The sequence below is a fragment of the Canis lupus genome, chromosome 4 (assembly GCF_003254725.2).
Source record: "Canis lupus dingo isolate Sandy chromosome 4, ASM325472v2, whole genome shotgun sequence".
Taxonomy (NCBI): Eukaryota; Metazoa; Chordata; class Mammalia; order Carnivora; family Canidae; genus Canis; species Canis lupus.
Window position 1 is genome coordinate 36597748 of NC_064246.1, and position 60948 is coordinate 36658695.

The 60948-nt window shown below is 50.0% G+C and overlaps 2 protein-coding genes and 2 long non-coding RNA genes across 19 annotated transcripts in view; 1 reads left to right on the plus strand and 3 right to left on the minus strand.

The window, feature by feature from the left end:
- Positions 1-8815, minus strand: part of NSD1 (nuclear receptor binding SET domain protein 1) — a 154575-nt gene extending 145760 nt beyond the window's left edge. The window contains exons 1-3 of one of the 10 annotated variants that reach the window (XM_025434216.3): positions 8509-8815; positions 6487-6600; positions 5657-5746 (exon numbers count right to left, since the gene is read on the minus strand). In XM_025434216.3, coding sequence (XP_025290001.1) covers positions 5657-5746; positions 6487-6516 — 120 coding nt within the window. In that variant the 5' untranslated portion in view covers positions 6517-6600; positions 8509-8815. Of the gene's footprint in view, positions 1-5656; positions 6601-7441; positions 7515-7633; positions 7690-7719; positions 7925-8039; positions 8087-8508 lie in introns of those variants that run through there. The other 9 variants (XM_025434220.3, XM_025434214.3, XM_025434218.3 and 6 more) reach the window with 9 other exon arrangements.
- A 7012-nt stretch (positions 8816-15827) lies between these two features.
- On the plus strand, positions 15828-22296 carry LOC112651692 (uncharacterized). Of its 2 annotated transcripts, none has more exons than XR_007410051.1 (2): positions 15828-16029; positions 21922-22296. It is a non-coding gene; the product is annotated as an uncharacterized LOC112651692 (long non-coding RNA). The 2 variants fall into 2 exon arrangements; XR_003130966.2 differs by having other exon boundaries at positions 15842-15978.
- Positions 22297-38809: 16513 nt separating this feature from the next.
- FGFR4 (fibroblast growth factor receptor 4) lies at positions 38810-49758 on the minus strand. 6 transcript variants are annotated; one of them, XM_025434725.3, is made up of 18 exons: positions 49571-49758; positions 46872-47011; positions 45925-46188; positions 45752-45832; positions 45465-45631; positions 44769-44892; positions 44058-44248; positions 43780-43918; positions 43284-43477; positions 43030-43175; positions 42821-42942; positions 41189-41299; positions 40914-41104; positions 40409-40531; positions 40246-40316; positions 39873-40010; positions 39593-39698; positions 38810-39509 (listed from the first exon to the last, which is right to left on the minus strand). In XM_025434725.3, the coding sequence occupies exons 2-18, from the start codon at positions 46960-46962 to the stop codon at positions 39363-39365; spliced, it is 2406 nt and encodes an 801-aa protein (XP_025290510.1). In that variant the 5' UTR covers positions 46963-47011; positions 49571-49758; the 3' UTR covers positions 38810-39362. The 6 variants fall into 6 exon arrangements, with proteins under 6 accessions (XP_025290510.1, XP_025290507.1, XP_025290509.1 ...); XM_025434722.3 differs by having other exon boundaries at positions 46872-47015; positions 49571-49757; XM_025434724.3 differs by lacking the exon at positions 49571-49758 and adding an exon at positions 49171-49307 and having other exon boundaries at positions 46872-47015.
- A 1183-nt stretch (positions 49759-50941) lies between these two features.
- Positions 50942-59716, minus strand: LOC125754914 (uncharacterized). Its single transcript, XR_007410050.1, has 2 exons — positions 59433-59716; positions 50942-51428 (listed from the first exon to the last, which is right to left on the minus strand). It is a non-coding gene; the product is annotated as an uncharacterized LOC125754914 (long non-coding RNA).
- Between the last annotated feature and the right edge of the window lie 1232 nt (positions 59717-60948).

Consider the following 60948-nt stretch of genomic DNA (forward strand, 5'->3'; position numbering starts at 1 on the left):
GTCAACCAGTAAACAAGTGACAACTGACAACATAATAGCACAGGAGGTTAAAGAGTAACATGAGGGCAGTCCAGGTGGCTCAGGGGTTTAGCACCGCCTTCAGCCCAGGGCCTGATCCTGGAGACTCAAGATGGAGTCCCACGTCAGGTTCCCTGCATGGAGCCTGCTTCTCCCTCTGCCTGTGTCTCTGACTCTCTCTCTCTGTCTCTCTCATGAATGGATGAATAGAATCTTAAAAAAAAAAAAAAAAAAGAGTAACAGGATAAACATCAAAGAATTAAGAAATATAAGTGAATGACACAATGAAGAGATGATAAAACAAGATTGGTAAAATATGTTATTTTTTAAAATGGTTATGTACATGAAAATGTCTACTATTCTCTCTTCTTTGGTACACACTTGAAATCTTCCAGAGTGGACATTTCTAAAAGAGAATCTTACTAAAACTGATTAAGTCCTTAACTATTTAACAAAAATTTACCCTCTTTATGATCACAATGAGAGTGAACCAAAATAAGTATGTCATCTCGCTATTGTACAATTTTGCTGGACAGAATTTCTTTTAATCTATTTGATTCTTGCCTTATTATAACAAACAGTTGTCATCATAACCAAAGTTTGACAAAGGTTGGGATCCCTGGGTGGCGCAGCTGTTTGGCGCCTGTCTTTGGCCCAGGGCGCGATCCTGGAGACCCGGGATCGAATCCCACGTCAGGCTCCTGGTGCATGGAGCCTGCTTCTCCCTCTGCCTGTGTCTCTGCCTCTCTCTCTCTCTCTCTCTGTGTGACTATCATAAATAAATAAATTAATTAAAAAAAAAAGTTTGACAAAGGTTTAAAAAACTTCTCTTCATAATTATTAATTTTACTTTTCAACATAAAATCCTAAGTAGGGATCCCTGGGTAGCTCAGCGGTTTGGCGCCTGCCTTCGGCCCAGGGCATGATCCTGGAGTCCCAGGATCAAGTCCCACATCAGGCTTCCTGCATGGAGCCTGCTTCTCCTCTGTCTGTGTCTCTGCCTCTCTCTCTGTGTGTGCTCTAATGAATAAATAAAATCTTAAAAAAAATTTTTTTTTTAAGTTTAAAAATCCTAAGTAAATCCTCTTCTTATTATGAAAATTTGGTCTCCATTTTAAGTGGATTCAATTTCAGTGGTCTTCTTTATAAATATGTACATCAGATCATGGTGGAGCTAACTACATCCTAAGAATTTTGACTATCCCTAAATTCATGAATACCACAATAGTGTAAATTCTCCATAAAACATATAAGGGAAGAGCAGAAAACAAACAACTACTACAAATCAGCCTAGTGTGGGATAACTGGGTGGCTCAGAGATTGACTATCTGCCTTTGGCTCAGGGCGTGGTCCCGGGGTCCTGGGATGTCCCACATCAGGATCCCCACAGGGAGCCTGCTTCTCCCTCTGCCTGTGCCTCTGCCTCTCTCTGTGTGTCTTTCATGAATAAATAAAATCTTAAAAAATAATAATAATAAATTAATAAATAAATAAATAAAATCTTAAAAAAAAAATCAGCCTAGTGAGTAAACCAGGCCCAGCCAAGAGTGTCAGACACTATTAGAAGTCACCACAGAAAACCAAGAGTACTGAGATAATTCTATGATTTCAAGGATTTTAGTCTTGAGTCGCTAATAATCTCAAGTACCTTGAAAGATAACCTGTATCATTTATGACATCTTTTTACTACAAGGCTATGAAGACCCAAGGAGACAATACAGATTAAAGCACTTAATAAGGTGTAAGTTATTGCCTGTTTAAACTTACAGCTCTGGGACCAATGTTCCTTCAATATTTTATCAAATACCTACATATTATGAGCTCTGTACACTATGTATGTTCACTGGCAAGAATTAGGTGTCAACCCAATTAAATATAAAAGCACCAAGTCAGGACTATTAACTATGACAATCATTTCACATCACTATATTCAGACAAAACAACTTAAAGACCGTAAGAATAAACTGAGAGGCTGCTATTTATGACAGGAGGCAAACAGTCTGCTTATAGCTAGATATATAAAACAATGGACAATATGATCATGAATTGTATGTTTTTCTCTAATTCCTGTCTGTCCTGTCTCTAATTCTAGACAGGAAGAATACAATCCTAATAACTACTTTCATTCTCACACATTAAGAGAATCTTATTCTATCATAGTATCACAGACAGGGACACCTTGGTGGCTCAGGTTAAGTGTTTGCCTTCAGCTAAGGTTATGATCACAGGGTCCTGGGATCAAGTCCCCCATCCAGCTCCTTGCTTAGTGGGGAGCCTGCTTCTCCCTCAGTCTGCTGCTCTCCCTGCTTGTGCGCATGCGTACTAATAAATAAATAAAATCTTAAAAAAAAAAATCACAGACAAAAGATAAAGACCAGGGACGCCTGGGTGACTCAGTGGTTGAGCATCTGCCTTTGGTTCAGGGTGTGATCCTGGAGTACCGGGATCGAGTCCCACATCAGGCTTTCTGCATGGAGCCTGCTTCTCCTCCCTCTGCTTATGTTTCTGCCTCTCTCTCATTGTGTCTCTTGTGAATAAATAAAATCTTTTTTTTTTTAAGATTTTATTTATTTATTCATGAGAGATAGAGAGGCAGAGACACAGGGAGAGGGAGAAGCAGGCTCCATGCAGGGAGCCCGACATGGGACTCGATCCCAGGACTCCAGGATCACGCCCTGGGCCAAAGGCAGACGCTCAACCACTGAGCTACCCAGGCGTCCCAATAAAATCTTTAAAAAAAAAAAAAAAAAAAAAAAAGAAGACGACGACGACGACGAGGACAAATAGCATTTGCTAATGATTTTCTAAAATTTCTAGCAAGAAGAAGAAGAAGAAGAAGAAAAAGAAAAAGACAAATAGCATTTGCTAATGATTTTCTAAAATTTCTAGCCCTGCAGCACCGGGATGGCTCAGTTGGTTGAGCAACCCACTCTTGGTTTCAAATCAGGTCATTATCTCAGGGTTCTGAGATCAAGCCCGGCATCAGAGGTCTATGCTCAGCAGCAGCTTGCTTGGGATTTCTCTCCCTCTCCCTCTGTCCTTCTGCTCATGCATGTGCTCTCTCTCTCTCTCTCTCTAAAAATAATCATCATCATCATAATCATAAATCATAAAATGTCCAGCCCTGACAAGAGAATCTAATGCAGAGTAAGTGTTCTGTATATGCTGCATCAACTAATTAACTGTAAAGAGTCTGAATGTATTAATAGCATTTGACCATTTAGAATTTTTTTTTTTTTTTTATTCATAAGAGACAGAGAGAGAGCGGGAGAGTGGCAGAAACACAGGCAGAGGGAGAAGCAGGCTCTATGCAAGGAGCCTGATGTGGGACTTGATCCCTGGACTCTAGGATCACGCCCTGAGCCAAAGGCAGGCGCTAAACCGCTGAGCCACCCAGGGATCTCCTAAGAATTATTTTTATTACATCTTTCCCAAGCTATATTGTTCAGCTGAATTTGCATTCTGAGATTGATTCGATACTATCAAATATTCAGTTAAAAAATATCAAAGGCAAAAAAAAAATAAGTAAATAAATAAATAATCAAAGGCAAAAATCAAAGCTATAGATTGCATCCACAATCTTAAACCAAAGGCCTAAATAAACTGGCTACTTGCCTCTTCAAACCCATTAAGTCTTTAAGCAATTTAGACTTTCTGCCAGAAAAAAAATTGTCTATTTATACAAGTTTGCTAACTCCCAGTTTAGATACCTAACATACTGTCTACAGGCTCCAATACTGTCGATTGTTCATGATAAAGCCAATACTCGAGATGCCTGGGTGGCTTAGTGGTTGACTGTCTGTCTGCCTTTGGCTCAGAGCCTGATCCCGGATTCCCAAGATCAAGTCCCACATCAGGCTCCTTGCATGAAGCCTGCTTCTCCTCCCTCTGCCTGTGTCTCTGCCTCTCTTTCTGTATCTCTCATGAAAAAATAAATAAAATCTTTAAAAATAAATAAATAAATAAAGCCAATACTCCACTGACATCTTTGATGAGAAACACAGATTTATGTTTCTATACATATACTTCTAGAGAAATACCTATTTCCATTGTCAGATCTAGGGTTTTATGTAAATAGAAAGGCAAAACCATATACGTAAAATAAATTTCAATGTGAACCCAAGAAAAAGAGTTTGTCTAAACTACCAATAAGTTACCAATACAGCGTATCCACCCTAAAAAATATCTAAAACAATACATACTCAAGATAACTACCAGAGCAAATTTTTATTTTTTTTTTTATTTTTTTTTTTTTTTTTTTTTTTTTTTTTTAAATTTTTTATTTATTTATTTATTATTTTTTTTATGATAGTCACAGAGAGAGAGAGAGAGAGGCAGAGACACAGGCAGAGGGAGAAGCAGGCTCCATGCACCCAGAGCCTGATGTGGGATTCGATCCCGGGTCTCCAGGATCACGCCCTGGGCCAAAGGCAGGCGCTAAACCGCTGCGCCACCCAGGGATCCCCAGAGCAAATTTTTAAAATCTGCAACTGCCAAGTTAAGAAACCAAGGAGTACTAATGCATATTTAATACATGAATCAACAAACAAAAGTGACACACCCACATTCTATTTGACTTTAAAGAACATCAAGACTATAAGGTAAAGTGAATATTTAATGCACTCAAAACAATCACCACGTAAATTTTTTTGTGATTAAATCTTTAAACATTTCAGAGTTATAAGGGAGTGGGGAGATCCTCTGTGGTGACATTACAGGTGACCATAACAATACATCTGGGCAGAAACAACATCAGAATCAAATATTTAAAGCTGAAGGGTATCTTTTAACAACCAAGAAGTTTGATTTTAAAGATGATGAAACAGACTAAGAGAAGTCAACTGATCATTCTGCTAACTGATCAAAAAATTCTGCAAAAGATCAAATAAAAAAGAACTTTATCATTTACAACTCCTTAACAACAGTACACAGCACTACTAACTCAGATTTTCATTTCTATACACATACACATATCACACACACACACACACACACACACATACATACACTTCCAAACTAAAAACTAGAAGACCCAGGAGCCTATGCTGATGGTGGCAGTTATTTAAAGCACAGGATGCTATACCTTCACACCAAGTAGTTCAGAAAAATCGGCCTAATTTAAATTTTGACTGATGTCTAAGATCTTATCTTAGCCACTTTCAATTTGTACCCAAAATGCACTCCAACCTGAAGAGTCACCCTATCGACTAAAAAAATAATCCATCCTTTGTGTTTAAAAAAAAAAAAAAAAAAAAAAAAGGACTCCAGGAAATTGGTTCACGTGTACTCGTGATATCAGCAAGCCAAAGCATTTAAAAAAAAAAAAAAAAAAAAAAGCTAAACAAATGTGTACCTCCACCTTGAAAAAATAGTATCTGAACTCAATTGAATGCCCTTAAAAGTTTTCTCTTAGTCCTCAATGGAAAGTTAACTGGAAAAATCTGAAAAGAACCAAACTCATACAACAGAGATACATTTAAAAATCAAAGTAAAATTTCCCCAAAAAGCCTATCACTAGCAATAGGCTCTCAGCTGTGAACTGATAAGCAACCAAAAACCAATTAGTTATGTTTCCCTTTTAAGTTGCCTGTATATATACATTTATGTATATATTTAAGTTGTACCAAAAACTGCTTACAAATGGCAATTCCTGTGAAGTAGATGATGATGAAGTTCCAGGTAATTCTAGCATGTTTCCTAATGTACTGGTACTGGAGTCTGGATCATCCTGAAAAGATAAATTTATTGAGTTTAATTGCTCTTCTATGGTAACGTTTGTATCTCCTAGTGCAAAGGGGGCTGGGAGAAGGGCTGCTTTTTCATTGCTGCCGTCCACTTCATTTCTTTGCTTATTTTTCTGTGTTTCAGTTTGAGGAGCTAATGGCAAGAATGGCGATTTGACTGCACCATGTCTACTCTCTGGTGTGCTGTCTTGTTCATTTCCCATGGCCACGTCTACACCATTCTCTGATTTAGGCTCATAATTGCAGATGGCATTGGTCTGAGTTTCCTCAAAGATCTCCTCTATACTCTCATCCTCTGTGACTGGCTGTTCTGGGTCCATTTCAGAATCTACATCTGCATCGTCCACACAAGTAAAATTCTCAAAGTGCAGAAAGCCATTCTTGATAGTCTTTGTTACTTTTACCTGGAGTTCGGGGGAGTTATTACAAGAGGGTTCCTGTTTCATAGCAAGTGCTGTTGGACCACCAGGACTCAAGGAAGTGCAAACAACTGGCGACTGAGCTCTTGAATCACTTTTTTCAGGGTCTTGAAAGGATTCTGATCCATCAGCAGACCCATTTAAATACTCTACATTGATCATGGAGGCCAAATCCTGTAGTCTCCGCAGTGGAATGTAACAAGATGGAGAATCTTGTCCATAAGCATTTTGGGATGTTCCACTGGCAGTCGATAACTGCATAGTACACCCATTAAGTGGCTCAGAAAAATTGGATTGACCATTACCGAAAGGGCTGTCCTTGTCTTCAGGGGCATCTAAATTCACTGGATTGGAAAAGGGCAGCAGACAATTTCTTCTAGGTAGTTCACAGGTCTGATCCATCCTGGGCCAGCATCAACCTGGAATCCAAAAACAGCAATTAGTCTGAGTTTATAAGCCATTTGACTCTTATCTCCAAAATGGCAGCCACTTCTCAAGGCCTAGTGGCCTCGATGCCTTTCTGCTGCACTTCCATGGGCGGAAAAAGTTCCCCAGCTGACGATGGAAAAATGGCCTCGGTGAGCATCCGCAAACTCCATCTTCCCGAAGCTAGGCAGACCTTGCCACATGCAAACAACCCGTCCCTTTTTCCTGCACTGCAGACTGGTGGACAGTTGGGCTGAACTAAAATTAAAATCCCTTTGGCAGTAGAAATTCCTAAATCTCAAACAGGAATCATCCTCCCCATCCCCCGCTGGGGGAGTCCAGCGTCCGGATCTCCAAAAGGGAGGGGGCTGTAAGGTTCGAGGGGGGATCCCGGACGCTGCACAAAAAAAGGTTACCCCCCCCCTTCCTGGCTCGCTCGGGTGCAGCGGTCACAATAGCGCTGCACCCTGCGACCAGCCGGCGCTGAAGCCCTTGCAGCGGCCGTGCCCAGGCCGCAGGCGAGTCGGCCGAAGCGGGTGCACCCCGAACCTCGCCTTCCAGGCTGCAGGACTGCTCAGTCCACGGCTGCAGGGCCCAGAGGCCGGGACGCGCGGCAGAGGGAGAGAAACGGAGGCAGCCGAGTCAGGGCAGCAGCAGCTGCTACAGCTTGACAAACATGGCTGCTGCCGACGCCGCCGCCGCCTGCCCGGGCCGCGCTCCTTTCCGCAGCCGCGGCAGCACCTCCTGGCCGAGCCGATCGCACTCATCAATATTAAGCAGCAAGCAAAGTTTGCTGCAGGAGGGCAGCCGGCCCCGCGCCCACCAGCCGGCTACCTAAGGGAGGCGGAGGCCGAGGTGCGCGCGAGAGGCCGGCGGGGCACTGGCCGCGCCGGGAGGAAGTTCGCGGCGGCCGGGCCGGCTAGGCCTGAGCCCGGCTGGTAGTGATGGAGGGGGAGGGGGCCCGCGGCTAGAAGGCCGCGGGCCACCGACACCGCGCCGCGCCCGGCCCTCCCCCGCGCCCCTCACCTCACAGCCACCACCATCTTCCCCGCCCGGCCACCTCCTCCCTCCTCCTCGCGCCTGCCCGCCACCCAACCCAGCGCACTAGTTACCGTGCCCCGCGCCCCCTCCCGGGCCGGCTGGGGGGAGGGGGTGACCCTCATTACACTGGGGCGCGAGCGGAGCCTTGGGGAGAGAGCGGAGCCGCTCGCCGCACCCCCCTCCCCCCGCGTCTCTCTTCCAGGGAGCAGGCAGCGAGCGCGACCTGCCCCGGCCTATTCCGCCGCCGCCTCCTCCTCCTCCTCACACCCCCACCGCGCGCGCCCCCGCGGCGGCGCGTGCGACCCAGCGCCTCGCGCCGGCCCGCGTGCGGCTGGGGCACCGAGTGCGCGCGCACCCCTTCCCCCACCGCGCGCGCGCTCCCTCGCCTCACTCTTCGGGGTTCAGGGCGGGTGAAGTCGGGCTCGCGAGCGCGCCGCCCAATCAGCGGAGCCGCCGCTGCCGCCCCCTCCCCTCCCCTCGCGCGCCCGCCTGCGGCCCGGGCCTACGGGCCGGCCCGGCTGCCCGGGCGGGGCCTGAGGCAGCCTCCCCAGGGGCCTCGCGCGCCTCCCCGGAGTGTCTGGGCCTGCGGGCGTCGTGGGTGGCACTCAGGTCCCCTCACCTGCCTCGGGGCGCCGCGCCGGCCCCGAGCTGCACACGGCTCCTGCACCCTACCCATCTCGAGCCCCAGCCCCGTCGCCACCTGGCCCGGCTGAGGCCTGTCCGACCGTCCCGCCAGCCCCGCGTCAGTCCCGACCTCCATCTTAGGTTACAGCCCGGCTCCCCATCCACGGGGCACCTGCCCTCAGCCCGCTCGGCTCGGCCCGAGGCCGAGGCAACCCCCCTCCTACCGCGGGGCTCACCTGGGGCTCGGGCTGGGGTCTTCGAGGCCTCAGGCCCCGAGCAGGCGCGGCCGCAGGTGAACCCCCTGCCCGGCCGCACCCCAAACCCACACCACCACCACCACAGACCAAGCAGAGCAGGAAACAAAATGGAGGCAGCAGCTCGGGTCTGCCTCCCCGAGCCAAGCTTGTGCAGCCTCGGGGCTCCCTCCTGCCGCAGGCCCGACGCCCGCGAGGCAGGGGGCTGGCTCGTCCCGGGTGGCACGGGCAGCCGCCCCAGAGCCGCGCAGACAGGCCGGGGACGCGGCCCTGCGGTCCCCACAGCCCCTCACCCACCACCCCTTCCCTTCCCCCTCCCTCCCATTTCTCTCCCTCCCCCTGCCCGGCCTTGCGGGGTGAGCGGCGACCGGGAGCCGGGTCGGGTCGGGTTACCCGCCCGGGCACTGCTTGCCGGGCCGTGGCCTCGGCCGGGGGATGAGGCTAGCGACCCCCGCGCCGAGCCCACCCCCCGCGCCGGAGCCGGGCAGCAGCCTGACAGCGCGCCCGCACCTCGGCCTGCCGCCGTGCGGCCCCCGCCCAGTGAGGCCGCGTCCCCAGCCGGGGCACCGCCGGGACGAAGCTCCCTCGCCACCCCCGGGCTCAGGGGTCCTCGCGGCCTCGGGCGGGGCGAGGGGAGCGCTGGGGGAGGGGTCCACTGATCCCTGCACCGCCTCCAGCGCCCAGTCTGGGTCTGGGCCTGGCACGGGGACTCGGGCCGCGGGCGCGGGCGGGCGTCCGGAGGTGTGTGCGCGCGGGGCAGGGGCCGCGGGCTGGGGGCCCGGAGGGGCCGCGCCTCGCACCGCGGACGCTGCAGTTCTCCGCACCCAGGCAGATGGCCCTCTCGTGCCACGGCCGCCCGGCGCAGGCCGCCGGCTCCGCAGCCCTGATCCCCCGGGAGCGCGCGCCTCGCCCCTGCGAGCCGGGCTTCGGGACCCCGGCGGAACTGCACTGGGAGGGCGGACGGCTCCGCGGGCCCGGCAAGGCCTAATGGCCTAACCTTCCGCCCGGTGTGGTCCGCTCCCGGGGCGCCTTGGACCTCGAGGCCTGCGCCCAGCGCCCGGGGCCCGGGAGCCCTGGCCGGGAACGGCCGCGAAGCGTCCAAACATCAAAGACGGCGGCGTAAGGACAAGTCAGAGAGCCCAAACCCAGCCTCAGCCCGGGCCTCCGGGCCCCCGAGGCCCTTCCCCCAATTCGGTCTGACTCCGTCGCCCCCTGGACTTGCACCCCTGCAAAAGGCTCACCGCGGCAGCTAGCTGTTACCTAAAGTGCTAAGGGCATCCTCGCTGTTCGGGGAAAACCACGATCTACCGCCATAAAAATCCCGCCTCCTCCAGAAAGCCTTCTGTGATTAGAGTTAACTCCATCTCAAAGCTGAGGGCGCCGCCCTCGAGAGCCACGTGACTACCATTCCTCCCTGGGCTTAGTAAATGTGCATAATTATTGCCCCAGTGGAGTGTTTACCCGCAGCCCTTCTATCTGTTAGCCATGAGCCCACTTGGGAAAAAGGCCACTTTTGGCCTCCCACTGCACGGCATCGGCACGGGGGTCCCTAAACTCCACCCTTCAGCCTTTCTGGTCCTCCACCCCGACATTGGCCCTCATAGCCTAGGAGCTCAGGTTGCCCCTGAACCTCCTAGTCTCCAAGGCCCACAGTCCAGCCATGGAGGAACACAGCCTTAGCACACCGTAAGTGCTGGGATGCAGTCCCTGCCAAGACAGCAAGCAGACTTTCATAGAGGGTAGATACCCACCCACCCCAACCATGACCCCAGGGGGCCTCTGAAGTACTCTGAAGGTCCCCAGGTGCAAAGTAAGGTTGGCAGTGTTCTCTGTGCACTGGGACCAGCCAGAGAAGAGCTGGGTCTGTACCCCGGGGTCCCGCCCTACAGGATCACCCCTTGTTCTGCTATGGAGTCACTCCTGCCAACCCCTTTTGGGCAATTCAGTGGGGGAGCTTCGACTGTTTCCTTCTTCACACCTAATAATTTGAGCTAGGCGTTTCTGACTGACAATTAAACCCTGCCAATTGCCCCAATTCATCAAGGCTCCTCTGAAACGTTTCCTTTGCCACAGACCACCCTGAGGACCTCAGAGCCGCCCCTGTTTGGCCCTGAGCCAGTCACTTAACAGCCCCAAGCCTCAGTTTCCTCACCTGTGGCTTCCAACACACAGGGTGGCTATGAGGTTTCTCTAAGGTAAAGGTAAATTTTAGGGGCCTATACAGACTAAGTGCATGATGAGTCCTGAAATGTAATTATTGCTTCATTCAACAACCATTTCCTGCATTCTGGGCAATATGCTGGGTGTTGGGAAAACAAATGAGAAGATGCCTGCTTCAGGACACCCCAGGCCTCTGGAAAAGACAGTTAAATAAAGATGCTAAGGTATGAAGATGTGCTGGGACAGTGGTTCTTCCCAGAGCTGACCTCTGGACATCACTGCCCTACAGGAAGTGCTCTTTCCAACATCTGAGCCCCCAAGAAAAAGAAGTAGAGGGGGACAGGCAACTGGGATGAACAGGTTACTGATGGGTCTTGGGGAGGGTAGAAGCCCAGGTAAAACCTCTTGGGCTTCCCTGGGGTGACCTCAGAGGGCCCTTCCTGCCTCTTAAGTAGAACTTGGCTGCAGTGGTCTCAAATACAACAGCCCTCTCTGGTGCCTCTGCATCCAGCAGGCCCTGGCCAAGCACTTCCTGTGTGTCAGTCAGTTCTGGGTTGAGGGGACCCGCAGGACCACATATACTCACAAGGACACTGGGTCTTGAAGTCAGGGAGGAAAGGACAGGGCTCTGTCTTATCCTCCTCATCTGAGCTCAGGGAACTTTCCTGGGCACTTGTCTCCCATCCTTAAGACAGAGATTAGAATCAAATACTTGCTAAATCTATGCTGTATACTGGACACCATCCTGGGCCCTTGATACGCATTAATTCCTTTAACACTTCAGCAGCCCTGTGAAGAACTGAAGTCCAGAATTTAAGCTCCTCTGCAAGGTTTTAGGGCCTTAATTGTCACATGGTCTGCTTGGCCTTATATCTGTTGTTCTTAGCTGGCACATAGATATCATCTGTAAGGGCCCACCCAACACAGGGCCTGCCTCACCCACAAGTGCTCAGGAATTTAAGTGTCAGGCAGTGACATTACTTTAGCCTCAGTTTCCTCATCTGTGAATTATGTTACTGATAATTCCTACCCTGTTGAGATAGATAGATGCCTGTCAAGGCATTTAGCCAGTACACAGTTGATCCCTTTATTCTTAGGAGTGCCCCTTCTTCATTCCTTCATTCAGCAGATATTATGGAGTTCTCCCCTTATAGCCTTGTGAGGAAGGCAGATAAGTGAAAACAAGGTAGAGAGCTGAGCACTAAGGGAAAAGCTAAAGGTGCTAGGGGATCTGGGGGAGCCTCAGGGGCAGTCAGGGAAGTAGTAAAAGGTGTCAGGTGAGGATGGGAACGGTCATGGGTACCTGACCATGCAGGGCCTTATTCAAGTTAAAGAATATAAGCTTTTTCTGGAGGGCAGTTGGGAACCATGAAAGGTTAAGGAGCAGTTATGGATCACATCTATACAGTACAAAGCCCACTCTGCCAGCAGTGTTGAGAAGAGATTGACACTTCTTCTAGAAGCACAACCCTGGCCAGGGCCTTATCTCTGGAATAGGCTAGAACTGCCTTGTTCCAGTAATAGTTGTGGCTTCTCCTCCTTTGTGCCAACTGTTCTCCAAGACACCCTCTCATTGAATCCTGAGAGGAAGCATGACTTTGTCAGAGCCAAACTCCTAACCCCAACTCCCAGTTCAAGCACTTCATCTCCCTGGCCATGAGCATCATCTGCTTTCTGATTAAACAATCAGGTTTAAAGGGAGGTACAGAGGTCTTTGGTCATTAATCCCAAATGTTGTGGGTGAATACCACAACCATCCCTTCTTATTTGTCTAGAAATTGAGAATTCCTTTCTCTTCCCACTCAGCAGTTTCCCCAGAACTGGATCAGGCTTCTACTTAGGAAAGCAGGCACCTGGGTGGCTCAGTGGTTGAGCATCTGCCTTTGGCTCAGGTCGTGATCCCAGGGTCCTGGGATCGAGTCCTGCATCGGGCTCCCTGCAGAGAGCCTACTTCTCCCTCTGCCTGTCTCCGTGTGTCTCTCATGAATAAATATATAAAATATTAAAAAGCGGGGGGGGGGATCAAGGAAGGCTTGGCCACATCTGAAGCCATACAGCCTTTTTTTTTTTTTTTTAAGGTTTTTATTTATTTATTCATGAGAGACACAGAGAGAGGGAGAGAAGCAGAGACACAGGCGCAGGCTCCATACAAGGAGTCCGATATGGGATTGGATCCTGGGACTCCAGGATCACGCCCTGGGCCAAAGGCAGTCGCTAAACCGCTGAGCCACCCAGGGATCCCGCCATACAGCTTTCCAGTACTGTTTCCTTTCTACCCCAAATACCAGGTTCCTGTCTGCTAACTTGATTTTCCAAAGCCCCAACCCCAAGGATTCAAGTTTCCACCTCCAAGTGTTCTTTTTCTCAGACATTATCTTTTGAAAGACCTCTGTGTGGCCACTAATCCACTCCCTTTTGCACTCATCAGTTCCCTGGCTGCCCAGTGTACTCACTGTACCAGGACAGGCCACAGTTCAACCAGCCTGCTCTCATGCTAGTCAGTCTGCTTTTTCTCCCATCCAGCAAATTCCTATTCAACCTTTGGAGCCCAGCTTAGAAGACTCCTGCTCCTGGAACCCTTCCCTGATCCCACCCCAGCATGACCACTGCAGTAACTATTAGCTTCCAAATATGGTCCCAGCCAGTTGATGAGCCCCTTACAAAACACTCAGAGTGTACACTTCTCTGACCTCCAGTGATCAAGCCCAGGACTGTGACACTCAGAGTAATTACTAGAGAAACATTTCCTAATGCCTGAACTGTCCCCTCCTCTCTTCTCCAAGCTTGCGTCTCCATTAGACAAAAGAATTATGATTTGAGGGGCCTGGGTGGCTCAATGGTTGAGTGTCTCCCTTGGGCTCAGGGTGTGATCCTGGAGTCCCGGGATCAAGTCCCACATTGGGCTCCTTGCATGGGGCCTGCTTCTCCCTGCCTTTCTCTGTGTCTCTTGCAAATAAATAAATAAAATCTTTAAAAAAATAAAGATTTTATTTATTTATGATAGACAGAGAGAGAGAGAGAGAGAGAGAGGCAGAGACACAGGCAGAGGGAGAAGCAGGCTCCATGCAGGGAGCCCGACGTGGGACTTGACCCCGGGTCTCCAGGATCGCGCCCTGGGCCGAAGGCAGGCGCTAAACCGCTGAGCCACCCAGGGATCCCAATAAAATCTTCAAAAAATAATAATAATAATAATTATGGTTTGGATTATGGACCAAATGGGTAAAACTTAAATCCTCCTTAAATGAATTCTCAGATGTTTGGGGAACACACATTCCTCTGTGCCAGACAATGCTTTCAGAAAATGTAAGACAATCTATGGGAGCTGGAGTCAGATAGATGTGGGGTCAATAGTATAAGAGAGCCTATAGGATCCAGAGTAAGACAGCCTGTTAAGTGGGGCCCTCAGCCTCCAGCCAGGCACTTCTGAATATTGATTCCAAGGAGAAGAGTGGGAAGGGGAAGAATGCTGCACGCTGCTTGTGGCCAGCAGAGTGGTTGTACCTTCTACCAGCTAAGGATTACCATTTTACATTCACCCACTAATTCTCTCCCTGCACAGAGAGCATATTATCCTATCTTACAGATGAAAATAGAGGCAGGGGCACCTGGGTGGCTCAGTCAGTTAAGCATCTGCCTTCAGATCAGGTCATGATCCTAGGGTTCTGGAATCAAGCCCAGAGTGGGGCTCCCTGCTCAGCAGGGAGTCTCTTCCCCTCCCTCGACCTCTCTCTCTCTCTTTCAAATAAATAAATAAATAAATAAATAATCTTTAAAAAAAGAAAGAATAAAAACAGAAGCTGAGAAAGAAGTGGCTTGTGAAAGGCCCTGCTCTAGCAAGTGGTGGGATGGCACAGAGCTCAAACCCAGTGTCATTCCCCAAGTACTAAAAGGAGGTCAGATAAGCAGAGATGAGACCCTGAGGTAAGGGCTTAGTGAAGTGAATTGTCTTCCACATTTTTGATCAAGTGCTCCTTTTAAGAATTTTTGGGGCAACCCTGGTGGCTTGGCGGTTTGGTGCCACCTTCGGCCCAGGGCATGATCCTGGAGACCCAGGATTGAGTCCCACATCAGGCTCCCTGCATGGAGCCTGCTCCTCCCTCTGCCTGTGTCTCTGCCTCTCTTTCTCTGTATCTCTCACAAATAAATAAATAAAATCTTAAAAAATAAAAAATAAAAAAATAAAGAATTTCCAGAGAGTATATATATAAGCCACTCACAGTTGGAAGTTGACATCTTATTTGACTTTTAAAAAATCATATATTAAAAGTAATATAATTTTTGGTGTATTATATGTGCACTTTATATATTTTTTTAAGATTTTATTTGCTTAGGGATCCCTGGGTGGCGCAGCGGTTTGGCGCCTGCCTTTGGCCCAGGGCGGGATCCTGGAGATCCGGGATCGAATCCCATGTCGGGCTCCCGGTGCATGGAGCCTGCTTCTCCCTCTGCCTGTGTCTCTGCCTCTCTCTCTCTCACTGTGTGCCTATCATGAATAAATAAAAATTAAAAAAAAAATAAAAATAAATTAAAAAAAAGATTTTATTTGCTTAGAGAGAGAGAGTGAGCATGAGTGGGGGGCAGGGAGCAGGAGGGTCAGAGGAAGAAGGAGAAGCAGACTCCCCACTGAGCAGGGAGCCTGTCTTGGGGCTAGATTCCAAGACCCCGGGATTATGACCTGAACCGAAGATGCTTAACCGAATGAGCCACTCGGGCACCCCTGTGTGTGCACTTTAAACTCACCTTTTTAAATTTTATTTTATTATTTTAAAAAAGATTTTATTTATTCATTCATGAGACACAGAGAGCGAGGCAGAGGCATAGGCAGAAGGAGAAACAGGCTCCCTGCAGGGATCCTGATGGGGGACTTGATAACAACCTGAGCCAAAGGCAGATGCTCAACCAGTGAGCTGCCCAGTTGCCCCTAAAAGCATCTTCATCGAAACCTTGGGGCTATAGATTCAGCTCTATTGATCTAGAGAAAACAGACCCTGTGTTTCTAAAATGGCAAAGCCAGGTCTCATCATGAACTCCCTCAGCTTAACGGATTGACCATCAATCCAAAAAGATGATGCCACTTATCAATGAAAGCCATTGTGCTATTATGCATCCCCATGACAACCATCCCCTTGCTGGGTTCTAGTCCTAGGAAAGACAGACAAAGCTAGAGCCTTGCCCTGAGTGAGGTCCCTGGGAAGCTCTGAGGGGTCTCCCAGCACCCACTCTCCTGAGGAACTCTGCCAAGGAGATTCATTTGGGTGAGATGTGGCTTTTCTCATAAAAGCCATCTGAAAGGTAACATAGAGGCATTTCTCATGTCGATCAAGGATTTCATATGAAAGTTAGGTAAGGGACGCCTGGGTAGTTCGGTGGTTGAGCATCTGCCTTTGGCTCTGGGTGTGATCCCAGGTCCTGGGATCGAGTCTCACATCAGACTCCCTGTAAGGAGCTTGCTTCTCTTTCTGTCTGTCTCTGCCTCTCTCTGTGTCCCTCGTGCATAAATAAATAAAATCTTAGAAAAAGAAAAGAAAAAGAAAAGTAAGTATAAGAACTTGTTCCATTAACTACAACCATGTCAGAATAATCCACAAAATCTTTATATCCATCACATAGAAACTTGAGGCAAAATTGTGATTGGGAAAACAACCATGCTCAGAATAATCTGGAAAATCTTCACATTCCCAAGGTGAAGAAGACCTGAGGCAAAACCATGTTTGGAAAACATGTGACTGTGTAGAACAGAACGCAGCAATTGTTGGAGAGGTACCAGAGAGAGGGCTTTTTCTGAAGGCAGAAGAGACTTGGTCTTGTGTAAACTGTTCCATCCCAGGGCCTGTGTTTGCTGTTTCCTCTGCCTAGAAGACTGCAGGTCTTCCCAGGTCTTCCAGGATTCTGTCAATCAGCTCAAGAGTCCCTCTACAGGGATCCTTGGGTGGCTCAGCGGCTCAGCGGTTTAGGGCCTGCCTTTGGCCCAGGGCGTGATCCTGGAATCCTGGGATCGAGTCCCACGTCGGTCTCCAGGCATGGAGCCTGCTTCTCCCTCCTCCTGTGTCTCTGCCTCTCTCTCTGTGTGTGTGTCTATCATGAATAAATAAATAAATAAATAAATCTTAAAAAAAAAAAAAAAAGAGTCCCTCTACAAACAGGGCCTCCTGTCTCCCCCCTCACCTGGAGGAGCCCCTATGCACCCTGGGTCACTCTATCACATCTTTTTTTTTTTTTTTTATTTGTTTATGATAGTCATATCATATCATATCATGGACATGCTCATCGGCTGAGCCACCCAGGTGTCCCAATTTCTCTATTTTCTTGAGATGTAATTCACACACCATAAAATTCACCCATTTAAGCGTACTATCCAGTGGTTTTTTAATATGCTTACAAAGTTATGCAACCATCATCATTATGTAATTCCAAAGCATTTTCATTACTCTGAGAAACTCTGTGCCCATTAGCAGTCACTCCTCCTTCCCACCCTTCCCCTAGGCCCTGGCAACCACTAATCTACTCTTTGTCTCTATGGATTTGCCTATTTTGGATATTTCATATAAATGAAATTATATAATATGTGGCCTTTTATTTATTTTTTAAAATTTTTATTAAGTAATCTCTATGCCCAATGTAGGGCTTGAACTTACAACCCAGAGGTCAAGACTCACATGCACTACTAACTGAGCCAGCCTGGTGCCCCTAATATGTGGTCTTTTATGTCTGGTTTCTTTTGCTGAGTATAATGTTTTCCAGGTTCATTCATGTTGTAGCATGTATCAGTACTGCACTCCTTTTTATGGCCAAATAATAGTCTACTGCATGGATAGACCACATCTATTTATCAATTAATATCCATCAGTTGATGGATATTTGGCTTGCTTCCACTTTGGGACTATTTGGAACAATGTTACTTTTAACATCTGTGTACAAAATTTTGGTTGGACATAGGTTTTTATTTCTCTTGGGTGTATACCTAGGAGTAGAATTGCTGAGCCAGATGGTAACTCCATATTTAACTCTGAGGAATTTTTTGAAGATGTTACCAAAGTGACTGCACCATTTTACATTCCCAATAGCACTGGATAAGTGTTCCATTTTCATCACATCTTTTCAACATTTGCTATCATCCACTTTTTTTTTGAGTACAGCCATCCTAGTAGATGTAAAATGGTATCTCGTTGTGATTTTCACTTGCATTTTCCTAATGACTGACCACCTTTTAGTGTGTTTATTGGTCATTTGTATATCTTTGGAGAAATGTTTATCAGATTATTTCCAAATTTTAAAAATTGAGTAATTTGTCTTTTTTATTATTGTTTTTGAGTTAAAAGTGTGCTTCACATATTCTGGATATAAGTCCTTTAGTGGATATAATAAGATTGATAAATATTTTTCCCCATTCTGTGGATTGCTTTTTCTCTTGATAGTATCCTTCAAAATACAAAAGTTTCTTCATGTCTGTGCAGTCCAACTTGTCTATTTTTTATTTTGTTGCTGTGCTTCTGGTAATATCTAAGAAACCATTTCTTGATCTTAGTTCATGAAATTTTACCCTATGTTAACTCCTAAGAGTTTTATAGTTTTAGCCCTTACATTTAAGACTTTGATCCATTTTGAGTTACTTTATAGTGTGAGATAGGTATCTACCTGTATTCTTTTTATTTTATTTTATTTTATTTTTTTATTTCTTTTTTTTTTTTTTAGGATCTTATTTATTCATTCATGAGAGACACAGAGAGAGAGAGAAAGAGAGAGAGAGAGAGAGAGAGGCAGAGACACAGGCAGAGGGAGAAGCAGGCTCCATGCAGGGAGCCTGATGTGGGACTCGATCCAGGGTCTCCAGGATCACACCCTGAGCCTAAGGCAGGCACTAAACCACTGAGCCACCCAGGCATCCCTCTAACTGTATTCTTTTTGTTTGTTTGTTTGTTTGTTTTTGTTTTTGTTTTGTTTTTTCCTCTAACTGTATTCTTTTGCATATGGATATCCAGTTGTCCCAGCACCATTTGTTGAAAAGACTGTCTTTCCCCAATGAATGATCTTGACACCCTTGTTGAAAAACCGATTGACCATAGAAACATGGGTTTATTTTTTTTTATTTTTTATTTTTTTTTTTTTAAAGATTTTATTTATTTATTCATGATAGTCACAGAGAGAGAGAGAGAGAGGCAGAGACACAGGCAGAGGGAGAAGCAGGCTCCATGCACCGGGAGCCCGATGTGGGACTCGATCCCGGGTCTCCAGGATCGCGCCCTGGGCCAAAGGCAGGCGCCAAACCGCTGCGCCACCCAGGGATCCCCATGGGTTTATTTTTTAATTCTCAATCTGTTCCATTGACTCTGTAAGCCTATCTTTATACCAGTATTACACAGTCCTCATAGCCTGATTCTTTTTTTTTTTTTTGCCCACACTCACATCTTTCTCACTGTCTAGAATAGAAGCACCAAGAGGTCAGGACTCTCTTACTGCTCTGTTCCCAGTGCCTAGAAGAGGACCTGATGTAGAGTGGCTACTCAGTAAATATCTGTGGATTGAATGAACAAATCTTTGAGTTAGTATAATGCTGTTGGGAGGAAGCCAATTGAGAGGGGAAGGTTGGGGACACCTGAGTGGCCCAGCAGTTGAGCGTCTGGCTTTGGCTTAGGGCATGATCCTGGTCCTGGGATCGAGTCCCACATCAGGCTCCCTGAGAGGAGCCTGCTTCTCCCTCTGTTTATGTCTCTGCCTTTCTCCCTGTGTCTCTCATGAATAAATAAATAACATCTTAAAAAAAAAAAAAAGAGGAGGGAAAGTTAAAAGTATAGAACTGAGAGGTCTTCTCTCAGGTCAAGGAGGTACAGGATATGTGAATGGGTTGTGGGTAAAGGGATGGGCCCTAGAGTAGAGGAGAAATCCCTCATCTTCTGAAAACACCTAGGGAAAGGCAAAGTAGAGGGACACCTGGGTAGCTCAGTGGTTGAGTGTCTGCCTTTGGCTCAGGTGGTGATTCTGGGGTCCTGAGATTGAGTCCTGCATCAGGCTCCCTGTAGGGAGCCTGCTTCTACCTCTGCCTATGTCTCTGTCTCTCTCTCTATGTCTCTCATGAATAAATAAATGAAATCTTAAAAAAAAAAAAAAAAGACAGGCAAAGTAGAGCCTCAGGTATTTTTTAAGTGGAAAGGGAAGGAAATTGAAAGATATCCCACCCAGTGCCTCTATTTTCTTGGAGAGATAGGAAGTAAGAGGAAAGGGAAGGGCTATAGACTTGAGGAAGCTAAGGACAGCTAAGTGGCCTTGGGGCCCGAGCCCAGAGCTGGGCCTAAGCAGTGGGCATCCTCCACTCATGATTGGATCCCTTCAGGGTTCTGAGGAAGGGTGGATACCAGATGAAGGGGCAAGAGTGCATGTGAGGTTATGGTGGTGGCGCCAAGTCTGGCAGAAATAGGGGAGGAGCTACATCACAGGGCCCCTGACTATAGGCAACATTTCCTGAACCCTAAGTGCCAGCCACCCCTAGATACACACAGGTTAGTGTGGAGTTTAGATGGGGCTACCTTCTGTGGGTGACTTCTCAAGGCTGGAATGACTTGTGGCAGCACATCTGGCCAGCATGTTTGGAGTGGGGGCAAAGATAAGCCATGGGGGCCAGCTTGGGGGCAAAAATGAGGCCCAGCTAAATGAACCAACATGCCTGTGCTCCCCACTCTTCTTAATGATTTTATTTTATTTTAAATATTTTATTTATTTATTCATGAGAGACACACAGATAAAGGCAGAGACATAGGCAGAGGGAGAAGCAGGCTCCTCACGGGGAGCCCAGTGAGGGACTCGATCCCAGGACCTTAGTATCACAACCTGAGCCAAATGCAGACGCTCAACCATTGAGCCACCCAGGTGCCCCCAAAATGTCTTTGGTAAATGGTTTTTCTGACCTAGAAACAAATGAAGGGTCATATATTGGTCCTTGTATTTCTTATGTCTTTTAAAATCTGAAATGCCCCCACATCATATTTTCCATGACATTTGGCTTCTGAGGTGACCAGGCCAGTTAACCTGGGAGTGCCCCTTATTTGCAGTTGGCTGATGCTTCCCCTTCAGGTCATTTAAGCTATTCCTTTGCCTCTGCATTTCCTGTAAAGTGGATATTAGGTCAGGAACTTGATTAGATTTGGGTTAAAGTTTTTAGCAAGAATATTTTTTTAAAATATATTTTATTAATTTATTCAAGAGAGACACACAGAGAAAGGCAGAGACATAGGCAGAGCAAGAAGCAGGCTCCGCGTGGGGAACCCCCCATAGGACTCGATCCCAGGACCCCAGGATCATGACCTGAGCCAAAGGCAGACGCTGAACCACTGAGCCACCTAGGTGCCCCTAGCAAGAATATTTTTAAGTAAAGCAGTTACTGGTATTTTGACATGTTAAGTTTGGGGGGCCCAAGGGACATCAGGGGTAGACACTCCACCCTGCCTGCAGCTGGACATACATGCAGTTTGAAGATCTGGAGGAAGAACCAGGCAAAAGAATATACTGCAAGGGTCATCTCAGAGAAGACAGGACTTGAAGGCTTTGAGGTGGAGTAGGAGAGCACAGGAAAACTGAGAAGAATCCCAGGGACTTTCCAGAGGAATCAGTGGAAAGACAGAATAATGAGATGACTACCTGAGGCCTGAAGATCAAAAAGTCCTCCCAACTTCCCCCCAAATCCTGGGACCCTCATGAAGAGAGTCAGTTTAGGTCTAGAGTTGATAACAAGCACCTTGGGGAGAATTTCAGAGGCCTTAAACGATGGGATATCTCTAAAATCAAAACTGGAAGCCAGGCTAAGATAGTCAATGGGAAGATGCAGTTGGTTTCAGGAGGTCTAATTAGTTGTATTAATGAGCCTACAGAAAAAAAAAAAAAAAAATCAGGACATCCTGGGTGGCTCAGCGGTTTGACACTGCCTTCGGCCTAGGGCCTGATCCTGGAAATCCAGGATCGAGTCCCACATCGGGCTCCCTGCATGCAGCCTGCTTCTCCCTCTGCCTGTGTCTCTGCCTCTCTTTCTCTGTGTCTCTCATGAATAAATAAATAAAATCTTAAAAAAAAAAATGAGAAAGGAGGACTTGGGGAACTTCAAGTTGGTGGCATCCCCAGCCCTGCCCAAGGAGAGAGCCCAGGGGCTGCCAGGGGATTTAGAACCATGATGAGCTTAGGTCTCCAGGCCCAGCAGGGACTGAAGCTAAACCATAGTAACAGTGGCTCCTGTTGCTTTCTACATTCCAGGCCTGTGGCAATGAAGATGGAAACCCCGTCACATGCTTCCCATGTGCTGACAAGAGCTCCTCATTGTGGCCTAGGAATCTTTCCAAGATGTATCCAGGCTCATCGCCTATCTTGTTCCCCTCCTTCTCTACCCTTTAGCCACCCTGACCTCCTTTAGTTACTGGATGCAGAAGGCCTTGCCTGTTAGTCCCAGCTCTCTCCATAGTCCTACGTGATGGATCTCCAGTGTGCCAACTGCCTGTGCCAGTGTCTGAGAAGCATCATGCTCTGAAGACTGACCCAGAAGGCCTGATTTGAACCCCCAGTTCTGCCACTTAATAGCTACAAACCTGTCCTTGTGTATCCTCTCTATAAAGTGGGATTGTTGAGAGTTAATATGAGCTTTAGATAGTGCCTGATACCTGGAGAGTTTTGCAATGGTTATAGTCCTGGTTAGTGTTCTAATGAGGCTCAAAGAGATCAAGGTCTGTGTAAGCTCACAGAGCTAGCCTTCACAGATGTTCTTCCAGTATACCCTGATGTGTTATAAATATTCCCACCTAACTGCTGAAGTTTTCTGTGCTGTGAATCCCTGATTTTGTCTACTCTGTTTGACTACTACTGTTTCTATAGGTTGAATTTACTTTTGTGAGACCAAATGAAGGGATTGTGGGGTTAGAAGACTGAAAAGGCATACTGGCACATTCTTGTGGACAAGCAGTTTACATTCTAGCAATGCAATGGAATAAAAAGTAGCCTTAACACAAGGCTGTATGGAACAAGGATGGTGAGTTCCTTGAGGACAGCAATAGCAACAATCATAAAAAATATAACCAGGGAGCCTAGGTGACTCAGTCAGTTAAACGGCTGACTTTGGCTTAGGTCATGACCTCAGGGTCCTGGGATGGAGCCCCCCAGTAGGCTCCACACTCAATGGGGAGTTTGCTTCTCCCTTTTCCTCTGTCCCTCTGCTTGCTCGTGCGCAATCTCTCTCTCTCTCAAATAAATAAATAAAATCCTCTCTCTCTCTCTCTCCCCAATGTTTTTTGGAAGCTCACCACATACCAGGCACTATGCTTTACAATCCTCACAAAAAGAATACCTAGCTATTAATAGCACCATTTTACAGCCATTTTACCTGCCATGGCTCACATGGTAAGTGAGTGACTTGAACTTGGTTCTATCTTCCTCTACATCTCCACTTTGGGGGTGCCTGGGTAGCTGAGCCAGGTACGTGCCTGTGACACCTGATTTCAGATTTTGGCTCAGGTCCTGGTTTCCGGTGGTGACATCAAGCCCTGCATAGGGCTCCGGGGCCGGCAGAGTTGGCTTGGGCTTCTGTCTCTCCCTCTCCCCCTGCCCCCCATTCCGTTCGTGTGTGCGAGCACACGGCGTGATTGCTCTCTCGCACTCTCTCTCTCTCTCAAATAGACAAATGAAATCTTTAAAAATAACAAATCACCTCCTTGGACCAGAGGGCCAGACATTAGAGCCCCATCACAGAGTAGAAGGAGGCTTTAGCGAAAGAGCTCGGGTTCTTTGCCTCAGAGTGGGCAGAAGTGGGGCACGGCGGGGGAAGGCGGGGCACAGCCTGAGGTCCGCGCGGGCCGGAGTGCGCGCGGCCGGCCCCCGGGCTCCGGGGCTCCCCTGCGCGGGGCTCGGCTCCGGGAGCCACCCTTGGGGCCGCGTTCCTAGGAGGGCGCCTCTGATTGGCCGGCCCCGTCCGGTGCTTCCCGCGGACCAATCGGCGGCGGCCAGGCCGTGGGCTCGAGCCGCGCGCCGGGCGTGGAGCGCAGGGAGAGGCGTCCTCGGTCGGGACCCGCGGGAGGAGGCGGCCGGTATCCGGCGCGGGCCGGCCTGCCCCGCTTCCAGCCGGGGACCTGGCTGGCCCCCGCTTCACCAGCCTTTCCCTGGCGCTCCCAGGAGACGGAAGTCCGCTGTGCCGGCCCTTCTCTTGGGGTCTGGGCCCGCCCTCATGCTTCCTCTGGCCTTTGTTCATCTTGCTCCTCGCAGCTCCAGCCTTCCGGTCTTCTTGCTCCTTCCTGGCAGCCCACGGCCTAGTCTCTCTTCTCTCTCAGGAGAGCCAGGCTCTGCCTCTTCTCCCTTCTATGGCCTCTGGATTCCCTTCCTCATCTCTCCTCTTAAGTGCAGTCTATCTTCAGGTCACCAACAGCCCCACTTTGACCAAATCTGGTGGCATTTCATAACCTTTGCTGTTGCACTTCCGGAAGCATTTGACTCTGTTGACCTTTTGGAACGACAGGGTTTCCAGGGCCTCCCACTCTTGCCTGTTACCCCTCTATGCCTTTCCGTATGCATTCACACCCTCGGCATGCCTCCCAATTTTCCTGTCCAGCAAATGCAGCCCCACTTTGCTGATCATTTACCCAGTCTCCCAGAGGGACTTCATCTACTCCTCACTGGCGTTCCCTAAATGCTAGCCATCCCTGAGGTTTGATCTCTAGATTTGTCTGAGAGCTCCAAAGTCGTTACCTGAATGTCTTGGGTACCTTGGGCTTAAGGTAGGTCATTCACTCAATATTTATTAAACAACGTGCTTATTTATAATATAAATATATAAATATCTTTTCATTTGTTGCCATGTGCCGAAAGCTGTCTCCTGTGACCAGCCCACTGTAGATGCCTCATTACTGTGTGCTGATCTCTTGGAATGAATGTCTGGCATAGTGCCTGGCATAGAGGAGGTGCTTCACAGTTGCCTCATCCCTCATCCTGGTTCCTCTCTATCCCAGGGATGGAAACAGTCCCATCACCTCACCTCTAGTGCAAAAGCTACACAAGAGAGCTAAACTTCAGAGAGAGAGAGAAAGCCAAAGTGAAAGTCCTTGTCCTGTCTATTATTTCACTCCCACGATAGTCTAATCTGTAGGCCCAGCAAAGGCAACACTACCTAGCAATGGGAGCAGGAGCTCTTAGAGGTTCCTAGGCCTCTAAAGAGGATTTTTCATGCGACACTACTGCCACCATGTGACTAGCTGGGGAATTACATGGGGAGGGTCTCCAGCCTGGGAAGGGCTACCTCACTTCGAGTTCTCTGATGTCTGAGAATGTGTTCCCTGCTGCCATTGACTTCCTCTGCTGTCCTGGCCCCCTCTGGGCTCCAAAACCAGTGCTGTCACCTGTGGAGGAGGAAACATCCTACCCCTGGGAACTATGTGTGCCTTCTCTGACTCCAATTCTTTTGGGGCTCCTCTGTGGCATTCAAGGTCCTTCAGAGCTGGTGCCTTTGACACCTTTTCTGTGCTTGGAACTCAGGGTAACTTAGCTCTGGACCTGCCCTGAGATGCTATCTCTGTTTCCTCCTCCCCAGCTTTGTTCGACCTTTCCCTGACTCAGGAGCCTGAACACACTTCCCCAAGGAGTATGTTAAATTCCTGGGATAGTATTAATGTGAGTAGCAACCTTTTATTGAACACACACTGTGTGCCTGGTGCTGTGCTGGGCCCCTTATTGGCATTTATTTCATATACTTTTCAAAAACCCTGTCGAGCAGTTTACTATGATAACTCCAATTTTGTAGAAGAGGATGCTGAAGGATGCCTGCATGGCTCAGTGGTTGAGCATCTGCCTTCAGCTTGGAGTGTGATCCCAGAGTCCTGGGATCGAGTTCTACATCGGGCTCCCTGCATGGAGTCTGCTCCTCCCTCTGCCTCTCTCTCTCTCTCTCTCTCTGAATAGATAAATAAAATCTAAAAAAAAAAAAAAAAAAAAAAAAGAGGATGCTGAGGCAGAGAAAGGGAAAGCCACCCACCTAAAATCATACAGCCATCAGGTGACAAAGCCCTGCCTATAACTGTTAGTCCACCTAATGTGATGGAGGAGGCAGACAGACTCTGGTTCAAATCCCATCTCTGCCACTCAGTACTGACTTCCTAATTTTAAGAACTTGTCCTGTTCTGCTCTAAAATGGGATGACAAGGGTGCTTGGGTGGCTCAGGTAATTAAGTGGGTTAAGCGTCCAACTCTGGATTTCAGCTCAGGTCATGATCTCAGGGCTGTGAGATGGATCCTCTAGTCATGTTCCTCTCTGGCTCCTCCTTCTCCTGATCCCCCTACCCCTAAAGTAATAAAGTAAAATGGGTTGGCAGCCCCACAATACACAGCTTCTGGCTCTGAAGGGCAGGCAGCATTGGAAGCCTAACACCAGGAGATGTGAATTTGGAGGTAGGGGGTTGCAGCAGGCAGCCAGGGCTGGGGTGGAGCACACTGGGATAAGTAGGGGTCCTGTCTGGGAGGCTACAGCCAATGACAGGGAGCCCCAGTTTGGAATCCAGACGGTAAGAAGTAGGGGGTTTGTGACTGCAGCCCTGCCAGCTCTGTCATTCTCTCCGGTCTCTAGCCCCCTGCCATTTCCTTGAAAGCATTGTAGGCCTTTCCACATGCTGTTTCCACTGCTTGAAAAACTCTCTGCCTCCCCTCTCTGCCTAGTTAATGTTGGGGTGCTGGAAGATCTCCTCCTGGCAGATGGGCAATTTGAGACTGAAAACCATTAGGGAGCAGGAGAGTGTTCTAGGAAGCAGAAACAATCTGTGAAAAGGGATGGAGAAAAAGAAAAAAAAAGAAAGAAAAGGGATGGAGATGCAGGGGCGGGGAAGAGGGAAGGAGGGAGAGCAGAGGGAGGAGGCTGAGATCGAAACTAATAGGAATGAAGTGTACTTAAGACCAGAGCCAAGCCCTCAAATGCTTTGTTAAGAACCTGGACCCAGAGGCCCCCTGGCTGGTTCTGTAGGAAGAGCATGCAACTCTTGGTCTCAGGTTTATGAGCTTGAGTCTCACCCTCATCCTTGGGTATAGAGATTACTAAAACAAAAACAAAAACAAAAACAAAAAAAAAAGAAAAGAAAAGAAAAGAAAGGAAGAGAAACTTAAGCAAAGAATGGGGCACCTGGGCAGCTCAGTTGGTTAAGCATCTGCCTCCAGCTCAGGTCATGATTTCAGGGTCCTGGGATAAGAACCCCGTGACTGTTGGGTCCCTGCTCAGCGGGGAATCTGTTTCTCCCTCTGTCTTTGTCCCTCCCCCCACTCACGCTCTCTTTCTCTTAAATAAATAAAATATTTAAAAAAAAAAAACCTTAAAAGAAAAAAGAGCTTGGACTCAAACCTTAGGGCAGTGGAAGGTGTTTGAATGGGGATAATTATAGTAGTTTTGCCCACCAGCGATCCCTCTGGGTACCGTGAACAGAGGCTTATCAGCATTACTCTGAAAAAGACAGCACCCAGAACTGAATGGTCCTCCAGGAATGACCTGATCACCAGCAGGGGAAGATATCTCTACACAGAATCCTCCCTAAAACCTCTGCAGGGATAGCCCAAGGCCCCAAGCCTGCACTCCACAGAATCAAGTAGGATGCTGCACTTCTTGTGGGTTCCAGGAGGTGGCACCATCACCCCAGTGTGTCCCCCTCCGCTCTGCATCCAGTGCTGGAGACTCCTCGCAGGGCACGATTGATTCTAAGCAGAGACCAGGGATCCCTGGGCGCCGCAGCGGTTTGGCGCCTGCCTTTGGCCCAGGGCGCGATCCTGCAGACCCCGGATCGAATCCCACATCGGGCTCCCGGTGCATGGAGCCTGCTTCTCCTTCTGCCTGTGTCTCTGCCTCTCTCTCTCTCTGTGACTATCATAAAAAAATAAAAAAATAAAAAATTTAAGGCAGAGACCACAGAGGAAGGGAGAGGTGGATGGGGAAAGGAAAGCCAAGGGGTGAGGCTGGGGGATGCAAGGCATGAGGATGGGGGAGTTAGGGTGGTATTGCTCTCCTGCTGCTTTTTTTCAGAGTCGAGCACAGCACATTGGTCTTAGATTCTCACCATTATCTGCCCTGCCCACCTCCTTACCACCCTTCTTCAGGCCCCTGAAACACTCACATGGACTCCACCTGGTCCCCAATTCTTGGCCTTTTTCCATCTGCAAGTTCTTTTTTTTTTTTTTTAAATATTTTTTTTCAATTTTTATTTATTTATGATAGTCACAGAGAGAGAGAGAGAGAGGCTGAGACACAGGCAGAGGGAGAAGCAGGCTCCATGCACCAGGAGCCCGACGTGGGATTCGATCCCGGGTCTCCAGGATCGCGCCCTGGGCCAAAGGCAGGCGCCAAACCGCTGCGCCACCCAGGGATCCCTCCATCTGCAAGTTCTTGACCACCTTCCTCTCCTTCCTGCCCCCATCAGCAAATCCTTTTACTCTATGTCTTAGATCAATTTCTCCTTCTTCCCTTCCCTTGGCCACCCCCTGGTCCCAGCCTGGGGGACTGAAATGCATTTGTGCAGGGTAGTGCTGGTCCCAGGTCAGAGAATAAGAGGGGAAGTGGACAGTCCCTCTGTGGCCTCATTATTTCTGTCCCCTTGAGAGACCATGCGTGTATTTTGGGAACGCTGTCCCAGTTCCCAGCTCTGTCTCTAGACTCTGCAACAGTCCCCTCGCCCATCTCCCCACATCTGCATCACAGCCCCTTGCTTCCTAATCTCTCCACTCCCCTAGGGACGAAATCCACAGCCTGCAAGGCTCTCTATACTGTGGCCTCATCCGGTACCGCATTCTCCCTTACTCTGTATATGTTCTGCCCAAGTTGCCAGATGAGAATGCCTCAAATTCTCCCCACTCCTGCCTGCTTCCAGACCTTTGCAGAGACTCTTCCCTCTACATGGGATGCTTTTCTTCCTGCTAATCACAAGGCCAAGTGCTCCCCTCCTTCACCACAAATAGCACTTCCTCATGGAGCCCTTCTCTGAGCTGGGTCAGGGTTAGTCATCATTGTAGATACTCAGAGCTGCAGACTACTGGCCTTCAAAGTCTGTGTTTAGTCAGCACTTCCCTGGGAGTTGGCTTAATGTCTCTCTCCACCTTTATATTTTACCATAGGGCGGGAGCCATCTTTATCCTAGAGTATACCCAATGAGTAAAATGGTACCTGGCCTGTAGTAGGTGCTCAATAAACACGTATAGATTTGTTGTGCATTCTGGCCCCAAACACACATGCATGCACACACACACAGACACACACTCAGACCTTCTTCTGTCTAGTTAGCTCCTCATTCTTCTCAACCTGCGCAACCAGGTCACTCCCTCTGGAAATACCACTGACCTTTCACCTGGGCACCTGCTGCTGCTGGGCTTCATTCCTTTGTCTGTTTTTTAATTCCCTTTGTTCCTCATTCCCTACTCTTATCACCCTACCCCCTTCATGCAAATGGCTTGTTGAGGCTTTAAAGCTCATTCTATATCTTACCCTTTCCCCTCGGCACTAGGTTTCTGAGGTTCCCTCCATGTGACTATGTCCAGTGGGTCCTCCACACATTTTATTGATCCATCTCCCAGTGATGGACTCCAGATTGTCTACATCCCCACCCCCAGCCTGTGTCATCATTTGTGAGGATTGAGAGTAGGGGGTGTCCATTCAGGGCAAAATTGCTAGATTAGAGGGTATGGTTTATATAATTAGCTGAAAGCTCCCAAATGGCTCTGGGAGGGCTATAGCTGCAGTTCAGAAGGGCCCTCCATACTCCTGCCAACACCTGGCACCCTCCCGCTGTCTAACTTTTGTCAGTCTAACAGGTGCAAAATGAGAGCATCTCTTGGACTCTTCTTGCATGTTAGGATCGTCTCACATACTTTTTAACCACCATGTATCCTTGTCAGTCAATTACCTTGTCATATGCTCTCTGTATTTTTTTTTAAGATTTTATTTATTTTTTTCATGAGAGACACAGAGACAAAGAGGCAGAGATACAGGCAGAGGGAGAAGCAGGCTCCATGCAGAGTGCCTGATGTGGGACTCGATCCCGGGTCTCCAGGATCACACTCTGGGCTGAGGGTGGCGCTAAACCACTGAGCCACCCGGGCTGCCCACTCTGTATTTATTTGTATTTTCAGGTATGTTTTTTCTTTCTTTTTTTTAAGCTTTTATTTATTTATTCATAAGAGACACAGAGAGGCTGAGACATAGGCAGAGGGAGATGCAGGCTCCCTGTGGGGAGTCCGATGAGGGACTTGATCCCAGGACCCCAGGATCAAGCCCTGAACCAAAGGCAGATGCTCAACCACTGAGCCACCCAGGTGTCTCAAGTATGTCTTTTTCTTATAGATTTACATTCCTATCTTAGTTATTGGTCCCTTGTCTCCCATGTTGTCCTCAACACAGTGTGGGGGAATGCTGATTTACAAGCAGATATCCTGAGCTGTCTTTTTTTTTTTTTTCCCAAGAGAGAGCACAAGACCAAGCAAATGGTGGAGGTAAGCTGAGGGAGGAGGAAAGAGAATCTTAAGTAGGCTCTATGCCTAGTGAGGAGCCCGACATGGGGCTTGATCTCATGACCCTGAGATCATGACTCTAAGATCATGACCTGAGCTGAAACCAAGAGTTGGATGCTCAACCAACTGCACCCTGTAGGTGCTACCCTCCTTCCCCTCAAACCTGTCCTTTAAGGGCAGTGACAGTTCTGAAGCCTACCTGGGTTTCCAGCTCCACATCAGGACTGTCCTCCAGGTCAGAGGATGGGTTGGGCATCCCTTTGTGGACACTGTGGGACTCATCACTGTGGTCCCCTCAGGAGGCTATGTGTACATTGCAGGGGCATTATCTCAGCTCCCAAAGCACTTGGGAGGCCTCTTTGAAATCAGCTTGTCAGTCTGGGATTTGAATTTTCAATTTGGGAAATTCATTCAACAAGTACTCATTCTATGAACATCTATGGAGCACTTACTACCTAAACACCCCATTGTAAACATTTGAGATACAACTCCGGATAAGACATCCTCCTAACTTCTCAGAGCTCGCTTTCTAATGAGGTAGTAGCCACTAAAGAATGAACAAATGAGATAATTACATAAGAAAACAAACAAAGAGCTAAAATATGGACTGAGAGAGAGAGAGGACCTTAGCCAGTATCGTCAGGAGAGGCCACTCTTAAGATGTGACCTTCGTTCTGAGAGCTAGCAAGAAGAACCAGGGCAGTAGCGTTCTAGCTATAGACCTGCAACTGCAAGGGCCCTGAGGTTAATGTGAACTTGGGGTGATGCAAAAAGAGAAAGATGGTCACTGGGGCAAGAGGAGGGGTAACCCAATGCAGATTCTGTAAAACATTTCAAGGGACTTGGGGAATGGGCAGGGGTCAGTTCGACCTGTGTCTAGCTGGCCTTGGATCTAGCCTGGGCTGGTATGCAAAGTAGGCAGGAGGACAGTGTGGCTGGTTAGGAGAGTACTGGGCCCTAGACACTCTGAAACTGGTTCTGGGGCAGCCTGAGGTTTGGGCCAAACAGCCTTGAAAGCTGGTTTGTGCACAGAGGGGATACTTTTCTTCTCTGGTATTTTTTCTTTAGTTTTCTTTTTTTTTTTTAAGATTTTATTTATTTGTTTGACAGAGAGAGAGCGCGCGCACACAAGCAGGGGAAGCAGCAGACAGAGAGGGAGAAGCAGGCCCCCTGTCAAGTGGGGAGCCCAATGCAGGGCTCAGTCCCAGGACCCTGGAATCATGACCCAAGCTGAAGGCAGACACTTAACCTATTGAGTCATGCAGGCACCCTTTTTCTTTACTTTTTTTTTTAATTAATTTATTTATTTATTTATGATAGTCACACAGAGAGAGAGAAAGAGGCAGAGACACAGGCAGAGGGAGAAGCAGGCTCCATGCACCGGGAGCCCGACGTGGGATTCGATCCCTGGTCTCCAGGATCGCACCCTGGGCCAAAGACAGGAGCGAAACCGCTGCGCCACCCAGGGATCCTTCTTTACTTTTTATTTTTTTTATTTTTTTTTTATTTTTTTTTTCTTTACTTTTTAAAGAAAAGTTTTCTATTTTTAATTTTTGCAAATAAGTAATGCACGTACCAGGTACAAAAATAAAAAGAAACAAAGGTCTCTCCCTACCTCTACCTCAGCTACCTAGTTTCCCTCCCCGGAAGCAACCATTGTGACCACTTGCCCACTGTTCCCAAGCAAATGCATCCCTACAATCTCAGGCACATATTTCACATGGATGTGAACACACTATGCACACTGCTTGTACCTCAGATTTTCCTCTCAGCAGTATAAGTTGGGGAGAACTTCCATCTGTGCGCTGAAGAGTAGTGCCTTTGTGAAGTCTCTAGAGCTGTCCTGTCAATACACAGCTCTTTAAATTAACTAAAATAGGGACACCTGGGTGGCTCAGTCGGCTGAGTGTCCAACTCTTGGTTTTGGTTCAGGTTGTTGTCTCAGGGTGGGGGGATCAGCCCTGCATCAGGCTCTGAGCTCTATGCAAGATCTGCTGGAGATTCTTTCTCTCCCTCTGCCCCTCCTCTTGCTTGTGTGCACGGTCTCTCTCTCTCTGTTTTTTATTTATTTTTTATTTTTTTATTTTTTTTTAATTTTTATTTATTTATGATAGTCACAGAGAGAGAGAGAGGCTGAGACACAGGCAGAGGGAGAAGCAGGCTCCATGCACCAGGAGCCCGACGTGGGATTCGATCCCGGGTCTCCAGGATCGCGCCCTGGGCCAAAGGCAGGCGCCAAACCGCTGCGCCACCCAGGGATCCCTGTTTTTTATTATTTTTTTAAAGATTTTATTTATTCATGAGAGATACAGAGAGAGAGAGGCAGAGGCACAGGCAGAGGGAGAAGCAGGCTCCATGCAGGGAACCCGATGTGGGACTTGATCCTCGGACCCCAGGATCACGCCCTGGGCCAAAGGCAGATGCTTAACCGCTGAGCCACTCAGGGCATGTGTCTCTCTTTCTCTCTCTCAAAATGGATAAATCTGGGGCACCTGGGTGACTCAGTGGTTGAGCGTTTGCCTTCAGCTTGGGTCATGATCCTGGGGTCCTGGGATCAAGTCCGACATCACGCCCCCCACAGGGAGCCTGCTTCTCCCTCTGCCTTGTATGTGTCTCTCCTCTCTCGGTATCTCTCATGGATAGATAGAATCTTAAAAAAAAAAAAAAAAGGACAGGGCAGCCCAGGTGGCTCAGTGGTTTAGTGCTGCCTTCAGCCCAGGGCATGATCCTGGAGACCCGGGATCGAGTCCCACTCAGGCTCCCTGCATGGAGCCTGCTTCTCCCTCTCCCTGTGTCTCTGCCTCTCTCTCTCTCTGTGTCTCTCATGAATAAATAAATAAAATTTATCTTAAAAAAAGGATAAATCCTAAAAAATTTATTAATAAATGAACTGACATAAAATAATCAGTTCCTCAGTTACAGGAGACACACTTGGCTAGTGGCTACTGTCTTGGACAGCACAGATCTAGAACACTTCTATCATTGCAGAAAGTTGTCAGGCAGTGCTGCTCTAGAGAATTCCATGCTATGCATCATTTATTTATTTATTTTAAATTATTTATTTATTTGCGAGAGAGAGAGAGAGAGAGAGAGAGAGAGAGCTGAGCAGAGGGGAGGGAGAAGCAGACTCCCCGCTGAGCAGGGAGCCCAATGCGGGCCTCCGTCCCAGGGCTCCAGGATCATGACCTGAGCTGAAGGCAGATGCTTAACTAAGCCACCCAGGCGCACCTCCATCATTTATTTTTAATCTGCCTTCAGGTGTTGCTTTGAAGGGGCCCACACCCAGAGGGGCAAAAGCTCAGTTGTGTTGGTGAAGCTCTCCTCAGCATATGCAGTGGGTCCCCCAGCAATAATAATAATCTTGGTCCTCTGGGATCTGAGAGCCGTTTTGTTTTAAAGATTCTAGAGCTGTGCTTCTGATATGGATCTCAACTGTCCCAGCCCTACCTGCCAACCCACCTCCCCTGGGCTTCAGTTGTTGAAGGAAAGCGCCTGTCTGGCTGGGAACCACATGGTCACCCTTACCAAGTCATTTCATTATTTGACAAGCCTTACAGTGGCCTTCTCTGGGCTGGGCCTGAGTTCCCAGAGGTGGAGCCTGAGAGGCCCTTGCCCTGAGTGGAACAGAAAGGGATAGAAATGGATCATAGTAGTCGTACACAGAGGCCGGATGCCTCGGTTGTGCTGCGAGGTCAACGTGGTCTTTCCGGAGGAAGCTATAACTGAGCTGAGTCCTGATAGGTACAGGGGTGACCTGGAGGTTCAAGAGTTGCGAGGAGCCCACAGCCATAAGGTGCAGGGCCAGTTGGTGAGGTTAGTAGGGCCATGTCGGGCTGGGCCCCAAGTACCTGCATAAAACGCAAAAGAACAGGAGCCTGGCACTGGGGGAGGAGTGCGGAAGGAGCTGGTGCTCTGGAATGTGAGCAGCCAGAGGGCTGGAAAGCCTGTGGGGAAAGGCTGGGTGTGTTCAGCTGTTGGCAATTTCACGCCCCCTCCTCAGCCACTGCTTGGGGACAGGCCCCAGCCGTGGGGCCCAGGTGCCGACAAAGGTCAGATTTCCATAGCAAGAGAATACAAGGAGATTTCCTCCAGAGGCAGGCCCTTGCGCCTCCTCAGAGAGAGCTGCAGCTGCCAAATGAACGCAGACTCTGGGATTAGGCTAAATCCTACAGCAGGTGGAGGGGTGGGAGGAGAGACTTGTGGTCAGGGAGCCTGAGTGTGGGAAGGGGCGGCGTGGCAGGCCCAGGGTGCACACCTGAGTGTGTCTGTACCTGGGAATGGGACTCTACTTTCCTTCAGCCCTACACTGTGCCTTAGTTCTGCTGGGCGAGGCCCTGGATTTCAGGAGCAGGGACAGTAACTGATAAATTGGATCAAGAGCTATATAAGGAGAAAGGGGAGTGTGCAAGAGGACACAGAAGAATGGGAGCAGTTTACCCTGGGGAGTAGAGACAGTGGGTACAGGGGTTGCTTTTTTACTGCAAATCTTTTGTGCCATTGGTGTTTTCGTTTAAACTGTGAGTGCCTCTTTAAAACCGTGTTTTCCAGGAGTGTCTGGCTGGCTTAGTTGGTAGAACATGCAACTCTTGATCTCGGGATTGTGAATTTGAACCCTATATTGGGTGTAGATATTACTTAAAGAAATAGGGCAGCCCTGGTGGCTCAGCGGTTTGGCGCCACCTTCAGTCCAGGGCCTGATCATGGAGACCTTGGATCGAGTCCCACGTCGGGCTCCCTGCATGGAGCCTGCTTCTCCCTCTGCCTGTGTCTCTGCCTCTCTCTCTCTCTCTGTGTGTCTCTCATGAATAAATAAAATCTTAAAAAAAAAAAGAAATAAAAATCTTCAAATAAATAAATAAATAGGGGAGTCTGGGTGGCTCACTTGATTAAACGACCAACTCTTGATCTCAGCTCGGGTCTTGATCTCAGAATTGTGAGTTCAACTGGGCATGGGGCCTACCAAAAAAAAAAAAAAAAAGGTAAAATAGGGGTGCCTTGGTGACTTAGTTGGTTGATCATCCAAATCCTGGTTTTGGCTCAGGTTGTGATCTCAGGGTCATGAGATCCAGCCCTGCATGGGCTCCATGCTCAGGGCAGCATCTACTTGATTCTGTCCCTCTCCCTTCCTCTCTGCCCCTCCTCCCACTCATACAAACGCATGTGCTTTCGTACTCTCTCTCTCTCAAACAAATAAATAAAATCTTAGAAAAGAAAAAACACTACATAAATAATAAAAAACAAAGCCGTGGTTTCCAAAGTGTGCTGCCCTGGACCAGCAGCATCTGCAACCCCTGAGAACTTGTTAGAAATGCAAATTTCAAAAAAAAAAAGAAAAAAGAAAAAAGAAAAAAGAAAAGAAATGCAAATTTCCAGGCTCCACCTCAAACCTACTAAAAAATATAAACTTCTGAGGTGGAGCCCAGCAATCCAAGCCCTCCAGGTGATTCTGATAATATGGTAAGGTTTCAGAACTACTGATTAAAAAAACTAGCAACGCAGTGCTTGTTTCTGGTGTTCAGTTTTGGGGAAGGAGAATATTGATAGCCTCTCTTCTTTAGCCTCTGAACAGGGGAGCTCAGCAGGAAGAGGGGCCCAGGCTGGAAAGGGCAACCCAGGAGCCCTCTCAAAAAAATGAGTTGTTTTTTTTTAAATTTAAATATTTTATTTATTTAGTCAGGAGAGACACACACACATAGAGAGAGAGACAGAGACACAGGCAGAGGGAGAAGCAGGCTCCATGCAGGGAGCCCGACGTGGGACTCGATCCGAGGTCTCCATGATCAGGCCCTGGACCGAAGGCGGCGCTAAACCGCTGAGCCACCTGGGCTGCCCCCAAAAATGAAGTTTGAGGAACGCCTGGGTGGCTCAGTGGTTGAGTGTCTGCCTTTGGCTCAGGGCATGATCCCGGGATTGGGGATCGAGTCCCATGTCAGGCTCCCTGCATGGAGCCTGCTTCTCCCTCTGCCTGTGTCTCTGTCTCTCTCTCTGTGTCTCTCATGAATAATAAATATTTAAAAAATAAAATAAAAATGAAGTTTGAGTGAGATCTACAGGACAAGTAAGGTTTGGCTAGGTGAGAGTGGGGAAGAGTGTGCCCCAAGAAGTGTGTTCCCATGGGGGAGCAGCCCATGTGAGGTGGTAGGGCTGAAAGCCATAGGGCTGGAGTTCAAAGAGCCAGGCCCGGCACATCCAACTGTGTGCATGGACATTCCATTAGCAGATATCTCCTACTTCATGCAAACCCAAATGCTTTCCTAGTTCTCAGACCAGTGGGCCTCAGGGCTGTGGGAATGAGTTCTGCTCTCAGAGCACCTGGCCCAGAGCACTGACTCTCCCACTTGCCCCCATGTAACCTTGGGCCAGTCACTTCCTTATTCTGAGCCTCGGTGTCCTCATCTGGGCAACAGGAACATAAATGCCTTCCAGGAAGGGCTGCCACAAGGAGGGAATGAGATCATGGCAAGCTGGCTCTGGGGGCCATTCCCTCCTAATCCCTGAGCAACAACAGCCATTGTTGACTGAGCACTTAAAACCATTCTCTGAGACATGTCACCCTTCCTGTGTTCTAGGCACGGAGAGGGGAACTTTGGTCATACCCCCCCTTTGCCCCTCACCCCCTGCCCTGCTACACACACTATGGATAACCTGACTTTCCCTCCCAGGTGTCCATTCCCTCCCAGCAGCCTCCTGCTCCCTGGCTGGGACTTTCTGTCAATTTATCGGTTGCTCTCACCAGAGCCCTGACTAATAGACACACACCCAGCAAGTGGCAGAATCTGGAGGTGACCCAGTGCTTTTTCTGCAAGCTCCCAAGACCAGTATCACTGGCTAGGAAGCCACTCAGAGCTCTGGCAGACTTAGGGGACCAGGCTCCAGATGCTGCCATACTGATCTAGAGGCTCGGGGGAGGGGAGATGGAGCAGGAAAGCTTGCATGGGGGAATTAGCAGCATCTGTCTCCTTCTGACTTGGGACATCAGGAATGTGGCAAGTGTGTGCCTGCCAGGGATGCTGGCAGGGAGGGGCTACGGGGTGGGTAGCTGAGCCCCTCCCAGCCCCCATGACCTACCAGGCACCATCTGCCCCTGTCACTCTGAGTGACCTAACTCTGGTCTCTTATGTGCACAGGAGCTGCAGGGAACCTGGACTTGGGGTGGAGGAGCCAGCTCAGCTCCTTCCTTAGTCCCCCATCCTTGTGACCTTGGGCGGGTCACATTCTGTTTCTCTATCATTCAATTGGGAAGATTGATCTTTGTCTGGTGAGGCTGTGGTGAGGGGCAGTGCTGGGTGGCTGAGTCTGGCTCAGCAGTGGACTCACAATGGGAAAGTAGAAAAATGAGAGTTCTCCTTCTCATCCCCTGTCTTTACACACTACTCTAGCCTCCCCACCCTTTCCTCCTGCAGGTGGGTTCTTAGAGACCTGCCCATCTTGTGACTGACTGGGCTGAGCACAGTGATCTCCAGGGGGAGATGAGGCTTGGAGGTGGGGCTCAGTCAGAAAGGCAGTGCATAGGTTGGGGGTATGATGAAACCCAGAGCAGGAAGAGAAGTGTGACCATGAGCCCAGCCTCTGATTCTTTTTTTTAATTTTTATTTTTAATTTATTTATTTATGATAGTCACACACACACAGAGAGAGAGGCAGAGACACAGGCAGAGGGAGAAGCAGGCTCCATGCACCGGGAGCCTGATGTGGGATTCGATCCCGGGCCTCCAGGATCGCGCCCTGGGCCAAAGGCAGGCGCCAAACCGCTGCTCCACCCAGGGATCCCCCAGCCTCTGATTCTTATATCCAGGCCCTTCTGACCCTGTATATATTTTCAGCTGCCACCCCAGGGAGGCTGTGGAGCAATTCAGGTGGCCTCCACCAAGGGTCTGTCCTGTCACAGGAGAGGACAGGGCAGGAGGGAGCACCAGGCACTGGGTTAGGTACCTCCAACCCCATGGTTCAAGGGCTGCAGGGCAGCAGTAACTGCCTGGCTGGCCCCCGGGGAAGGTTCCAGGCTCAGAGCCCTGGGAAGCTGATCTCCGTGTTCCCCACAGAGGGTGTTTGAGAACAGGCCATGACAGCCTCTCCAGGGGAGGACCAGGCAGGCAGGGACAGCTGCAGCCTAGCTGGGCGGCAACCAGCTGCTGCCCGGGAGACTGGCGGGGGGCGGGGGTGGTGGCAGTGGCAGGCACAGCCCCCACAAGCCCCCAGTCTGAGCAGCGGAGCGTGGGAGCGGGCAGCAGCCTTGAAGCTGGGTTGCAGGCTTTCACGCTGTGTTAACGGTCGGCTTGGTTAATGCTGAGCAGATGGGGGTGGGGTGCTGCCAGCGCCCTGGGGACAGTCCCAGGGCAGGCACACACACACACAAATGGGGGGTACAAGAGTTCCACCCCATGGATGGTGCCATGTGGACTCCTCTGCCATCAGCACTCATTCAGACTATCACATACACAAGATGGTGCTGGTAAGACAGACCAAGACAGAGGTGCACACGGGTTCCGAGGTGCACCCTGGAGTAGCTGTAGGAGGACACAAGCCCAAGGCCTGGCACAGAGCCCTCAGTTTGTGTCACTCAGGCAAAACTCCCAGCCTGGGGATCCCTCCATCCTGTTTCCCCTCCATTCACTGCAGGGAAGACACCAGGAACACAGAGGTTTATTTCAAAAAATAATTTATAAAAGACCATTTGCTTCTGTGTTTTTTAGGCAGGCTTCCAGCTGCTCAGCTAGGAACACAGGAGCCAATGCTCTTTCCACCAAGATGCTGGGACAAGCAGGAAAGGGGAGGCAGGGAAGCTCTGGGGAAATGGGGTTCAGAGGCCCAAGACCTCTCTTGGTGCAAGGAAGCAAGGAGGTTTAGGACAGCTCTACAGCTAGGTCCGGCTGGCCAAACCCCTGGCTCAAGGACTGAGTGCTAAGGCCCAGGAGGCCAGGCAGAACCCTAACAGGCCATGGTTCTGAAGGCAAGGGCAGGCAGGGCCTTAAGGCTGGGTTGGAAGTCTGGTTTGGGAATCTGAGGCCAGAGTAGCAAGCCTCAACTAGGGGCCCTAGGAACAAGGATGAACCTCCCCAAAGCAGAACTAGGGATCTGGGATAGTATCCTGAAGTTGGGGCCCAAGGCCACCAAAGTTGAGCACTGCCAGGTTGTAGCTAAGCAAGGAGGCCGAAGGCTGCTGGCCTGCCTGCCTATACCACCTTGTGCCCCTGTTCATGTCTGCGCCCCAGGGAAGGAGAAGGAGCTGGGCCCCAGTGGCAGGAGGTCATGGCAGAAGACAGAGTCGTTGGAGGAGCAGGTGCTGCTGGCATCCCCACCGGCCGAAGAGTAGGGTCCGAAGGTCAGGCGGAGGTCTAGGTACTACGGGGAACAGTGCTGGTCAGTCCTAGTAGGCAGCTGGGATGAGGGCCAGAGGGAGGTCATGGGCAAGAGGGGAGCAGTACCTCCTCGGAGACGGCCAGCAGGACCTTGTCCAGTGCCTCTACCAGCTGCTTGAAAGTTGGCCTCTGAGAGGGTGCTGCATGCCAGCACTCCCGCATTAGCCCATACCTGGTGGAAGGGGTGGAAGGTCAGATATAGGGGCAGGGTTTGAGGAGGGGAGGTAGGGCCATTCAGCGGCTAAGGAGGACATGGTAACAGAGAAAGAGGAGGCTGGGCCCGAAGGACAAGATCAGAGCAGAGGCTAAGGAGTGTATAGTGGAGGAGAGGAGGGTGAGGCCTCACAGCTCTGGGGGGCAGTTGGGGGGCCGGTCCATCCGATGCCCCTCCCGCAGCAGTGAGAACAGCTCCTCCACAGGGATGCCAGGGTACGGGGAGCCCCCGAGGGTGAAGATCTCCCACAGCAAGATCCCAAACGACCACCTAGAGGCAGGACCAGGCAGGGCTCAGCAGGGCACCCAAGTTCAGCTTTGCTTCCTACTCCGGGGGCCAGGATGGGGGAGCTTGCAGGCATGATCGACCACAGAGGGTAGGGATTGAAGTCTGGTCCCACTCTGGACCTAGGGTTGTGTGACCTTGGGTGATTGCTTTGCCTTCTTTGTGGGGTAGGACAATGATTGCTGGCAGATATTCCAGACCCTCAACCTCCAGGACTCACACGTCACTCTGGTGTGTGTAGACTCGGTCAAATAAGGCCTCGGGTGCCATCCACTTGACAGGCAGGCGGCCCTGAATGGGAGAGGTGGGGACACTGATGTGGAGTTCCACAGGTCCTGGTACCCTCCACACCCCCCTTGCCAACCCTGCCCTGCTTCCCTCACATTGCTGGTTTTCTTGTAGTAGTCAATGTGGTGGACGCCACGGGCCAGCCCAAAGTCAGCAATCTTCATCACATTGTCCTCTGTCACCAGTACGTTCCGGGCAGCCAGGTCCCGGTGGATGCACTGGGGGCAGGGCAGGGGACTTAGGTTTATCAGGACTCATGGCTGGATGATGGACACACTGTATTTCATAGTAACCCTGGGAGTAGGCATCCTTCACTCATTTTCCAGATGAAGAAGTCAGATTCAGAGAGGAGAAACTGAGGCTGACTTCAGTGCCCACACCCCCTCCCTTCCATGGCCTCTTCCCTGGCCCTATGAGTTAGGGACTGAGAGAGCAAGGAATTCGGACGTGCAGTGTACAGATGGGACGTATAGAAGGGCTGGAGGCATGTAGACAGGAAAGGGGCAGAGACGGAGAAGATGGGGACATTCAGTGGCACGGGCAAGAAAGTGTATAGATGGAGCAGTTAGAATGGTCCAGAATGCTACCCACTGCCTATACCTTCCTCGACTCCAGATACTGCATGCCTCGGGCCACCTGGTAGGCACAGGAAACCAGGGCGGGGAAGGAGAGGGGCCCCTCACTGCTCCTCAGCCCATCAGGGCTGAGGTCGGGGCCAGGGGGACGCCGGGCCCGCAGGAACTCCCGAAGGTTTCCCTTGGCGGCACACTCCACAATCACATACAGGGGTCCTGTAGTGGTCAGAGGGACAGAGAGGCTGCTGAGCCTGTGGCCCCACATCCCGCCACCCTGCCCTCAGCCCTGTTCCAACCCACCTTCCTGAGTACAGACACCCAGCAGATTGATAATGTTCTTATGTCGGCCGATCAGCTTCATCACCTCCATCTCAGAGACCAGGTCTGCCAGGTCCTTGTCGGAGGCATTGTCTGCAGGGGTGACAGCCAGGGTGATGGGCATGGGGGAGCTGCAGGGTTGGGGACAGGACATGGAGTGCCGGGCCCGGAGTCAGAAAGATCTGGACTTGAATTCCCGCTTGGCTCTGGCATTTAAAAAGTTGTCTGACTGGGACACCCGGGTGGCTCAGAGGTTGAGCGTCTGCCTTGGGCCCAGGGCATGGTCCCGGAATCCAGGATCAAGTCCCGGAATCCAGGATCAACTCCCTGCATGGAGCCTGCTTCTCCCTCCGCCTGTGTCTCTGCCTCTCTCTCTCTCTCTGTGTCTCTCATGAATAAATAAATAAAATCTTTAAAAAATAATAAGGAATAAAAAGTCATCTAACTTCTCTGAACCTTGGGATCCTCTTGTATAAAATGGGACAAAGGATCATGCCTTGCCTCTCACAGCAGTTGCAAGGAAGCAATAAGACCAGGGATGTACAGGAGGCAGGCCTATCTGTGAGGCAGACAGGAGAGAGGAGGAAGAAGCTCTCTTTGGAGATTTGGCGTCAGTTCCTGAATGGGGTGAGAGCTCCTGGGGGTGGGAAGCAGGCTGGCGCCCTGAGGCCTGGTGTCCATCTGGCCTGAGAATTCAAGAGTGGGGTGCAGCCAGGGGAGGCTGGGAAGAAGCTGCTCCAGATTTTCTTGAGAAGGCTGAGGACCGGAGGCTGACCTGTGGCCCCGGGCCAATGACATACCCCTCCCTGCCAGACCTCCCAATGCACATTTCTCAATCCCTCCCTCCCAGAAAGTACCAGGTGGCCCCAGCTGTGCAGAGAGGAGGGGGTGGGTGAGGAGAACAGTGGTTTTGTAGAGGAGGGACACCAGTGAGAGGCCCCGATGGTAGGTCCAGGTGTGTCCTATGCACTTTGGGGCTGGTGCTTGGGCTGTTCTAGAGTGGAGGACACAGAGGGACAGATCTGGGAAGGGGCCCAGCTGGGGAGGCTGAAGGTGTGACTTGAGGGGACTTGGGGGGAATGAGATGGAAGCCTACAAGACCAAGGCTGACATGGGGTCAGGCTAAGATAGTCTGACCCTAATCACCCCAAATCCTTGTAGTCATCATCATTCCTGAGGTTCGTGTAAAGTACCTGGTATAAGTCATTCCTGAGGCCTGGAGGTAGGGACTACTATTTACCCCCAGGTGACCCATGAAGAAATAGGCTCTGAAATGGCTTGCCAGGGCAGCCCAGGTTTAGCGCTGCCTTCAGCCCAGGGCGTGATCCTGGAGACCTGGGATCGAGTCCCACGTCAGGCTCCCTACATGGAGCCTGCTTCTCCCTCTGCCTGTGTCTCTGCTGCTCTCTCTCCCTCTCTGTGTCTCTCATGAATAAATAAATAAAATCTTAAAAAAAAAAAATGAAATGGCTTGCCAGGATTGGTAGCAGAGTTGGGCCCTAGGCTCAAGGGCGGAGTCCTGTAGCCCTTCTGGCCACCAGTGTTCATAGTAGCACCATGAGCCTCTTTTGTTAGTCCCAAGGCCACAGCATTTCCCCCGGGGTCACCACTCACCCTTGAGCATCTTGACAGCCACAGTGCTGGCTTGGTCAGGCTGGGTGGGGTCCATGCCAAAGGCCTCTGCACGTACTACCTGCCCAAAGCAGCCCTCCCCCAGTGGCTTTCCGAGCACCAGCCTGGAAATAAGAAAGCCTCAGCCTCAGCCATATGAACGTCATTCCTGCCTGGAGGCTGCATCCCGATCCTCCCTCCATGCAGCATACCTGTCCCGGGGGAACTCCCACAGTGGGTCGAGAGGTAGGTCTAGACTCACAAGGCCAGAGAGCAAGGGAGGGCCACTGGAGGAGAGACGGACACCCCGCACCAAGGATGAGCTCGATTTGGCTGAAGAACCCGATTCCAGGGAGAACTGTAAGGTGGGTGACTTGGTCAGCCTGCTGGAGCTGAACTGGGTTAGGAAGGCAGGCCAAGAGCTTCACTACAGGGTCACGGCAGGGGGTGGGGAACAACATGGTACCTGTCGGGCCAGAGGGAAGCGGGACAACTTCTGCACGGTGGCGGGCTGCCTGGGCTGCCGGCTGATGAGTACCTGCCCTCGATACAACCCAGCTAGTAGCAGGAGGACAACCAAAGCCAGAGAGCCTGACACGTACAGAATGATGTCCGTATACCTGGCCTCTGATGCTGCTGCTGTCCATGTGAGGTCCTCCTCTGCCCACACACAGACACACATATAGACAGAAAACTGGTCAGTGGTTAGACGGCCAGCTCTGAATACTCTAACTCAGGCCTCACAACTCCCAACACACTGGGACAGTCACCAAGAAAGCACACCCATAACCCAGCGGGTCACATGGCAGTCACACGGGGATGTGCACAGAAGAACTGCTACGTGAGCAATCAAACACATAAGTCTGCATGCCATGTCCCAAGCCCCACTGGCCAAGGGATACAGCCCACCGTTGGCTCACAGCAGAGTTGCTGTGGCCACCCCTGGCCTCTCAAGTGCTCACCTGGCAGCACTGTGAGCCAGGCTGACTGGTAGGAGAGGCCAATGGAGTTGCCTGCCAGGCAGGTGTATTCGCCTGCATCCTCAGCTGACACGTTCCGAAGGTATAGGACCTCCACCTCTGAGCTATTGATGTCTGCTGTCTGGGGATGGGGGACACACTCAGGGGTCACCACGGGGACACGGGCCACACTGTGGCCAGAAAGGAAGCTAGGGACAAGCGCCTCACCCCCCCCACCCCATGGGAGAACGGTAGGGTTTGGGTGCTGCTGGGGGCTGGACCTTGAGGACTTGCACGTAGGGGAAGCCGTCGGCGCCAAAACTGCTACCATTGATGACGATGTGCTTCAGCCACTGGATGTGGGGCTGGGCGTCGCTGTACACCTTGCACAGCAGCTCTACATCGCTGCCCGCCACGGCTGTGGTGTTGGCCGGGAGCCCCGCCTGCAGGATGGGCCGGTGCGGGGACCGCTCTGGGGGCCGGGCCAGGTGGTCAACCCTGACCAGTGGCACCCACAGAAGCACCCTGGCCACCTGCCTCCAGCCCCAGCTCAAGGGAGGGAACTTCCTGATATGTAGCTCAGACCTTGTCTGTCCCCTGCTGACCCTGCTGAAACCTTCCATAGCTCCCCAATGCCTCTGGGGTCAAGGACAACTTCACAGTCTAGCATTCAAAACCCTCCACAACATAGCTCCCCGCTTAAATGCCACATCCCAGGCATACACCTCTTCACAAATGCATTGTATTTGTTACACCTAGGACCTTTATTCCACCTGTGCCCTCTGCCTGGATGTCTTTTCCACTTTGTTCTCAGCTGACCTCTGATCGTCCAGGCCAATGTTACCCTCTGTGCTTCCCTCTCGCCCAGTGGGACACTTGAGGCAGCTTGAGCCATCTAAGACTTAGTCCATATTGCCTGCCAGACTGGGCCCTACCTGAGGGCAGTGTCAGGGCTCCCACCCCCATACCGCCTTGCCTGCCCATCCGCTCACCCAGCACATCCAGTAGGTAGCTGTAGCGGATGCTGCCCATAGAGTTCTCCACGAGGCAAGTGTATGTGCCACGGTCTGAGGGCACCACACTTTCCATCACCAGGCTCCAGTGCTGGTGGCGCAGCTGGGGGCAGGGGAAGCGTCTATGAGTGGCCATTCACCTTTGCCCACCCAGGGGTCCAGCGCATGAAGAGGCTAGATCCTGCCCACGAGGGTCTTCTTAAGCTCTCAAGGCCCTAGGGAGGCCAGGCCAGGGCTAGAGACCCTGGGAGAAAGGAAAATACTCCAAGAAATGTCTGAACCCTGGGTTTAAGTCTTCAAGTTTTAATATGGCCTCTTCCTGGCTGTATCACCTTGAGCCAATTTTTGCCCTCCTTGAGTGTCAGCTTCCTCACTACAACCTGGAACTGACCCGACAGGGTCTTATCATGAGAATTAGCTGCTAAAACTCCATACCTGCCAGTCAGTGAGCCTTTCTGGTTTACAAGGAAAGCTAAGCCTGAGAGATTAAGTCATTTGCAGGAGGGTGGCAGAGTGGGGACTTGAATCAGAGCCGTCCCAGTCCGATATCTAGTGTTCCTTCTAGAGCCTGTAGCTGCCTTTCTCATTAGAGAAAGAGTGACTGCTAGGTATGAGCAGACCAACCGGGGAGTGATAATGGAGGAGCAGATATGGTCTTAGAACCTGGAAACTCACCCGAATGCCTCCAATGCGATGCTCCCCATGGAAGTCCTGTCCATCCTTCAGCCAGCGGATGGTGGGCATGGGGTTGCCTGCAGCTGGACAGCGGAACTTGACAGTGTTCCCGGCAGGCACTGCATGAAGTTTCTTCTCCATGCGCTGAGGGTGTGTCCAGTAGGGTGCTGGAGGGGAGGAAAAAGGAGAACTTAGTGCCCCCGGGATGATCACCTGCTTCCACACAGGTCTCTTCTCAGTGATCAGCTGGGAGGTAGGGATATGAGTCCTTGAGGACTCATACTGACCTTGCTGGGAGTAAATATGCCCATTCCTGGAGACCCTGTGGGCCTTAGGGTCCTCGTTGCCATTGCTAGAGGTCAAGGAGTCTATGTCAGGGAAAAAGAGAGATGTCTGAGGTCTAGGATGAGGAAGTTTTCTCTCCCCAGGCACCCTTTAACCCCTGCTAGACCCCCCTTACCATCCACAACCAAGGTAACATTGTGCAGGACAAGCATGGAGCCTCGTGCCAGGCAGAGGTAGCAGCCAGCATCCTCCGGTAGGAAGCTGGCGATCTCCAAGCGGCCCCTCCAGCCTCGTACCCGGCCAGCAGGTGGTAGGCGACTGCCTTCCTTGTACCAGTGGCCACCACGTTCGGCTCGCCCACAGCATAGCCGCACAGCCTGCCCAAGGGCCACGGTCAGCTCCTGTTCTTGCTGCTCTGGGCTGGGGGCCAGGCAGGGCTCTGTGGGCCAAGGGCAGAGGTCAGTGAGCCCCACAAGCCCCAGATGAGTGAGCCCCCTGTGTATGGAGAACATGCTGCATGGGCAGGGCACAAGTACCCCTTGACACATGCTGGACACCTGCTGCTCCTCAAATATACACGCATAATTATATGCTACACAGATGCAATACGTAAGGCAATCGCCATGCCTCTGGTGCACATCACACACACAGTGCGTAGTACACATGCTAGATTGGACATGCCATTGCCACACACACACACACACACACACACACACACAAACACATGCTATAGGTGCTACACACAGGGCACATGCCACACCTCCAGGGCACAGCATACTCAGTACATATACCACACATGCTTCCTGGGCCTCCCAAACCATATACCCAGTGCACAGAACACACACACACACACACACACACACACACACACACACAGCCAGGGGCTCACCACCAGCTCTGCAGCCCAGCTCAGGACCCTTCACCCTGCAAGGCCATTCCTCTCTTGTGGACATAGAGATAGGTGGACGCTTGCTGGGAGCCAGACACTGAGTCTCAATGGTTGGGCCCTGCCCTGCTGTCACCTCCTCAGGGACTGGGCCAGGATCCTTTCCAGCTTTGCTCAGCTAGTAGCTCCCTCCATGTGCCCACCGAGCCCACCCTCTACCACCTTAAAGGCCATACCTAGTTCTATTTCCTCAGAGGCTTCAAGGGACAAAGCTGGAGCCCCAGGCACCTCCACCAGGACCCCCAACAGGGCCAACAGCAGCCACATGTCCTTCCTGCTGATCACAAGGACCCAGGCTGGGCTTACCACCAACTGCCTTCCTGAAAGGGAGGGAGAACTTCTGATAGATCTGCACATTTCGCATTGCCATTCTCCTATTTTGTGGATGAAGAAACTGAGACAGGAAGTGGCCAGGACTTGTCCAAGCCTTGCCCTCCCCGCCATCACGCAGCAGCAAGGCAGAGACTAAAAGCTGTGGCCAGAGCCCAAAGCTTCTTCAGGGGGCAGGGCTGGGCTTCCTGCTCTCCTCCAGTCCTGCTGAGACTCTGGCACAGGTTCACAGAAAGGGCAGTTTGGGGATTCTTTCCTTGGAGGAAAGCAGAGAAAGGAGACATATCTTCTGCTCACTCTCAGCACACGTAATTTATTTTTTGCTGAATAAATGAATTTATTGCTGAAGAACTCCACCCCTCAAAAAAAGGAAAAAAAGAAATATAATACAAGGCCAAACTTTAGCATCTGGATGTTATCTGATCTGACCCACACTTCTTATAGCATTGCTGACATTTTCCTGACCAGCTTTGAATACCTTCAGTGACAGCGCACTCACTACTAACAAAGCAGCACATTCCATGGCAAGAGAAGTTCTTCCTCATTCTGAACCAGAATTGCACGCTTGGGAATGCATCTGTTTTTTGTGTCCTCACAACTCCATTTGAGGTGACTCGGGCTCTATGTCTGACAAAGCCAAGTTCAAATCCGGACTCTTACCAACTTGCAAGTTCCTGTTCCTCTCTGGATGCTATCTTTAAAGGACTGCTTCGAGGATAAAAGAGACCATATGTAGGGGCTGGGAACACAGAATGTTGGAACGTTCTTCCCTTCCCTCTCCATGACTGTCACCCCAGGTCTACCTTTGGCCAATTACCTCCAATTCTGGTGCAGTTCTTGTCAGGTATCACACACCCACCCTATTCTTCTGACACCAAAGATGTCTCCCCATCCCCCAGAAGGAACACTCAAAACAGCCTCAGCTGGGGCAGGGGAAGAGGTGACCAATGTAGTCCCAGGGGACCACTGGCTATTACCTGGAACTCATTAACAGTCAGGAGACACTGGTGTCTCTGAATCTACCTTGCCCAGGAAGCCCACTGCACCCTTTCTCTTCAGTCACTGCCCCATTTCCAGCTCTGGTTCTGAGGCAGGGAGCACTTCACCTGTCCTGACCAAAGCTGTCATCTACCCCTTCAAACTGCTCCTTCCCAGGATGCTGGGTGGCTTAGCGGTTGAGCGTCTGCCTTCAGCTCAGGGTCTGATCCCGGGATCTGGGATCGAGTCCTGCATCGGGCTCTCTGCAAGCATCCTGCTTCGCCCTCTGCCTATGTCTCTCTCTCTCTCTCTCTCTCTCTGTGTCTTTCATGAATAAATAAATAAATCTTAACAAAAAACCAAACAACCCTGCTCCTTCCCTGGGTTGCCCCTGCAGCTGGGGCATCATCTCTTCCCATCCCCCTTCCCCCTTCCCTCCACTTCCAGTCCATCTGCCTCCTCAATCCTTCTCCAGTCCATCCCACCTCCCTTGCTTGGACCCAGGGCAGGCCATAGTCATCTCTGGCTTGGGCCTTTGCAAATGTCTCCCTTGGCACTCCAGGCTCTGCTCTCTTGCAGGGCTTTAGAAATCACAAGAATCTGCCATGTCACCACCCCATATCCCCCAGCTTTTAAGCCCTTAATGGCTACCCATGTCCTGCAGGATCCAATCTCTATAGTTCATCCAGCATTCTAGGCCTCCCTCCCTACTCTTGTGGGTATCTTCGGTTGTACAGTCTGCTCCTTCAGCATCTTCAGCACTGAAGCCATTGGCTTTCAAAACTGGGCATGTCTTCTCTCTTGCGCAGACACACCTCTGTGTCCCCATTTCTCCTCTCCACCTGACTTAGATGCCACTGTTCCTGCACCCACCCCCAGTTTCCATGGCCCTCCTCCATAGAATCACCTCACCTTGCTCTGCTGCAGGGGAAGCAGCCCTCTGGGTCTACACCTCGAGCTGGGAGAGGGTCAGGGAGACCTGGGGATTTTATTCCTATACCCAGGCTGCTCGGACCTTGTAACCCTCAGTCGGATCACACGTGGCCTCTGACAGACCAACCCACCGCCTTACTCAGGGGCTGAAGGATCTACACACAATCAGACAGTCCTGGGTTCTCCTCCGGCTGGAGGGAGGAGCGCAGGGGGGCCCTGGGCAAATGACTGCACCTCTCGGATCCTCAGCTTCCTCATCTCTACTCGGGGCACGCAGACGGCCTGGCAGCCGAGGGACCAGCGCGCTCTTCTTTCTCCACCCCTACCCGGCCACCCTGGGGGGAGGTGCGAGTCGGCAGGTCCGGAGGGGGAGCTGCAGGGACAGCCGCCCCGCCCCCGCCCCCGCCCCGGTGGGCAATGAGTAACCAGCTCCACGGCCAGGGTGCTCTTTGGACGGAGCGGGACAAAAGGCCCTGTGTGCGCTGCGGGTTACTGATTTACCCTCTCCTCCACCCCCCTTCCTAGAGGACGCCCAGGTCCCCAGTGCCAGGAGGGGGCAGCTCCGCGAGCCCCGCTGCCGCTCGCCCTCTGGCGGCGGGGAGCGCAGCCCGAGCCCGCAAGGGGTCCCGCTCACCTCGAGCCTCCGTGGTCCCGCTCCAGACACAGGGTCCCAGCTCACCTGGGCCCTCCTCGGCCCCGCTCCCGGCTCCGGCTAGTCGCGACACCCGCGCCCAGCGGGGACCGCAGACTCAGCCGGGGCGCTCCTCCGCCCGGGGCCAGAGTCAGGAATGCACCCGCGACAGCGGCGTGGCCGCGGGAGGCCCAGGCCCCGCCCACCGGGCCCCGCCCCTCCTGGACCAGCTCCATCCCGACCGCGGCTGGGGGAGGACCACCCGGCGCCCGCCCATCTCCGGCCCCTCCGGACCCGCTCTATCGAGACGACGGGGACGCGGCGTCCGGCCCCCTGGAGACCAGTCCCCAAACCCAACAAAGCCTAATGGCCAACTGGGCCAGCGTGATCCCGGGGTCCTACCTCAGCCTGCTACACACCCCATCAGACTCCGCCTCCTTTGCCACACCTAGACCAGGCTTCCAGGTTCTGGTTCTTTGCGCCAACCTCTGCTCTTCACCCCTTTTAGAGGGTAACACCCAGCAGTCCTGACCCGCTAGCCCCTACAGACTCTGGCCCAACCTGGCTACTCTTGTTTTCTGTGCAATCACCAAACAGTGGCTAGGAGACCCCCGTCTGCTCCCACCCACTCCCATCCATTCTCTGCACAAACTTTAGAGTGATATTTGAAATCTGGAGGTGCCTGGCTGGCTGGTTCAGTCAGTGGAGTGGCTCAGTCAGTGGGGCATGCGACTTTTGATCTGGGGGTTGTGAGTTTGAACCCCACGTTGGGTGTAGAGATTACTTAAAAATAAAATCTTTTGGGGAATCACTGGGTGGCTCAGCGGTTTAGCGCCTGCGTTCTGCCCAGGGCGTGATCCTGGAGACCCGGGATTGAGTCCCACATCGGGCTCCCTGCATGGAGCCTGCTTCTCCCTCTGCCTGGCTCTGCCTCTCTCTGTGTCTCTCATGAACAAATAAATAAACTCTTAAAAAAATCTTTTGGGGCGCCTGGGTGGCTCAATTGGTTAAGCGTCTGCCTTCAGCTCAGGTGTGATCCGAAGGTCCTGGGATAGAGCCCAAAGATGGGCTCCCTGCTTAGCGGGGAGTCTGTTTCTCCCTCTCCCTCTGACCTTTCTCCCTGTGCTGTTTCAAATAAATAAAATCTTTAAAAAATATAAAATAAAATAAAATTAAATAAAAATAAAAATATAAAATAAAAATTTTAAACATTTTATTTATTTGAGGGGGGAAGGGCAAAAGGAGAGGAACAAGTAGACTTCTCACTGAGCAGGGAGCAATACTCGGATGGATCCCAGGCACTGAGATCATGACCTAAGCCAAGTCAGACACTTAACCAACTGAGCCACCCAGGCGCCCCTTAAAAATAAAATCTTTTTTTTTTGTTGTTAAATTTTTATTTATTTATGATAGTCACAGAGAGAGAGAGAGGCAGAGACATAGACAGAGGGAGAAGCAGACTCCATGCACCGGGAGCCTGATATGGGATTCGATCCCAGGTCTCCTGGGCCAAAGGCAGGTGCCAAACCGCTGCGCCACCCAGGGATCCCCCAAAAATAAAATCTTAAAAAAAGAAAAAAAGGAAATACAAATCTGAATGTATCTACTACTCCTTTAAAACTTTCTACTAGCTTCCCATAATGATTCTTGGCATGACCTGGCCCCTGTCCACATCTCCAGACAAGTCCTTCATTCTTCCTTGCTCCCATTCTACCCTCTTGGCCTTTACACACATGGTTCCCTCTTCCTGGAATGATCTTTCCCCTTTAGGACTGGTTGGTTCCATCTGATTCTTGATGGTCAGCTCACTTCTTCAGAGAAGCATTCTGGACCTGCTAGGTTCTTCTTAGATGCCTTTGTCCTATGAGCATGGAGAAAGAAGCAAGAAGTGAAGTGATTCAGAGCACAGATTTCAGGACTCAAATCTCAATGCCATTACATTTGGAGCAACCCTGGCAGGTTAGTCCATCTCTGCATTCATTTTTCTCATCAGTAAAGTATGTATAATGATAGTATTTTCCTCATGAAGCTTTTGCAAAAAGTAGACATGTGTAAGCCTTTAGAACACTGCCCGGTGTATAGCACTTGCTTTGTAATGTTAACTCTGGTTATTTAGGACTCATTATTTCTTCATCTTTATGGAACATTCCAGAACAAACAGTTGTGTAAATAGAAGGCAGGAACTGCCTATAGACTTCAGCATTGTATCTCAAGCGCCTGGCACACAGTAGGTATCCTCAAATAGTTCTGACCCACCTTGCTCTGGTCTGTCTTACTTGCAAGCATCTCTACCCTTGAGCAAACTAGACTGTGGCCAAACTAGGAGGGCAGCTGACCTTTGACCTCTGTTGAACCCTTGTCTGACGTCTAAGCTCTCTGCTCCTTGGAAGCCTTCTTGAGGAGAAACGAAACCCCTTAGGTGGCATCTCAGACTCAACTCCCAGTGTCCCTCTGGCTGGTGGAGACCTTGCCCTGGGGGAAGCAGCTTCCTTTTCCATTGTTATGCGGAGGAGTCTAGCTCTCTCCACCCTTACTCCCAAAGGGATAGAGGCTTTTCCTTTGCATAACCAAAAGCCCAATAAAATTATTTTTTTCCCTTCTCAAACAAAATAATGGTTTCCTCCCAAAGATTAATCAGAAAATAATTGGATATCTCTTAAAACCAGCTGGTTCTGATTCTCCTCATTCCAGATCCTTCCTTGCTTGGAGCACCTGGAAAGGTTGAGGCTCCTGGCACTGGGGGAGCCCAGCAAATGGAAGCCTCCTGCCCAGAGGGGCCTCACCAGACCTCCTGGACTCACGGAGAGATCCAGCTCCCCACCTATGGTCCTCTGCTGGCTCCCTTTAGTAAATGTGGTTGTTAGGGGGTGGTGTGAGCTGCCAGCAGGAGCAGGACCCCACACAGCTTTCTTTCTTTCTTTCTTTCTTTCTTTCTTTCTTTCTTTCTTTCTTTCTTTCTTTCTTTCTTTCTTTCTTTCTTTCTTTCTTTATATTCATGAGAAACACACACACACACACACAGAGGCAGAGACACAGGCAGAGGGAGAAGCAGGATCCATGCAGGGAGCCTGATGTGGGACTGGATCCTGGGTCTCCAGGATCAGGCTCTGGGCTGAAGGTGGCGCTAAACCGTGAGCCACCTGGGCTGCCCACAGCTTTCATTCAACTTCCAGGCACTTCTCAGGTTTATCTGAGCCAAAGAAAAAGGAAAAACTTTCATAGCCTTGGCTGCACAACCTCCCTGCCTCCTGAGATGCTCGTCTGCACATTCCTGATCTGCCTCCCATCCCACACTCACGACCTCTCACACAGATCTCTGTGGTATCTGATGCTCTTTCATGTAATTCATTCTTACACACATTCATTGGCCAGGTGTCAATTAAAGGTTAGTTATATGGTATGCACTGTTCTAAATCACAGGGATAAATTGGTAATCTGACCCAGCCCCTCCCCTTCAAGGAGTTGCTGACACTGTCGTGGGGAGAAATAGATCAGTAAACAGAGCACAAAAGGAGACATGCTGAGGGAATCTGGGAGAGGCATCGGTCTGTCTCCCGATCAGGTCTCACTCTCTTGGTAACAATTTTCCACCTGTTACATTGGCAGTCTCTCTCTCAAAACCTTTCAAACATTACCACACACACACACACACACACACACACAAACACACACACACACACACACACACCCCTAGTAGGGCCTGCCATCCTAAGATCCTGCCTTTAGTCTGCCTCTGCCTTGGTTTCTCTCTCCAGAAAATAGGCACACTCCTGCTTCCTTTTCCCCAGGAATGTTGGAGGAAGTGAATGAGTTAGGAGATGGGACTCGGTTTCAACAGAACAGGAAGCAGCGAAGAAGCTCTTGCTTTGGCTGAGCTCTCACTATCTGTCAAGTGACATGCTAAGCTAGGGGTCATATATGCATTATATCCTTTGATCCTCCCCCCAAGCCAAATGGGGGTTAGAAACCTTAGCTCCACTTTGCAGGTAAGGAACTAGAAGCTGGGGTAGATGGAATGACTCGTCTAAAGTCATGTAGTGGGGCAGCTCAGTTGTTAGAACATGTAACTCTCCATCTCAGGGTCATGAGTTCAAGCCCCACATGGGGCATAGAGCTTACTTTTAAAAATAATAAAAAAATAAAGTCACATAGCAAGTGAACAACAGAACTGAGCCTTGAACCCCGATCTTCTGGGAAAAGGAGGGGAAGCTCAGGGTGACTCTGCACAGAGTTGGGATTTTCGATGCTATTGCATCAGCCTGGTTTCTGCCCCCCCATCCTTAACTTCAGTCCAGGAAGGTGCAGACTCACCTGAAGGTGGCTGGGGCTGGGCACTGCTCTGCCTGTCCGTTTGGCTAGTACTGATGGGGCATCTATGAAGTACCAGGCCCTAGGCAGAGGTTTGCAGATTCTGGGCTCCTGAAGTGTAAGGCTGGGCCAGGAGGGACTCCCTGAGGAGGCTAGGCCCTGCCCCCCACCTGCCTCGGAGCAGAGTTGGGGGGGGGGCAGACGTTGCCTGGTGCCAACCATGTTGCTCTTGGATGACAGCTGGGCCCAGGGAACACTGGGGCTCTTGTGCCGAAGGGCTGCCCTGAGCCCCTGCTCAGGCCCGATTCCAGACCAGGCCTGGCTCAAGCCCTGTCCCCTGAGCCAGTCCTGTGCTTTCTTGTCTTCTTTCCTTCATTTCTTTCCTTTAAAATGATTTTTATTTTGAGAAAGTTTTAAATTATATAATAAAAAATACACAGGGCAATATCATACACTTGCTACTCAGAATTGATGATTGTTATTATCATTTTTTTTCTAACCCCTTTTCACCCTGGCTTCTCTCACAGACTCCAGGGAGGTCTGGCTTGGCTTGTCAAAATGGAGGTGACTCTGACAGCAACTAAGTGGTGAAAGGTTGGGTGTTATGGCCAGACAGATGTAGGTTTGAATCCTGAAAACTTGGGACCTTCCACAAATTGCTTAACATTAAGCCTCAGTTTCATTTACGTGGGACCTGATCCTGAGACTCCAGGATCATGCCCTGGGCTGAAGGCAGGTGCTAAACCGCCGAGCCACCCAGGGATTCCCACTAAGAGTTTTTCTATGAGGACCTAGTATAATGATGTATTAAAGCCCAGGCCAGGGATCCCTGGGTGGCGCAGCGGTTTGGCGCCTGCCTTTGGCCCAGGGCGCGATCCTGGAGACCTGGGATCAAATCCCACATTGGGCTCCCGGTGCATGGAGCCTGCTTCTCCCTCTGCCTGTGTCTCTGTGCCCCTCTCTCTCTCTGTGACTATCATAAATAAATAAAAATTAAAAAAAAAAAAAAAAAAAAAAAGCCCAGGCCAATGCCTGGCATGTAGCCCAGGCTTAGTAAAAAGTGGCCAGTAGGGACACCTGGGGGGCTCAGCAATTGAGTGTCTGTCTTCGGCTCAGGGTGTGATCCTATGGTCTCGGGATCGAGTCCCACATCGGGCTCCCTGCATGGAGCCTGCTTCTCCTTCTGCCTGTGTCTCTGCCTCTCTGTGTGTCTCTCATGAATAAATAAATGAAATCTTTAAAAAAAAAAAAGTGGCCAATATTAATAATAGCAGCTTTGGGTCTAGGTAGGATCTACTCAAATGTATGGGTAACACACTTTTGTGACCAAGAAAGAGGGACTGTTAGAGTCAACCTTTTTCCAGACCCTATATTTCCTCATTCCCCACCAGTTAGGCACATTTAAGTCCAATTTCTACTTCAGAACAACAGTCAGGAATTGCAGGCAGCCAGGGCATTGTGGTAGAGTTAGGGAGCCTGGTGCTAATGTTGGCAGCCTAGAGAGCTCTCAGGATGGCCCCTTGGACTAAGCCAGATGGAGGGGAATGGGCTAGAAGGAATCCAAGGCTCTTGCTGGGATAGTCCTGGTGCTTCCCAGAGTCTCAGCAGCACCCTTGGCCCTCTTGTCCACTGGTCTCAGACCCTGTGGGCCCATGTCTTGGGAAGCTTTCAGGGTTTGCCACACTCAGCCCTCTTTAGACTTGGGCCTACAAACCTCACACCTACTGGGGCTTGGCACACATATATTTTTGGAAGAGAGAGGGGGCCAGGACAGCTGTGAAGCGGCAAAGCTGGGCAGGAAGGGTTATGGGGCTGGTAGTCTGAATCAGGAAAGAAACCTCAGTGGAGGCTTCTCTACCTTGCCTGATGGCCACCTGGACCATATAGGATTTTGGGCACAGAAAAACCAGAAAACCCAAATGGCAGGGGCTTTAACAAAACAGGTTAATTCATCACTTATTAGTTCCAAATCTGGAGATAGGTGAAGGTGGGTCTGAAATCAGGGTTGAGATCTTTTTAATTCTCTATACTTTATCCTAATGGTTACAAGATGGTGGCTTCAGCTCCTGCCATTACATTTGTGCTCAGGCAGGAGGAAGGAAGAAGCCACAAAAGAGGGGCAGCCCTGGTGGCGCAGCGGTTTGGCACTGCCTGCAGCCTGGGGTGTGATCCTGGAGACCCGGGATCGAGTCCCACGTCAGGCTCCCTCCATGGAGACTGCTTCTCCCTCTGCCTGTGTATCTGCCTCTCTCTCTGTGTCTATGAATAAATAAATAAAATCTTAAAAAAAAAAAAAAGAAGCCACAAAAGAGTTGAATCTGTATCCAGCAACTTCTAATTTTATCTCTTTGGCAAGACTGTAATATATTGCCACCCCTAACTGCAATGGAGGTCAGGAAGTTCTACTAGAAAGAACAGGTGACTGAGCATTAAGCAGGCCCTGTGTCATCAATCTTCTCTTCAGTGCCAAAACAACTTCTTTATTATTATTATTAAAGATTTTATTTATTTATTCATGAGAATAATAACAGAGAGAGAGGGAGACATAGACAAAGGGAGAAGCAGGCTCCATGCAGGGAGCCCAATGCAGGACTGGATCCTGAACTCTGGGAATCACACCCTGAGCTGAAGGCAGACACTCAACCGCTGAGTCACCCAGGCATCGCTATTATTAATATTATTATTATTATTTATTTATTTATTTATTTATTTATTTATTTATTATTTTTTAAACTAAACTCTACCCTCAATGTGGGGCTCAAACTCACAATTCCCAGATCAAGATCTTCATGTTCCACTGACTGAGCCACCCAGGTGTCCCACCAAAATGACTTCTTCTTTTTTTTTTTTTTAATATTTGTTTATTTATTAGAGAGAGAGGGAGAGAGAGCGCAAGTGCAGGGTGAGGGGCAGAGGCAGAGGGAGAAAAATAATTTCTATCGGACTCCCTGCTGAGTACAGAGCCTCATGAGTCTGAGATCATGACCTGAGCTGAAGTCAGGTGTTGGAGGCTTAGCCCATTGAGCCACCCAGGCGCCCCTAAAATGACTTCTTTTTTTTTTTTTTAAATTTTACTTATTTATTCATGAGAGACACACACAGAGAGAGGCAGAGACACAGGCAGAGGGAGAAGCAGGCTCCATGCAGGGAGCCCGACATGGGACTCGATCCCAGGTCTCCAGGATCACGCCCTGGGCTGAAGGTGGCGCTAAACCGCTGAGCCACCCGGGCTGCCCTCCATGACTTCTTTAAAACAGATTTAGGGGCACCTGGATGGCTCAGTCAGTTAGGCCTCCAACTCTTTTGGGTTTGGCTCAGTCATGATCTCGAGTTTGTTGGATGAAGCCCCACATAGGGTTCAGATTCTCTCTCCATCTTGCTCTGGCTTGTGCTCTCTCTCTCAAATATATACATAAAATCTTTTTAAAAAGTTATAAAGCACAGATTTAACTAACTCACTCTTCAGCTTTAACTGCTCTCTCCCTCCCCGCCACTGGTATCCCTAGCTCCTCAGCCTAGCACTCATGGCTCTTCCAGACTGACCTCTACTGCTCTCTCCTGTCCCAGGGTCTCCCCTCTCCCCGGAGATACCTGTTCTGTGTTCCAGCTGCACTGAGCTGCAGGCAGGCCCTCCTGAAAGCAGCTGGTTGGCTCACACACCTTGGTGTCTTTGCACTTGCTGTTCTTATTGCTGGGAGTGTCCTTCCTTTGGCCTGCCTTCCCCCATCCCTTCCCTCCTGCCATCGCAGCACCAGATGCCTGCCATTCAGCTTTCTGGACTCCTCTCAAGCGCTCCCTCTTCTCTGAGAACCTTCCTGACCACCTTGAATTGGACATCTAAACACTTTTCCTCTCTCTGAAAACAGCTCTTCCATTTTCCGTGAGATCCTGGCAGTCCCCTACTCCCAGTCTACTGGGATTTGGGTGGAGCCAACTTCTCCCTGGTTCCTATGGAGGGCATGTGCCCCTGGACTTGGCTACTGAGAATATTCCATCCCCCAGCCTAGTTCTTTAATGCTCTTGGTAGTTCTGTGAATTTAAACTGGCTGGGGTTTGTTTCTACTTTTTTTTTTTTTTTTAAGATTTTATTTATTTATTCATGAGAGAGAGAGAGAGAGAGAGAGGCACAGGCAGAGGGAGAAGCAGGCTCCATGCAGGGAGCCCGACGTGGGACTCGATTCTGGGTCAGGCCCTGGGCTGAAGGCGACGCTAAACCACTGAGCCAGAGCCACCCAGGCTGCCCTGTTTCTACTGCTTTTAGCTGAAAATCTTGATACACCCTGAGGGACCTAGCTCCTGCCAGTCTCTTTCTTTATCTGGTGACATAAACTCTTTCTTTCAAAGTGATAAGCATCATCTTGCCTCAGGGCCTTGGCACATGCTTTCCCTCTACCAGGACCATCCTCTCCCCCAGGTATCCCTGCTTATCCATGGGCTAATTCCTATTCAGCCTTCAAGTCTCAGCTTGCATGTCACTTCCTCAGAGAGACCTTTCCCGCCCTGCCCCCAGCCTAGGCTCAGTCCTATGCTCTAGCTACACTGGCATTTTCCTTTACAGCATTTTATCACAATTGGAATGAGTTCTTCTAGGACATGAAATTGTGTCTCATTCCAGGGTTATGGCGTACAGAAAGGGCTGAGGAAAAATACATTTCTGTTTCCACACTCTCTAGAGACCTGTGTCCTGTCCTAACATCCCTCTGCCACACTACTCAACCTCTATCAGATTTTCTGACTCTCAGGACACCTGGGTAGCTGAGCGGTTGAGTGTCTGCCTTTGACTCAGGGTGTGATCCTGGAGTCTGGGGATCGAGTCCCACATCGGGCTCCCTGTATGGAGCCTGCTTCTCTCTGCTGGTGTCTCTGCCTTTCTCTGTCTGTGTCTCCCATGAATAAATAAAGTCTTTAAAAAAAAATTTCCTGACTCTTCAATATTTTCATTAAGATGCAAGTAACAGATATCCCAACTCAAATGGGCTTAAGCAAAATAGTGAATTTATTAGCTTATGTAATTTTAAAGTCCAGGGGTAGATCAGGGTTCAGGAACAGTCCAACCAAGATTCATTCCCTCTTTTGCTTTCTTCCCTCCACTCTCTGGCAGGTGCTCCCCAAGAGGTGACAAAGAAGGCTACCAACAGCTCTAGGCTCAAAGCTTTCCCATTTGGCAACTCTTTCCCAATTGTTCAGCAAAAGCCAGGTGGGTGGAGGTCATCTTGACCCAGACCCCATCAGCTGAGGGTAGGGTTCCTCAAGAAAGTAGAAAGGTGGGCAGCCCTGGTGGCTCAGTGGTTTAGCGCCACCTTTAGTCCAGGGTGTGATCCCGGAGACCCAGGATTGAGTCCCACGTCAGGCTCCATGCAGGGAGCCATTTCCCTCTCTCTTTCTCTCTCTCTCTTTCTGTGTCTGTCATGAATAAATAAATAAAATCTTAAAAAAATAAAGAAAGTAGAAAGGTAAGTAGATACCAGGGGGCCCAAACAAGGTATGATTCTGGAAGCCTTTCTACATAATAAACCATTCCCACACATGGTGATTTAAAACATTTAGCATTCCTCACAATTCTGTGGATTAGGTGGGCTCAGCTTGGCAGTTCTTCTGATGGTCTCTTCAGAGGTTGCTTATGCTTGTGGCTCCCATGTGCTAGATGGTCTAAGATAGCCTCCTACACATGCGTGGAGCTGGCCGATGGCCTCTCTCCACACGGTCTTTCATCTCTACTTGGTCCAGCCCAGACTTCCTTTTACAGTGGTAGGAGTGGAAGCTGCAAGGCCTAAGTTCTAGCCTTGGAAGTTTGCAGTGTTACATCACTGATCAGAGCAAGTGTCGAGGCCAGCTCAGGTTCTCCATCTTGAAGGCCTGAGTGACAAAGCCACATCACAAAAGCATACAGATGCAGGGAGGCAAAGATTCAGGAGAGGACATTACTGAAACAATTTACTGTACTTCACAGATACTCTCTTCTAGGTCCTTGAACTTACTCTCCTCCCAGCTTGGGTCCTTTGACCCTGATAACCACTGGAGTCTCAGCTCCTTGAAAAAGTCTTTCTGTGGGATCCCTGGGTGGCGCGGCGGTTTGGTGCCTGCCTTTGGCCCAGGGCGCGATCCTGGAGACCCGGGATCGAATCCCACTTCGGGCTCCCAGTGCATGGAGCCTGCTTCTCCAGTGCATGGAGCCTGCTTCTCCCTCTGCCTATGTCTCTGCCTCTCTCTCTTTCTCTCTCTGTGACTATCATAAATAAATAAAAATTTAAAAAAAAAGTCTTTCTGTGAAATCCTAGCAATGGTCTCTACTCACTTTTAACTTAGGCATTAATTGACTCAATCACTAAGCAGTTAATAAAGCAATTACAGTCCTCTACTGAGCACCAGAGACTCACTATGATAAGACCCGCTTACTGCCCTCAAAGTGTTTCTAGTCTAAAAGTGGAGACAGGGAGTTGAACAGATCATAACATAGAATATTGTTTGCTTAAGATTTTATTTATTCACGAGAGACACTCAGAGAGGCAGAGACACAGGCAGAGGGAGAAGCAGGCTCCCTGTGGGGAGCCTGATGTGGGACTCGATCCCAGGACCCTGGGATCACCACCTGAGCCAAAGGCAGATGCTCAACCACTGAACCCCCCAAGTACCCCCCCTTTTTTAAGATTTTATTTATTCATGAGAGACAGAGAGAGAGAGAACATAGTATATTAAGGGCAGTGCTAGAGGGGGCAGGGCATCTGAGAGCACAGGACAGCCAACTTAGCCTTGAGGGGTTAATGATCCTCTTGGGGTCACTGGGTTGATAAGAGAAGCTGGAACTTGTATTAGATAGTACTCCTGGTCATGTTAGAAACCCACCTTAAATTGCCTTAAGGAAAGAGAATACTGACTCACAACTAAAAGTCCTGAAAGTATTGATTTCAGGCCTGATTAGACCCAGGTGCTCATTAAAAATCAGTCATGTCTCAACTCTCAGCTGTTTTCCTCTGTGATGATTTAATTTTCATGCAGATTGTTTTTATGTGTCGACAAAGATGGCTACTAACAGCTTCAGACTTATTCTGATTGCCCAGGCTTGGGTCCCTGGG

Coding starts and splice junctions, on each gene's coding strand:
- FGFR4 (XM_025434725.3), bottom strand. CDS start 46,962: ATGTGGCTGCTGTTGGCCCTGTTGGGGGTCCTGGTGGAGGTGCCTGGG. Junction 42,943..43,029: donor TGGGAGTTCCCCCGGGACAG/GTATGCTGCATG, acceptor TCTTATTTCCAG/GCTGGTGCTCGGAAAGCCAC. Junction 41,300..42,820: donor GGCTGTCAAGATGCTCAAGG/GTGAGTGGTGAC, acceptor TCACCCCTGCAG/ACAATGCCTCCGACAAGGAC.